Source organism: Salmo salar, chromosome ssa21, assembly GCF_905237065.1.
Source record: "Salmo salar chromosome ssa21, Ssal_v3.1, whole genome shotgun sequence".
Classification (NCBI taxonomy): domain Eukaryota; kingdom Metazoa; phylum Chordata; class Actinopteri; order Salmoniformes; family Salmonidae; genus Salmo; species Salmo salar.
In genome coordinates this window covers 45,396,115-45,467,099 of record NC_059462.1, presented here as the reverse complement: position 1 = coordinate 45,467,099, position 70,985 = coordinate 45,396,115, and the positions used below count along the sequence as shown (strand labels likewise).

The window sequence follows — 70,985 nt, the reverse complement described above, 5'->3', positions numbered from 1 at the left end:
AGTCCCATACAATGTGTCTGATATGCCGACACATAACTCTCCCAAAAGGCACCCTATTCCCAATCAATAGCTGGCTCTGGTCAAAAGTAGTGCACTTTATCGGGAATAGGGTGCCATTTGGGATGCAACCAATGAAGCAGTGACGCCACTCTCTCCCTGGGCCTGTATACATGTTGGACAGGGTGGAGGCAGGATGGAGCGTCACAGTGCTGGAAGTTGAAAACAAGGAGTCAGATTTCATATTAAACTTGAAGGAATGGAGTCATTTTCTTTCTTTTGGAAGAGCTTTAAGAGGGGTTATGAAGCTGCAACTACTCATATAACACTAATGAGGCAATGTTTTTTAGGATCAGATTTGAGGAATTATCACCACATTAAAACCTACTCATTTTACCATGGCCTGTTTTTTTTTACCCAGGATCAAATTTTGTAAATGTCACAAAGCTCTAATCTCCCTCCACCAAAAGATTCTATTCATGGGGAAAACTATAGTATTCAACTGATTTTTTAAAATGAAAATATACATCTTCATCAGTGTATGTGGCTCTGAGGTTTATCATCGGAGACACTCATTAGTTGATGAAGTGTTTGATGTTTGCTGAAGGAAATAATAATGAGTCCAATCTCATTCATTTCAGTGAAAGTCTACTTGCTATTTTCTTTCTACATCTAATCAACACACACTGCATAAATAGGGCAACATTTGAACTGCAGAGTCGGTGTTCAACATGAACAGAATGAGTGTCTGGTCACTCAAGATAATCTTCCATTTGGTAATGCTGTTTTATAATGCAGCAATGTTCACATCATTCCTGTCCATCATCAACTTGAGAATAATTCAAGCCTGTCCATCATAGCCAGTCTCTTCTGCTAGGACCTTATAATGGGGATGAAAGGAATGAGGATATTAGGCTTGACTCTGGCTATTCCCCCAGACACTGACATTATGGCCTCCACAATCTACAAAAACAAAGAATCACCTCTGAGATCACAGCAACCTCTAACACTATCAGAAAAATCCTGGCACAAGACCCCATAGCATATCTGGACAGAATGGATTCCTAGAAGCTAGGTATTACATACGGCAATGTTGTTTCTAACTGCAATATGCTGTATGTCTGAGCACCAAAGACGACTCGAAGAGGGATAGATATGTAATATGTCTCCTCTCTCAAGTCCTCTTTAAAGATATCATTTCTTTCTGTTTGTTTTCCTGGATCACAGTGGTTCCTAAGAGGATCCAACCAGAACAGCAGTATGAGAGCCTCCCAGATTTGTATCAGCCCTGACAGTGAAGTGCCGAGAGAAGATGTGAGAGAATAGAGAGAAGCGAAAGTGATTGAAAGAGTAGAAAGATGAAAAGAGAGAGGAATAGATAGAGGGACAGAGAAAAAAGAGAACGATGAAGCGAAAGATGGAGATACAGGGCGATTCCACGCCAGCATAGAAAGAAAATATTTTTGGTATCGCAGATTGTTCTGGACATTCTCACATAGAAATAGTATTTTGGAATCTAGACATACTCCATATTTGAGAGCACACTATAAGGAATATAATGACTCCAAGATGTCTGTACCATGTATATTTCACAGATCATATAGGGTTTTACAGGAGGCATGTATAGGTCTAAAAAGGGCCTAAAATAGCCAGTTTCATCACGACTTTCTCAAAAATGGTATGTGATACAAATGTAAAAAGCATGTCAAACATCCTTCCTCTCAATGAAGTTTACATGAGAATTGCCAGAACAATCTCAGACAGCAAAAATATTTTCCACCTACGCTGGCCTGGAATCGATCTATTCAGAAAGAGAGAGGAAGAGAGAGAGAGAGCGAGAGAGAGAGAGCGAGAGACAGAGAGAGACTGCTATCTAAACTGGGCTCTTCCTATTAGTCTGTCCTGCAATATGGACATAAAACAGATGGACAGATGTGTATTAAAAAGGCCTTATGATTAATGAACAGAACCCAGAGAGCAATAATAGAGAGAGAGGGAAGGAAGAAGAGACCTGGTTAGAGCACTTGTATGCATAAATTGTCATCTTTGTTGTTGCGCTCCTTAAAAGGTATTGAAGTGTAAAGTATTCCACCCCCAACCCTCTCCCCCACATTCTGTATAGCTTGTTTCTATGGCAACCTTGTCTCTCAACATTTTCAAAGGGGAAAAGTTTTACCAGATAGGATTAATAGATTCACGGTACATTTATCAGATGACACTTCAGTCTTTAGTGTGTCGCAGATACACACTGCTTATGTTTGCCGCTTGTTAGTTGGAGCTTTCTCTCCTCTGTTTGTTCACCTACCAGTAGGTATGTCACTGCAATGAATAGTCTGCACACAATGTGACACAGAGCCAGACAAACGAGACAGAGAAGATGGATATGGAATGGATGAATGTGAGTGTTGTCACAGAGGGATGGATGTCACCTACAGCTCTGTGAAGGTCGGGGTTGTTAGTCCTCTGTCACCATCTGTCTTCAAGAGGAGTCCTACTCCTGTGTCCAGCGTGTTGACTGACTTGCAAAGGATCATAAATCCATGATCTGATGTTCAGTTAAACCAGTGTCTGTGACCTAAGAGGAGTTAGTAGCTGACCCCAGCACGTTGGGGTTCTCTAGTCATTCAATCACACCCGTCTGCCATACTCCCAGAGTGCACTGCTCCGACATCTCCCCCCTCAGTCACTCGCCCATTCTCCCTGCATCCGTCAGCTCATTTGGAAGGTAAAGAACAAGACAGTCTGAGCCGAGGGAGCAAGATCAGATCCCTATCTTAGGGCGGCCAATATGTTGCCATGACGCTGGTGGAGCAGTAGATCTGGTTTAATCCTGTTTTCTGATCCTCATCAGTCCCCGGACACCAAAGCAATATGCATCAAATTGGCCAGTAACTGGTTTTGTATCAGCGTGCCGGGCCAGCTGAAATGGCCCAGCAGACCACTCAGTCATGCATTATTCACTATGGGGAGGCATTCATCCCTTTTGAGGGAAGGTTAAATAATTAACGGCAGGAAATTTGTTTGGCTTATTTTTGTTCCATTCAGGGTGCCAGCGGCTTGTGTCTTGGCAAAATGAATGAAGTGGGAACAGCGACGGGCACCAACAAACATTTTAATGAGGAATATCCCTTACAACTCAAACACAGGGAATCGAATCAGGGGTGATGATGGGTTGTTTGGAAGCACTTCAATTATGTCACCATCTTTCTACCCCTCTCTCGCTCTCTCTCCATTTCTCTTCTTGTTTTACACTCTTTTCAGCCTCTCTCTTACCCTGTCACAGTGCAAATCTCTCTTAAATTCAACTGAAGAGCATCAAACACACCCCCACCTAATATGTTTGTTAAGAGGTCAAATGGGAAAAACGTGGGAAACGAGAATAATAAAAATGTCACTCTGAGGAATAAGAGTCAGGCTACACTCATCCTGTCTTCCAAGATATCACCTGGAGAGATTACATCCTTCCTGTCCTCCAAGATATCACCTGGAGAGATTACATCCTTCCTGTCCTCCAAGATATCACCTGGAGAGATTACATCCTTCCTGTCCTCCAAGATATCACCTGGAGAGATTACATCCTTCCTGTCCTCCAAGATATCACCTGGAGAGATTACATCCTTCCTGTCCTCCAAGATATTACCAGGAGAGATTACATACTTCCTGTCCTCCAAGATATTACCAGGAGAGATTACATCCTTCCTGTCCTCCAAGATATTACCAGGAGAGATTACATCCTTCCTGTCCTCCAAGATATTACCAGGAGAGATTACATCCTTCCTGTCCTCCAATATATTACCAGGAGAGATTACATCCTTCCTGTCCTCCAAGATATTACCAGGAGAGATTACATCCTTCCTGTCCTCCAAGATATTCTCAGGAGAGATTACATCCTTCCTGTCCTCCAAGATATCACCTGGAGAGATTACATCCTTCCTGTCCTCCAAGATATTCTCAGGAGAGATTACATCCTTCCTGTCCTCCAAGATATCACCTGGAGAGATTACATCCTTCCTGTTTTCCAAGATATTACCAGGAGAGATTACATACTTCCTGTCCTCCAAGATATTACCAGGAGAGATTACATCCTTCCTGTCCTCCAAGATATTACCAGGAGAGATTACATCCTTCCTGTCCTCCAAGATATTACCAGGAGAGATTACATGCTTTCTATCCTCCAAGATATTACCAGGAGAGATTATATCTTTCCTGTCTTCCAAGATATTACCAGGAGAGATTATATCCTTCCTATCTTCCAAGATATTACCAGGAGAGATTATATCCTTCCTGTCTTCCAAGATATCATCTGGAGAGATTACATCCTTCCTCTCCTCCAAGATATCACCAGGAGAGATTATATCCTTCCTGTCCTCGAAGATATCACCTGGAGAGATTACATCCTTCCTGTCCTCCAAGATATCACCTGGAGAGATTACATCCTTCCTGTCCTCCAAGATATCACCTGGAGAGATTACATCCTTCCTGTCCTCCAAGATATCACCTGGAGAGATTACATCCTTCCTGTCCTCCAAGATATCACCTGGAGAGACTACAACCTTCCTATCCTCCAATATATCACCTGGAGAGATTACATCCTTCCTGTCCTCCAAGATATCACCTGGAGAGATTACATCCTTCCTGTCCTCCAAGATATCACCTGGAGAGATTACATCCTTCCTGTCCTCCAAGATCTCACCTGGAGAGATTACATCCTTCCTGTCTTCCAAGATATCACCTGGAGAGATTACATCCTTCCTGTCCTCCAAGATATCACCAGGAGAGATTACATCCTTCCTGTCCTCCAAGATATTACCAGGAGTGATTACATCCTTCCTGTCCTCCAATATATTACCAGGAGAGATTACATCCTTCCTGTCCTCCAAGATATTCTCAGGAGAGATTACATCCTTCCTGTCCTCCAAGATATCACCTGGAGAGATTACATCCTTCCTGTCCTCCAAGATATTACCAGGAGAGATTACATCCTTCCTGTCCTCCAAGATATTACCAGGAGAGATTACATCCTTCCTGTCCTCCAAGATATTACCAGGAGAGATTACATCCTTCCTGTCCTCCAAGATATTACCAGGAGAGATTACATCCTTCCTGTCCTCCAAGATATTACCAGGAGAGATTACATCCTTCCTGTCCTCCAAGATATTACCAGGAGAGATTATATCCTTCCTGTCTTCCAAGATATTACCAGGAGAGATTATATCCTTCCTGTCTTCCAAGATATTACCAGGAGAGATTATATCCTTCCTGTCCTCGAAGATATCACCTGGAGAGATTACATCCTTCCTGTCCTCCAAGATATCACCTGGAGAGATTACATCCTTCCTGTCCTCCAAGATATCACCTGGAGAGATTACATCCTTCCTGTCCTCCAAGATATCCCCTGGAGAGATTCTACAACCTTCCTATCCTCCAATATATCACCTGGAGAGATTACATCCTTCCTGTCCTCCAAGATATCACCTGGAGAGATTACATCCTTCCTGTCCTCCAAGATATCACCTGGAGAGACTAAAACCTTCCTATCCTCCAATATATCACTGGGAGAGATTAAATCCTTCATATCATCCAAGATTGAACATGGAGAGATTACATCCTTCCTATCCTCCAATATACAGTGCATTCGGAAAGTATTGAGACCCCTTAACTTTTCCACATTTTGTTATGTTACAGCCTTATTCAAAAATGTATTAAATCTACACAATCATCAATCTACACAAAATACATCTTAATGACAAAGTGAAAAAGGGTTTTAAAACTCTTAGCAAATGTATTACAAATTAAAAAACAGAAATACCTTATTTACATAAGTATTCAGACCCTTTGCTATGATACTCAAAATTGAGCTCAGGTGCCTCCTGTTTCCATTGATCATCCTTAAGATGTCTCTACAATTTGATTAGAGTCCACCTGTGGTGTCACGTCCTGGCCAGTATAAGGGTTAATTGTTATTGTAGTTTGGTCAGGACGTGGCAGAGGGTATTTGTTTTATGTGGTTCGGGGTGGTGTTTTGGAAAAAGGGTGTTTGATTTAGTATTTCCGGGTTTTTGGGTTATGATCTTTGTTTACGTATTTCTATGTTTATCTAGTTAGTTGTATGTCTATGTTTGGTTAATTGGGGTGGACTTCCAATTGAAGGCAGCTGTGGGGTGTTGCCTTTGATTGGAAGTCCTATATTAGTTGGGTGTGTTTGTTTGTTTAATTGTGGGAGATTGTTCTGTGTTTCGCCTTGTGCCTTGCCAGACTGTCGGTATATCGTTCGTTCGTTCGTTCGCTTGTTTTGTTATTTTTGTACGTTCATTTCGGGAAGTTAATAAATGTTCAAAATGAACAAACACAGTCCTGCTGCATTTTGGTCCTCCTTCACCGACGATAACCGTGACATGTGGTAAATTCAATTGATTGGACATGATTTGGAAAGGCAAACACCTGTCTATATAAGTTCCCAAAGTTGACAGTGCATGTCAGAGCAAAAACCAAGCTATGAGGTCGAAGGAGCTGTAGAGCTCCTAGACAGGATTGTGTCGAGGCACAGATCTGGGGAAGAGGACCAAAAAATGTCTGCAGCATTGAAGGTCCCCAAGAACACAGTGGCCTCAATCATTCTTAAATGGAATAACTTTGGAAACCTCAAGATTCTTCTTAGAGCTGGTCGCCCGACCAAACTGAGCAATCGGGGGAGAAGGGTCTTGGTCTGGGAGGTGACCAAGTACCTGATGGTCACTCTGACAGAGCTCCAGAAGATGGGAGAACCTCCCAGAAGGACAACCATTTCTGCAGCACTCCACCAATCAGGCTTTATGGTAAAGTTGCCAGATGGAAGCCACTCCTCAGTAAAAGGCACATGACAGCCTGCTTGAAGTTTGCCAAAAGGCACCCAAAGGAATCAGACCATGAGAAACAAGATTCTCTGGTCTGATGAAACCAGGATTTACAATTTTGGCCTGAATGCCAAGCTTCACATCTGGAGGAAACCTGGCACCATCCCTACGGTGAAGCATGGTGGTGGCAGCATCATGTTTTTCAGCAGCAGGGACTGGGAGACTAGTCAGGATCGAGGGAAAGATGAACGGAGCAATGTACAGAGAGATCCTTGATGAAAACCTGCTCCGGAGCACTCAGGACCTCAGACTGGGGGGAAGGTTCAGCTTCCAACAGGACAATTTATTTTTTAAATTTTATTTCACCTTTATTTAACCAGGTAGGCCAGTTGAGACCTGGCCAAGATAAAGCAAAGCAGTGCGACAAAAAACAACACAGACTTACCCATAGGATAAACAAAAGTACAGTCAATAACAAAATAGAAAATCTATATCTATATACAGTGTGTGCAAATGGAGTAAGGAGGTAAGGCAAAAAATAGGCCATAGTAGCGAAGTAATTACAATTTAGCAAATTAACACTGAAGTAATAGATGTGCAGTTGATGATGTGCATGTAGAAATACTGGTGTGCAAAAGAGCAAAAAAGTAAATAAAAACAGTATGGGGATAAGGTAGGTACATTTACATTACATTTACGTAATTTAGCAGACGCTCTTATCCAGAGCGACTTACAAATTGGTGCCTTCACCTTATGATATCCAGTGGAACAACCACTTTACAATAGTACATCTATATCTTTTTTGGGGGGGAGGGTAGGGGGGGTTAGAAGGATTACTTTATCCTATCCCAGGTATTCCTTAAAGAGGTGGGGTTTCAGGTGTCTCCGGAAGGTGGTGATTGACTCCGCTGTCCTGGCGTCGTGAGGGAGCTTGTTCCACAATTGGGGTGCCAGAGCAGCGAACAGTTTTGACTGGGCTGAGCGGGAACTGTGCTTCCGCAGAGGTAGGGAGGCGAGCAGGCCAGAGGTGGATGAACGCAGTGCCCTTCTTTGGGTGTAGGGACTGATCAGAGCCTGACGGTACGGAGATGCCGTTCCCCTCACAGCTCCGTAGGCAAGCACCATGGTCTTGTAGCAGATGCGAGCTTCAACTGGAAGCCAGTGGAGTGTGCGGAGGAGCGGGGTGACGTGAGAGAACTTGGGAAGGTTGAACACCAGACGGGCTGCGGCGTTCTGGATGAGTTGTAGGGGTTTAATGGCACAGGCAGGGAGCCCCGCCAACAGCGAGTTGCAGTAATCCAGACAGGAGATGACAAGTGCCTGGATTAGGACCTGCGCCGCTTCCTGTGTGAGGCAGGGTCGTACTCTGCGAATGTTGTAGAGCATGAACCTACAGGATCGGGTCACCGCCTTGATGTTAGCGGAGAACGACAGGGTGTTGTCCAGGGTCACGCCAAGGCTCTTAGCACTCTGGGAGGAGGACACAATGGAGTTGTCAACCGTAATGGCGAGATCATGGAACGGCCAGTCCTTCCCCGGGAGGAAGAGCATCTCCGTCTTGCCGAGGTTCAGCTTGAGGTGGTGATCCGTCATCCACACTGATATGTCTGCCAGACATGCAGAGATGCGATTCGCCACCTGGTTATCAGAAGGGGGAAAGGAGAAGATTAATTGTGTGTCGTCTGTGTAGCAATGATAGGAGAGACCATGTGAGGATATGACAGAGCCAAGTGACTTGGTGTATAGCGAGAATAGGAGAGGGCCTAGAACTGAGCCCTGGGGGACACCAGTGGTGAGAGCACGTGGTGCGGAGACGGATTCTCGCCATGCCACCTGGTAGGAGCGACCTGTCAGGTAGGACGCAATCCAAGAGTGAGCCGCGCCGGAGATGCCCAACTCGGAGAGGGTGGAGAGGTGGATCTGATGGTTCACAGTATCAAAGGCAGCAGATAGGTCTAGAAGGATGAGAGCAGAGGAGAGAGAGTTAGCTTTAGCAGTGCGGAGAGCCTCCGTGACACAGAGAAGAGCAGTCTCAGTTGAATGACCTGTCTTGAAACCTGACTGATTTGGATCAAGAAGGTCATTCTGAGAGAGATAGCAAGAGAGCTGGCCAAGGACGGCACACTCAAGAGTTTTGGAGAGGAAAGAAAGAAAGGATACTGGTCTGTAGTTGTTACCATCGGAGTGATCGAGTGTAGGTTTTTTGAGAAGGGGTGCAACTCTCGCTCTCTTGAAGACGGAAGGGACGTAGCCAGCGGTCAAGGATGAGTTGATGAGCGAGGTGAGGTAAGGGAGAAGGTCTCCGGAAATGGTCTGGAGAAGAGAGAAGGGGATAGGGTCAAGCGGGCAGGTTGTTGGGTGGCCGGCCGTCACAAGTCGCAAGATTTAATCTGGAGAGAGAGGGGAGAAAGAGGTCAAAGCATAGTGAGCAGGACCAGCGGTGTCGTTTGACTTAACAAACGAGGATCGGATGTCGTCAACCTTCTTTTCAAAATGGTTGACAAAGTCATCCGCAGAGAGGGAGGGGGGGAGGAGGATTCAGGAGGGAGGAGAAGGTGGCAAAGAGCTTCCTAGGGTTAGAGGCAGATGCTTGGAATTTAGAGTGGTAGAAAGTGGCTTTAGCAGCAGAAACAGAGGAAGAAAATGTGGAGAAGAGGGAGTGAAAGGATGCCAGGTCCGCAGGGAGGCTAGTTTTCCTCCATTTCCGCTCGGCTGCCCGGAGCCCTGTTCTGTGAGCTCGCAATGAGTCGTCAAGCAACGGAGCAGGAGGGGAGGACCGAGCCGGCCGGGAGGATAGGGGACATAAAGAGTCAAAGGATGCAGAAAGGGAGGAGGGTTGAGGTGGCAGAATCAGGAGATTGGTTGGAGAAGGATTGAGCAGAGGGAAGAGATGATAGGATGGAAGAGGAGAGAGTAGCAGGAGAGAGAGAGCGAAGGTTGCGACGGCGCAATACCATCTGAGTAGGGGCAGAGTGAGTAGTGTTGGAGGAGAGCGAGAGGGAAAAGGATACAAGGTAGTGGTCGGAGACTTGGAGGGGAGTTGCAGTGAGATTAGTAGAAGAACAGCATCTAGTAAAGATGAGGTCAAGCGTATTGCCTGCCTTGTGAGTAGGGGGGGACGGTGAGAGGGTGAGGCCAAAAGAGGAGAGGAGTGGAAAGAAGGAGGCAGAGAGAAATGAGTCAAAGGTAGACGTAGGGAGGTTAAAGTCACCCAGAATTGTGAGGAGTGAGCCATCCTCAGGAAAGGAACTTATCAAGGCGTCAAGCTCATTGATGAACTCTCCAAGGGAACCTGGAGGGCGATAAATGATAAGGATGTTAATAAGCTTGAATGGGCTAGAGACTGTGACAGCATGGAATTCAAAGGAGGAGATAGACAGATGGGTCAGGGGAGAAAGAGAGAATGTCCACTTGGGAGAGATGAGGATTCCAGTCCCACCACCCCGCTGACCAGATGCTCTCGGGGTATGCGAGAACACGTCGTCAGACGAGGAGAGAGCAGTAGGAGTAGCAGTGTTATCTGTGGTAATCCATGTTTCCGTCAGCGCCAAGAAGTCGAGGGACTGGAGGGTAGCATAGGCTGAGATGAACTCTGCCTTGTTGGCCGCAGACCGGCAGTTCCAGAGGCCTGGAACGCCACGTGGGTCGTGCGCGCTGGGACCACCAGGTTAGAGTGGTAGCGGCCATGCGGTGTGAAGCGTTTGTGTGGCCTGTGCAGAGAGGAGAGAACAGGGATAGACAGACACATAGTTGACAGGCTACAGGAGAGGCTACGCTAATGCAAAGGAGATTGGAATGAAAATTAACCTCTCTAGGATAGGTGGCACCAAATCGTCCCACCTACGTAACAGCCAGTGTAATCCCGTGGCGCGTTATTCAAAAACCTTAGAAATGCAAAAACTTCAATTTTTCAAACATATGACTATTTTACACCATTTTAAAGACAAGACTCTCGTTAATCTAAGCACACTGTCCGATTTCAAAAAGGCTTTACAACGAAAGCAAAACATTAGATTATGTCAGCAGAGTACCCAGCCAGAAATAATCACCCATTTTTCAATCACCCATTTTTCAAGCTAGCATATAATGTCACATAAACCCAAACCACAGTTAAATGCAGCACTAACCTTTGATGATCTTCATCAGATGACAACCCTAGGACATTATGTTATACAATACATGCATGTTTTGTTCAATCAAGTTCATATTTATATCAAAAACCAGCTTTTTACATTAGCATGTGACTAGCATGTGACTAGCATTCCCACCGAACACTGCCGGTGAATTTACTAAATTACTCACGATAAATGTTCACAAAAAGCATAACAATTATTTTAAGAATTATAGATACAGAACTCCTCTATGCACTCGAAATGTCCGATTTTAAAATAGCTTTTCGGTGAAAGCACATTTTGCAATATTCTCAGTAGATAGCCCGGCATCACAGGGCTAGCTATTTAGACACCCAGCAAGTTTAGCACTCAGAAAAGTCACATTTACTATAAGAAAAATGTTATTACCTTTGCTGTCTTCGTCAGAATGCACTCCCAGGACTTCTACTTCAATAACAAATGTTGGTTTGGTTCAAAATAATCCATAGTTATATCCAAACAGCGGCGTTTTGTTAGTGCGTTCAAGACACTATCCGAAAGGGTAAATAAGGGTGACGAGCATGGCGCAATTCGTGACAAAAAAATTCTAAATATTCCATTACCTTACTTCGAAGCATGTCAACTGCTGTTTAAAATCAATTTTTATGCCATTTTTCTCGTAAAAAAGCGATAATATTCCGACCGGGAATCTGCATTTAGGTAAACGGAGGAAAGAAAATAAAGCATTTGGTCGACTCGGGCACGCGCCTAAGCCCACAGTACTCTGAGCGGCCACTTGCCAAACGCGATAATGTGTTTCAGCCAGAGCCTGCCTCGATATCCTTCAGCTTTTTCCCGGGCTCTGAGAGCCTATGGGAGCCGTAGGAAGTGTCACGTTATTGCAAAGATCCTAAATCTTCAATAAAAAGAGCCCAGATGAAACACAACTTGTCAGACAGGCCACTTCCTGCATGGAATCTTCTCAGGTTTTGGCCTGCCATATGAGTTCTGTTATACTCACAGACACCATTCAAACAGTTTTAGAAACTTTAGGGTGTTTTCTATCCAAAGCCAATAATTATATGCATATTCTAGTTACTGGGCAGGGGTAGTAACCAGATTAAATCGGGTACGTTTTTTATCCAGCCGTGTCAATACTGCCCCCTAGCCCTAACAGGTTAACTAAACAACTGGGGAAGCGAGAGAGCAGGGCCTCCCTCACTAACCATTCACTGAAACACTGAAATATAACTATTCCAACTTCCACTTAGAAATTATAATTGCTGTAAACTACAGTGGTTCAATGTTTCCAGGAATTGGCTCAACGTTCATTTAATCAGCTAGATCACTTGGTACAGTATTCTTCCGTGAAACCCACCCAGTGCACCGTATCCTATGACACCGTAGCTAACTAGCATGCTAGCATCCAATAACACACGGTTAGCACCAAAACTTGGTTACAACAAACTATTAATGGATCATTCGTGTCCGTGTCTAGTTCCTTTCATAACACAGAAGTAATTAAACGTTGGCTAGCTAACACAAAGTCAGTCCTGCTAGCTACACAAGTGGACTACACAACTCGAAAGCTTACGTTGCAAAAATCTTATTGACTAAAAATGATACAGTACTGCTAGCTGGTAGCGTTGGCTAGCTAGCAGTGGCTGCATTTACCTTCATCTTTGATACAAAGACAACTATGTAGCTAGCTAATGTTACACTAATCAAATCGTTCCGTTGTAATGCTTTTAGTTTCTGCAGTACTGCTAGTTGGTAAAGTTGACTAGCTAGCAGTGGCTGTGGTGTTTTGATGTTGACGCCGTTTGGAAAACGGCGCGAACGAACGAATACAGCTGGCTAGCTGGCTAGCTAACCTTGTTAGTTTCTCAAAGTTAGTTTCTCAAAGCTACACCTACACCTTTAGCTACACCTTTATCCTTGATGCAAAGACAACTATGTAGCTAGCTAGCTAACATTACACTAATCAGATCGTTCCGTTGTAATGTAATGAAATGAAAGGTGATATCACCCGCAGAGCGAAGAACAGCACGGCTACTCACTCCAGCATCCGGAAGTTTAGTTGGGTCGGCTATTTACAGATGGGCTGCGTACACCTGCACCGATCGGTAAGCTGCTCAGATAGCTGATGCTTAAAGTTAGTGAGGGAGATACAAGTCTCCAACTTCAGCGATTTTTGCAATTCGTTCCAGTCATTGGCAGCAGAGAACTGGAAGGAAAGGCGGCAAAAGTGGGTGTTGGCTTTGGGGGTGACCAGTGAGATATACCTGCTGGAGCGCGTGCTACGGGTAGGTGTTGTTATGGTGACCAGTGAGCTGAGATAAGGCGGAGCTTTACCTAGCAAAGACTTATAGATGACCTGGAGCCAGTGGGTTTGGCGACGAGTATGAAGCGAGGGCCAGCCAACGAGAGCGTACAGGTCGCAGTGGTGGGTAGTATATGGGGCTTTGGTGACAAAACAGATGGCACTGTGATAGACTGCATCCAGTTTATTGAGTAGGGTATTGAAGGCTATTTTGTAAATGACATCGCTGAAGTCGAGGATCGGTTGGATGGTCAGTTTTACGAGGGTATGTTTGGCAGCATGAGTGAAGGATGCTTTGTTGGGAAATAGGAAGCCAATTCTAGATTTAATTTGGATTGGAGATGTTTGATGTGAGTCTGGAAGGAGAGTTTACAGTCTAAGTAGACACCTAGGTATTTGTAGTTGTCCACAAATTCTAAGTCAGAACCGTCCAGAGTAGTGATGCTGGACGGGCGGGCAGGTGCAGGTAGCGATCGGTTGAAGAGCATGCATTTAGTTTTACTTGTATTTAAGAGCAGTTGGAGGCCACGGAAGGAGAGTTGTTTGGCATTGAAGCTCGTATGGAGGGTTGTTAACACAGTGTCCAAAGAAGGGCCAGAAGTATACAGAATGGTGTCGTCTGCGTAGAGGTGGATCAGAGACTCACCAGCAGCAAGAGCGACATCATTGATGTATACAGAGAAAATAGTTGGCCCAAGAATTGGCCCCTGTGGCACACCCATAGAGACTACCAGAGGACCAGACGACAGGCCCTCCGGTTTGACACATTGAACTCTATCAGAGAAGTAGTTGGTGAACCAGGCGAGGCAATCATTTGAGAAACCAAGGCTACTGAGTCTGCCGATGAGGATGTGGTGATTGACAGAGTCGAAAGCCTTGGCCAGGTCAATGAATACGGCAGCACAGTATTTTTTCTTGTCGAATGCTGTTACGATATCGTTTAGGACCTTGAGCGTGGCTGAGGTGCACCCATGACCAGCTCTGAAACCAGATTGCATAGCGGAGAAGGTGCGGTGGGATTTGAAATGGTCGGTAATCTGTTTGTTAACTTGGCTTTTGAAGACCTTAGAAAGGCAGGTTAGGATAGATATAGGTCTGTAGCAGTTTGGGTCAAGAGTGTCTCCCCTTTGAAGAGGGGGATGACCGCAGCTGCTTTCCAATCTTTGGGAATCTCAAATGACACGAAAGAGAGGTTGAACAGGCTAGTAATAGGGTATGGTAGGGTGCGGGAAGAAGTGGAGGTAAACTTAAGCATTGAGTGACAATAAGAGAGGTTGCATCTCTGGAGGTACTAGTTATGCTAGGTGAGATCACCCCATGTGTGAGAGGTGGGACAAAGGAGATATCTGAGGCATGTTGAGAGGGGCTAAGGGCTCCACAGTAAAACAATACAATGATAACTACCCTAAACAACAGTATACAAGGCATATTGACATTAGAGGGAGACGTAAAGCGAGGTATAAAGCAATCACAGGTGTTGATTGGGAGAGCTAGCTAAGACAACGGGTAAGACAGCAACAGCTGATCAGCTAAGACAACAGGTAAGGCTGAAACCTAACAATATCTGGAAAAAGTGAAGCTGTCTGAATACTTTCTGAATGAACTGTATAACCCGGAGAGATTATATCCTTCCTGTCATCCAAGATATCACCTGGAGAAATTACATCCTTCCTATCCTCCAAGATATCACCTAGGGGGATTTGGAAAAATGCGTCTACTGTGACATTAACTCGCTAACACTGGCATGCAACATGAACCATACTGTATAGGACACACGGCTCAAACAACAAGCAGACACATTTCAACCAATTAGGAGCTGTAGGAGAGAAGAGGCAGGAGGGTTAGGGCAGGCAGGTGGAGGGGAGGCAGAGGGAGGCATAGCTACAGACTGTAACATCCGATAGTGTGATTTAACCCCACAATTATTTACCATTATACTGGTAGTCACAGGTGTGGCTATACAAAACACTTGGCTGAGATTTTTCAACTAACCTGGTATTGGTGATACCATCTTCGTCTTCAATTCGTGGAAACAGGAGTCTCAAAATGTCTGTGCAGTTGCAGGGGCTCCGTTTTGAATTTAGAAAATGCTTCATTAAAATATATACACTACCGTTCAAAAGTTTGGGATCAGTTCGAAATATCCTTGTTTTTGAAGGAAATTAAAATGACATCAAATTGATCAAAAATACAGTGTAGACATTGTTAATGTTGTAAATGACTACTGTAGCTGGAAACGGCTGATTTTTAATGGAATATCTACATAGGCGTACAAATCAAGTCAAATCTAATTTTATTTGTCACATACACATGGTTAGCAGATGTTAATGCGAGTGTAGTGAAATGCTTGTGCTTCTAGTTCCGGCCGTGCAGTAATATCTAACAAGTAATCTAACAATTCCCCAACAACTACCTAATACACACAAATCTAAAGGGGTGAATGAGAATATGTACATGTAAGTATATGGATGAGCGATGGCCGAGCAGTATAGGCAAGGTGCAATAGATGGTATAAAATACAGTATATACATGTGATATTAGTAATGTAAGATATGTAAACATTATAAAAGTGGCATTATTTAGAGTGACATTGTATAAAGTGACTAGTGATCCATTTCTTAAAGTGGCCAGTGATTGGGTCTCAATGTAGGCAGCAGCCTACATTGAGATAGAAGCTGTTTTTCAGTCTCTCTGTCCCAGCTTTGATGCACCTGTACTGACCTCGCCTTCTGGATGGTAACGGTGTGAACAGGCAGTGGCTCGGGTGGTTGATGTCCTTGATGATCTTTTTGGCCTTCCTGTGACATCAGGTGCTGTAGGTGTCATGGATGGCATGTAGTTTGCCCCCGGTGAGGCGTTGTGCAGACCTCACCACCCTCTTTGCCCGCTGTTGCGCCTTCTTCACCACGCTGTCTGTGTGGGTGAACCATTTCAGATTGTCCGTGATGTGTACGCCGAGGAACTTAAAACTTTCTACCCTCTCCACTACTGTCCCATCGATGTGGATAGGGGGGTGCTCCCTCTGCTGTTTCCTGAAGTCCACGATCATCTTCTTTGTTTTGTTGACATTAAGTGTGAGGTTATTTTCCTGACACCACACTCCGAGAGCCCTCACCTCCTCCCTGTAGGCCGTCTCATTGTTGTTGGTAATCAAGCCTACCACTGTAGTGTTGTCTGCAAACTTGATGGTTGAGTTGGAGGCGTGCATGGCCACACAGTCATGGGTGAACAGGGAGTACAGAGAGGGCTGAGAACGCACCCTTGTGGGGCTCCGGTGTTGATGGTCAGCGAAGTGGAGATGTTGTTTCCTTCCTTCACCACCTGGGGGCGGCCCTTCAGAAAGTCCAGGACCCAGTTGCACCGGCCGGGGTCGAGACCCAGGGTTTCGAGCTTAATGACGAGTTTGTAGGGTACTATGGTGTTAAATGCTGAGCTGTAATCGATGAACAGCATTCTTACATAGGTATTCCTAAGATTGTTTTGAACACGACCATGAAGGCAAAGATACCTGAACTAAATGACTTCCGCCCTGTAGCACTCACTTCTGTCATCATGAAGTGGTTTGAGAGACTAGTCAAGGATCATATCTCCTTCACCTTACCGGCCACCCTAGACCCACTTCAGTTTGCATACCGCCCCAACAGGTCCACAGACTATGCAATTGCCATCACACTGCACACTGTCCTATCCCATTTGGACAAAAGGAATACCTATGTAAGAATGCTGTTCATTGACTACAGCTCAGCATTCAACACCATAGTACCCTCCAAGCTCATCATCAAGCTGGAGGCCCTGCCTCAACTCCGCCCTGTGCAATTGGGTCCTGGACTTCCTGAAGGGCCGCCCCCAGGTGGTGAAGGTAGGAAACAACATCTCCTCTTTGCTGACCCTGACCCTCAACACTGGGGCCCCACAAGGGTGCGTGCTCAGCCCTCTTCTGTACTCCCTGTTCACCAACAACTGTGTGGCTATGCACGCCTCCAACTCAATCATCAAGTTTGCAGATGACACAACAGTCATTGATTACCAACAACGATGAGACGGCCTACAGGGAGGAGGTGAGGGCATCCGGTGTGTGGTGTCAGGAAAACAACCTCTCACTCAACGTCAACAAAACAAAGGAGATGATCGTGGACTTCAGGAAACAGCAGAGGGAGCACCCCCCTAACCACATCAAAGAGACAGCAGTGGAGAAGATGTAATGTTTTAAGTTCTTCGGCGTACACGTCACGGACAAACTGAAATGGTCCACCCACACAGACAGTGTGGTGAAGAAGGCACAACAGCGCCTCTTCAACCTCAGGAGGCTGAAGAAATTTAGCCAGTGGAATCGCGTGGCGCGAAATACAAATACCTCAAAAATGCTATGACTTCAATTTCTCAAACATATGACTATTTTACACCATTTTAAAGACAAGACTCTCGTTAATCTAACCACATTGTCTGATTTCAAAAAGGCTTTACAGCGAAAGCAGAACATTAGATTATGTCAGGAGAGTACCCTGCCAAAAATAATCACACAGCCATTTTCAAAGCAAGCATATATGTCACAAAAACCAAAACCACAGCTAAATGCAGCACTAACCTTTGATGATCTTCATCAGATGACACTCCTAGGACATTATATTATACAATACATGCATGTTTTGTTCCATCAAGTTCATATTTATATCAAAAACCAGCTTTTTACATTAGCATGTGATGTTCAGAACTAGCATTCATGTGAATTTACTAAATTACTCACGATTAACGTTCACAAAATACATAACAATTATTTTAAGAATTATAGATACAGAACTCCTTTATGCAATCGCGGTGTCAGATTTTAAAATAGCTTTTCGGCGAAAGCACATTTTGCAATATTCTGAGTAGATAGCCCGGCCATCAAGGCTAGCTGATTTGGAACCCACCAAGTTTGGCCCTCACCAAACTCAGATTTACTATAAGAAAAATTGGATTACCTTTGCTGTTCTTCGTCAGAATGCACTCCCAGGACTTCAACAACAAATGTTCTTTTGGTTCCAAATAATCCATAGTTATTATATTCAAATACCTCCGTTTTGTTCGTGCGTTCAGGTCAGTATCCGAAGGGTGACGCGCGAGCGCATTTCGTGACAAAAAATGTAAAAATATTCCATTACTGTACTTCGAAGCATGTCAAACGCTGTTTAAAATCAATTTTTATGCTATTTTTCTCGTAAAATAGCGATAATATTCCAACCGGGCGACGTTGTATTCATTCAAAGGCTGAAAGAAAAAAATTGAGAATTCTCATGAACGCGCATCTCCAGTGTCACTGTTCCCAGCCTGCACACTCACAAACAGAGCTGCTGTACTTAGCCCAGAGACTGCAGACACCCCATTACACTTTCTGGCGCCTTCTGAGAGCCAATGGAAGCCTTAGAAAATGTCACGTTACAGCAGAGATGCTGTATTTCGATAAAGATGCCACAGAAGGAGAAGTAATTGTCAGACAGGGCCCTTCCTGTATGGAATCTTCTCAGGTTTTGGCCTGCCATATGAGTTCTGTTATACTCACAGACACCATTCAAACAGTTTTAGAAACATTAGAGTGTTTTCTATCCAAATCTACTAATTATATGCATATTCTCATTTCTGGGCAAGAGTAGTAACCAGTTTAAATTGGGTACGTTTTTTATCCGGCCGTGCAAATACTGCCCCCTAGCCCCAACAGGTTAACTGTATAGGTCCTAAGAGGCTCCCTTTGAGTAGGCTGACACCAAAAGAGAGCAAAAGGAATAAAGTGCTTCAGTAAGGTTTGTTTCTTAGTGTTCATAACCATGGTTATCAACTGTACCACAGAAATGGAAAGTAAATCACAGAAATGAGATGTTGTGGTGGCAGCTGCAGAGAAGTACTTGGGTGTATGATATTTTACTGCAGAAGAGTTAAAAGGTGTGTTGAGCGATAGAGTCCCATCCCCGGGCTGCTGGCCTGGCGTAGGATCAGATAAGTAGTGGAACAATGGTTAGGTTTTAATGGGTTTAGGGTTAGTTGGTAGGGTCATTTTTATTCCCTTCCCTTTTTGTGTCACAAAGTGTAATGAATTCACACTCCAGAACAGTGAACGGAAACACAGGGCTAGATGAGAGAAATAGATCAATAGGGAGGACGTAACCGGCCTCACACTCCACTACAGTAGGTGGCGTTGTAACCACCTTTCAGTGTGTTGCGATCAGCCAATATACATTTAAAGAAGAAGAAGCTGCAGTTGGATCCACTCCAAAGTGCCGCATGTCATGAGGACAGACACCTGTCTCGATGAGAGAAGACGTGAACTGCAACTGGACACAGGTTTTTGAGACTCCTGTTTCCACGAATCAAGGACAAAGATAGTATCGCCAGTACCAGGTTAGTTGATAAATCTCTGCTGACCTGGTGTATAGCCATACCTGTAACTACCAGTATGATTGTACATTTTTGGGGGGTTAAATCACATTATCTGGTGTTAGTCTGTAGCTAGGGGAGGCAGGGAGTCCCTCTACCCTCTCTCTGAGGAACGTGCCTGTGGTGACCTACTGGGCTAAATCATAGAAAGATCTTTCCTCCCCATATCACTTTCCAATTTAAGTAGAAGACAGTTTGCCAAGCGTAATCTTACGGTGCGGTCACAGACTCAATGTCTCATACTGTAGATTGTCATTACCTCACTCAAGGGAGTTAGCCAGGGCTGGTAGATATATGGAGACTATAGTGACAAAAGATCTTGCAAGTCTGAGGTTCTACTGGGCATTGCTTTGGGTCCTTATTGGTGTTGAACTCAATGTAGCAGCACACACGAAAGCTTGGACTACCATAGACTAAAATGAAGTCAATCTAATAGTGACTTTACCAAAAAGGCATCTCTGTAGCTACTTAGCAACTGTAGCTTGTGATATGTTTTGGTAATCAGTTTTGCATGGATGCATACCTTTCTTAGGTTTGAAGAGTTTCACCTTAATCAGGGCTCAATAGAGGGTGCGTCTACCACAAAGCACAGCATCCTCCTTCCATCTCCATGTCATAGACTTGGAGAATTCAGAACATATCTATACCATGAACCATGGAGGAACGCTAAACAACTTCTGTGCTGCAGTATTCAAAAGGCCCATGTAACAGGCAGTCAGTTTGTGGCTAGAGATTGTACTGTACAAACTTTGTCTGTCTGCTTTAATACCCATGTCTGGTATTGATTTACAGTAAGGGTTAAGTCAGGGCGAATCAATAAATATTACAGCTTACTTCCGGACTTATGACATGGCATGCTGTGATTGGAGGCAATCACTGCAGTTTTAGGGTTTTCAATTATGAAACGACCCTTTAAAGGCCCGCGTGTGATTTATGAGTCCATAACAGAGACTTTGTGTGTCCAAAATGGCACTATATAGGGCTCTGGTCAACATTCATCCACTATATAGGGAAAAGTGTGCCACACAATGTATTTTATCGAAATATAGCTAGAGAACTGTGCTTTGCATTGCATTTCCTATCAATTGATCAGCATTATGGGGTGTTTGTAGCCCCTCTACACTGACGTAACAAATAGCTTAATTACCTGATTACCATTCAAGTAAAGTTTATGATGCGTAACCAAATTGCTGTGTGTTGGAGTACTTGAGGAAGTTGGGAATAATGATAAAGCACTGCCATCTAGTGGCCTTTAGCAGTCTTTATTTACTGTTGAGTTGAACACTGAACAAAAATATCAACACAACATGGAAAGTGCTCGTTTCATGAGCTGAAATAAAAGATCCCAGAAATTGTCCATAAGCACAAAAATACTATTTTGCACAAATTTGTTTACATCCCTGTTAGTGAGCATTTCTCATTTGCCAAGATAATCCGTCCACCTGACAGGAGTGACATATCAAGAAGCTGATTTAGCAGCATGATCATTACACGTGCAATAAAAGGCAACTCTAAAATGTGCAGTTTTGTCACACAACATAATGTCACAGATGTCTCAAGTTTTGAGGGAGCGTGCAATTGGCATGCTGACTGCAGGAATGTCCACCAGAGTTGTTGTCAGAGAATTGAATGATAATTTATATATCATAAGCAGCCTCCAATGTCGTTTTTAGAGAATTTGGCAGGGCGTCCAACCGGACTCGCAACTGCAGACCACGTGTAACCACACCAGCCCAGGACCTCCACATCCGGCTTCTTCACCTGCAGGATTGTCTGAGACCAGACAGCTAATGAAACTGAGGACTATTTCTGTATGTAATACAGCCTTTTTGTGGGAAGAAATGCATTTTGATTGGCTGGGCCTTGCTCCACAGTGGGCCCACCAATGGCTGCACCCCTGACCAGTCGTGTGAAATCCATAGATTAGTGCACAATGAATGTATTTCAATTGACTGATTTCCTTATATGCACTGTTAACTCAGTAAAATCTTTGAAATTGTTGCATGTTGCGTTTATATTTTTGCTCAGCACAGATTATCACCTGCGCTGTTATCAATATTTTAATGGTGTGTATTCAGGCCTATATTTAAGCACTGTAGTCAGAAAGCACACAGGTGTTTAATGAAACAATACAATGTGATATACATTTTATGGGGTGAAATTAAGTAGGTGGGTTACTCAATGGGATTATCGATACAGTAAATTCATGATTCATGTCATGATGACCGATTTTAAAAACCCATGATTTGAAGTTTGATTGAAAAACACCTTCAATCATATCACAAAGATGCCTGACACAGAGAAATAGCCATAGTATCTCTAGATGTAAACAACCACTGTGCATTTTCATTTGTCCTCTTCTAATAGTTTGACTATATAACTATAAAGATCCTTCTAATCAATATTATTCTAAACTTAAGGCACTGCACACGGCATTATCACGCATGTTTTTGGCCTTGTTAAACTTTATCAGTATACAAAGTTGACATGACTAATTTCACAAGACTTACAGATCAGTTTTGGTATAATATAGTGCTGCATGTCAGTGGGCTATAGATTATGGTAAATGCGGATGAATACATCATCACTAAGGTTTATTCATGTGGTACCAACTAAGTACTGAGAATCATGAGCATAGATGTATCGTAAGAGGATGGCCGTTCGTTAATGTTAGGCCTCCATCTCAGCCACGTCCTCAGTGAAGAAGGCCTTGACCTCATTGCCCCCGGAGACATACTTGATGCACTCCACCTCCCCTCCATAGTTACTGGGCTTCTGGAAGTGAATCTCCAGGTGATCCTGCAGGTCCTCCTCATCCTGGAAGTCTGTAATCCCGCACAGGAGGATGGTGCGCTTCGGAGTGCCGCAGAACGTCTGCAACAAAGGTTAAAGTAAAACACTCACAGTTGATATGCATGTGTCAGTCAACTCTACACAGAACATCTGAAACAAGACAGCAGAAAAACGTTGGAAAAGAACCATCCTGTTCATTTGTGAACACAGATATGTTAGCAGTCTGTCACAAGAATACCACATAAGCACGTGTCAAAGTTCTGCTCCAGTAGAGACTACAGCTGGGTGATATGGACAAAAATCCATATTGCGATTAAATTGCCTGAGTTGATCTGATAACTATAAATAGAATGATATGTTTATGACAATGAACTACAGTTTGTGTTTAATTATCCTTTAAAAACTCAGCAAAAAACGAAATGTCCCTTTTCCAGCACCCTGTCTTTCAAAGATAATTTGTAAAAATCCAAGTAACTTCACAGATCTTCATTGTAAAGGGTTTAAACGCTATATCCCATGCTTGTTCAATGAACCATAAACAATTAATGAACATGTACCTGTGGAACGGTCGTTAAGACACTAACAGCTTACAGACAGTAGGCAATTAAGGTCACAGTTATGAAAACTTAGGACACTAAAGAGGCCTTTCTACTGACTCTGAAAAACACCAAAAGAAAGATGCTCAGGGTCCCTGCTCATCTGCGTGAACGTGCCTTAGGCATGCTGCAAGGAGGCATGAGGACTGCAGATGTGGCCAGGGCAATAAATTGCAATGTCTGTACTGTGAGACACCTAAGACAGCGCTACAGGGAGACAGGACGGACAGCTGATTGGTACATCCGGAAATGACACCTGCGGGACAGGTACAGGATGGCAACAACAACTGCCCGAGTTACACCAGGAACGCACAATCCCTCCATCAGTGCTCAGACTGTTCGCAATAGGCTGAGAGAGGCTGGACTGAGGGCTTGTAGGCCTGTTGTAAGGCAGGTCAAATCAAATCAAAATCAAATCAATGTTTATTTGTTATGTGTGCCGAATACAACCTTACAGTGAAATGCTTACTTACAGGCTCTAACCAATAGTGCGGAAAAAAAGGTGTGTGTGTGTGTGTGTGTGTGTGTGTGTGTGTGTGTGTGTGTGTGTGTGTGTGTGTGTGTGTGTAGGTAAGTAAAGAAATAAAACAACAGTAAAAATAAATTTGAAAATAACAGTGGCAAGGCTATATACAGACACCGGTTAGTCAGGCTTATTGAGGTAGTATGTACATGTGGGTATGGTTAAAGTGACTATGCATATATGATGAACAGAGAGTAGCAGTAGCGAAAAAAGGGGTTGGTGGGTGGTGGGACACAATGCAGATAGCCCGGTTAGCCAATGTGCTGGTTGGTCGGGCCAATTGAGGTAGTATGTAAATGAATGTATAGTTAAAGTGACTATGCATATAAGATAAACAGAGAGTAGCAGCAGCGTAAAAGAGGGGTTGGGGGGGAGGGGCACACAATGCAAATAGTCCAGGTAACCATTTGGTTACCTGTTCAGGAGTCTTATGGCTTGGGGGGAATAGGCTTTGTCGTGCCCTCTTCATGACTGTCTTGGTGTGTTTGGACCATTCTTGTTTGTTGTTGATGTGGACACCAAGGAATTTGAAGCTCTCAACCTGCTCCACTACAGCCCCGTCGATGAGAATGGGGACGTGCTCGGTGATCCTTTTCCTGTAGTCCACAATCATCTCCTTAGTCTTGGTTACGTTGAGGGATAGGTTGTTATTCTGGCACCACAGGTCCAGGTCTCTGACCTCCTCCCTATAGGCTGTCTCGTCGTTGTCAGTGATCAGGCCTACCATTGTTGTGTCGTCAGGAAACTTAATGATGGTGTTGGAGTCGTGCCTGGCCATGCAGTCATGGGTGAACAGGGAGTACAGGAGGGGACTGAGCACGCACCCCTGGGGCGCTCCAGTGTTGAGGATCAGCGTGGCAGATGTGTTGCTACCTACCCTCACCACCTGGGGGCGGCCCGTCAGGAAGTCCAGGATCCAGTTGCAGAGGGAGGTGTTTAGTTCCAGGTTCCTTACCTTAGTGATGAGCTTTGAGGGTACTATGGTGTTGAACGCTGAGCTGTAGTCAATGAATAGCATTCTCACATAGGTCTTCCTTTTGTCCAGGTGGGAAAGGGCAGTGTGGAGTGCAATAGAGATTGCATCATCTGTGGATCTGTTTGGGCGGTATGCAAATTGAAGTGGGTCTAGGGTTTCTGGGATAATGGTGTTGATGTGAGCCATTACCAGCCTTTCAAAGCACTTCATGGCTACGGACGTGAGTGCGACGGGTCTGTAGTCATTTAGCCAGGTTGCCTTTGTGTTCTTGGGCACAGGGTCTATGGTGGTCTGCTTGAAGCATGTTGGTATTACAGACTCAATCAGGGACATGTTGAAAATGTCTGTGAAGACACCTGTCAGTTGGTCAGCACATGCCCGGAGCACACGTCCTGGTAATCCGTCTGGCCCCGCAGCCTTGTGTATGTTGACCTGTTTAAAGGTCTTACTTACGTCGGCTATAGAGAGAGTGATCACACAGTCGTCCAGAACAGCTGATGCTCTCATGCATGCCTCAGTATTGCTTGCCTCAAAGCGAGCATAGAAGTGATTTAGCTCGTTTGATAGGCTCGTGTCACTGGGCAGTTCGCGGCTGTGCTTCCCTTTGTAGTCTGTAATAGTTTGCAAGCCCTGCCACATCCGACGAGCGTCGGAGCCGGTGTAGTATGATTCAATCTTAGCCCTGTGTTGACGCTTTGCCTGTTTGATGGTTCATCGCAGGGCATAGCGGAATTTCTTGTAGGCTTCCGGGTTAGAGTCCCGCACCTTGAAAGCGGCAGCTCTACCCTTTAGCTCAGTGTGAATGTTGCCTGTAATCCATGGCTTCTCGTTGGGGTATGTACGTACAGTCACTGTGGGGACGACATCCTCAATGCACTTATTGATAAAGCCAGTGACTGATGTGGTGTATTCCTCAATGTCATCAGAAGAATCCCGGAACATGTTCCAGTCTGTGATAGCAAAACAGTCCTGTAGTTTAGCATCTGCTTCATTTTTTTTTATAGACCGAGTCACTGGTGCTTCCTGCTTTCATTTTTGCTTGTAAGCAGGAATCAGGAGGATAGAGTTGTGGTCAGATTTACCAAATGTAGGGCGAGGGAGAGCTTTATACGTGTCTCTGTGTGTTGAGTACAGGTGATCTAGAATTTTTTTCCCTCTGGTTGCACATTTAACATGTTGATAGAGATTTGGTAGAACTGATTTAAGTTTCCCTGCATTAAAGTCTCCGGCCACTAGGAGCGCCGCCTCTGGGTGAGTGGTTTCCTGTTTGCTTATTTCCTTATACAGCTGACTGAGTGCGGTCTTAGTTCCAGCATCTGTCTGTGGTGGTAAATAAACAGCCACGAAAAGTATAGCTGAAAACTCTCTAGGCAAATAGTGAGGTCTACAGCTTATCATAAGATACTCTACTTCAGGCGAGCAAAATCTAGAGACTTCCTTAGATTTCGTGCACCAGCTGTTGTTTACAAATATGCACAGATCCCCCCCCCCCGTCTATCCTGCTGGTGCAGCGTTTATATCCATGTCGTCATTCAGCCACGATTCTGTGAAACATAGGACATTACAGTTTTTGATGTCCCGTTGGTAGGATTTTCGTGATCGTACCTCGTCTAGTTTATTGTCCAATGATTGCACGTTGGCGAGTAATATTGACGGTAACGGCAGCTTTCCTAGTTGCCTTCTGCGAGTCCGGACGAGGCTCTTCGTCCTCTGCGTCGCTTCCTTTTGCGAATAATTGGGATGTCTGCCCTGTGGGGTGTTTGGAGAATATCGTGTGATTCCTGCTTGTTGTTGTTGTTGTTGAAAAAATCTTTGTCTAATCTGAGGTGAGTGATCGCTGTCCTGATATCCAGAAGCTCTTTTCTGCCGTAAGATACGGTTGCAGAAACATTATGTACAAAACTATTTACAAATATAGCGTGAAAAACCCCCACATACTAGCACAATTGGTTAGGAGACCGTAAATCGACGGCCATCCCCTCCAGCACCATCAGACCAGGTCCTCACCAGACATCACCGGCAACAACGTGACCTATGGGCACCAACCCAACGTCGCTGGACCAGACAGGACTGGCAAAAAGTTATCTTCTCTGACGAGTCCCGGGTTTTGTCACACCAGGGATGATGGTCGGACTCGCGTTTATCGTCAAAGGAATGAGCGTTACACCGAGGCCTGTACTCTGGAGCGGGATCGATTTGGAGGTGGAGGGTCCATCATGGTCTGGGGCTGTGTGTCACAGCATCATCGGACTGAGCTTGTTGTTATTGCAGGCAATTTCAACGCTGTGTGTTACAGGGAAGACATCCTCCTCCCTCATGTGGTATCCTTCCTGCAGGCTCATCCTGACATGAACCTCCAGCATGACAATGCCATCAGCCATACTGCTCGTTCTGTACGTGATTTCCTGCAAGACAGGAATGTCAGTGTTCTGCCATGGCCAGCGAAGAGCCCGGATCTCAATCCCATTGAGCACATCTGGGACCTTTTGGATCAGAGGGTGCGGGCTAGGGACATTCCCCCCCAGAAATGTCCAGGAACTTGCAGGTGCCTTGGTGGAAGAGTGGGGTAACCTCTTACAGTTACAACTGGCAAATCTGGTGCTGTCCATGAGGAGGAGATGCACTGCAGTACTTATTGCAGCTGGTGGCCACAGCAGATACTGACTGTTACTTTTGACCCCCCCTTTGTTCAGGGACACATTATTCCATTTCTGTTAGTCACATGTCTGTGGAACTTGTTCAGTTTATGTCTCAGTTGTTGAATCTTATGTTCATACAGATATTTACACATGTTAAGTTTGCTGAAAATAAAACGCAGTTGACAGTGAGAGGACGTTTCTTTTTTTGCTGAGTTTACTACTACTACTAGTTTGTCCCATTTAACAGTCACCCATATTAGAAAACGTATTTCATTTCAAACTTCACATTTCTCTAGTATAGACTAGAGAAATGTGTTGATCATTTTGGTTTATCGTCCCAGCTCTAGTAGAAACTATGTAACCTTATACAGCAAGCTGTGGCTCCTGACTTGGAAAACCCAACATATTTGAAACAGTCATGGCAAAGTCCAGACAGCTTTGATCTGATTGGAAAGTCACAACAGGACAATGCTTAGGAAGGGCATACTGTATGTAAACAAATGACAGAGAAAAGATGAGCGACTGTTTTAATTTTTGAATCTCACCTGAAACTTCTTCAGCTTGTAGTTGTAAACAAGGTCAACTTTCACATTCACCTCACGGTCCATATCCACTCTGTACATCCTTTTCAGGGCCAGCCTCTCTGCAACTAGAAAAGTAGATACAAGTATTTAAAATATGAACTCTTCTCTGATTAAACATATTGAATACGGCACTTTCCAATAAAACAAATAATGTTCCGACACTGACAAACACACACACACACACACACACACACACACACACACACACACACACACACACACACACACACACAATAGATGTACTGTACCTCCAGTGTTGAGGAAGGTGATTTGTCCTTTCCCAGTGTGCATGTCATAGTCCACCTTCTGCACCTCTCCTCCCCCCCGACTGGGCTTGGAGAAGCTGATCTCCAGACGGTCTCTCATTCGTTCCTCTGACAGGGTGAACGGGACATTGGAGAAGCTGAGTGTCTTTGTGGAGACATCAAGGTGTACCTGCACAGCAACAGCCACATAACTTGGTTACAGGTGTGTCACCTGGACAATAGCACAGCAGTGAATCATCAACAATACAAGTCATTATAGACACCATTGTATCAAGTGAATGGTATAGTTTTCTTGAAAGAATCCCTAATTCCTTACTCAAAGTTGATTGGAACACACCTTTACACTTTGCAGTAAATAAGATGACTCTAATCTAGAAAACAGACTCCATAGTAAACTAAATAATTATCCCTAATGTCTTCAAGGCATTTCATTTAACTTGACACATTCATTGTGTGAAATGGTGTACCTCAAACTTGACAAAGGGGTCCAGTGTAAGGCTTTTGGGCTTCACATGCACCTTGTCTTTATCACAGGACACAGTACACTTGGCCATCTTCAGAATCTGGGCAGCCACTGAGAGAGAGGGAAGGAGAATCCCAATATAACACATTCAACATTATGCCTCACATTCAACATAATGACGAGTTATGTAGATTAATGTGCACTGTCTTTATGAAGCCACAAAGATGGACGTCCTGTTTCCTGTACCTTTCTCCTCCTCAAAAGTGATGAGAGCCTGCCCCCCCTTCAGGAGCACTGATGGTCTCTGGGCAATGGTGAACACCCCTTTGATGTGTTGGCCGCTGTCATCGCTGTCCTCCTCCTTACCGGTGAACTTCACCTTCTTTTCAGGGATCTGGACATGGATCTGGAACCAGCAGTAGAGTGTGATTGTTGTCCATGCCAGAATTGCTTTCTTTTTAGTCCTCTCAAAATATTTGAAATTCATATTTAAGATCTGTTGTTACATGACCTACCTTAAACCTCTGCTGTAGTGTAGCAGACTCTGCCTTCTTAGCCTGTAGCTTAGCCTGGCTTTTCTTCAGTTTCTCCATCAGATCTTTGTTACCCTTCTCAAGCATCGAGATATCATTCTGTGTAACAATAACGTGCAAGTGGTTACATTTGAAAAACATATTTGAATCATCCACCACAGCCTCAATATCTATCTGGGTGACTATACAGATAAAACTACAGTAGAAAATATAATCTAAATATCCATTGAGTGAATGTTATTTTAAAAGGCTTTCAGCCACGGGCAGGTACATGACTACCTGTATTCCTTTCACAGTTTGAGAGAACTCATCCTGACGTTGCTCCCCCCGTTGTTGAAGGGCTGTCAAATCTTTTGAAGCCTCTTTCTTTGAATCTTCTGCGCTCAGTTTTGCCAACTGCAGCCTAGATTTTTCGTCCTCTGCCTTCTCAACTTGTTTCTGCATAATAATAGGAAATAAATATTTATGTAAAAAACATGAATTTGACAGATAAATAGCTAAACTCTGCAAACAGGCTTACCGTCCATTTTTTCAGCTCTTCCTTGGCTTCAGACAGTTTATGTTCTTCATCATCGACGATATCCATCTATTTATAAAAGGAGATTTAATGTATTTCGAAAAAAAGAATAGTCAAAGAAAATGATTGTCCAACTGGCCTACATGATTTTACGCTACCTTTCCATTCACAACGGGCTTGACGGCGTCAGAGTCACCCATTATCTGCGTAAAACTCCAACAATTATTATTGTGATCATGTTACTTTTTATATGACAGATTCATTCATGGTCAGTTGCAAGTAATGTTAACTTACCGAATCGGCCTGAGAAAATACGGACTGATACGGTTTCCTACAGTCAAATTTCACGACGAATTGATTACGTTTTGTAACCAACTCAAGTTCCTCGAAGTCACATGGGGTCGAAATCAAAAGTGAAAGTTGCTGCAGAGAGCAACGCAACGTAATAGCAAGTGATTTTCCATAATAACCGGAAACAAAATGTGTTTTACAACAGGCAGTCGAAGTTGCTGAAAGAATTGACACATACAAATATGCTGCTTCAATCGAAGTAAGACAGGAAGACAATTGTCTGAACATAATGACTGAAAAAACGCTGGTATTGGAGGGTCTGCCAGACGACATAGACAAAATCAGACCCAAGTTGGATTTGCACTTCAAAAACAAAAGAAAGTCTGGAGGAGAGACATTACAAATTCAAGACTATCCTGGGGACAAGAGGAAGGCTTTGCTCGTTTACCATGAAGATGCAGGTAATTATTCCAATTTGTCCTAATACAAAATATTTAGTCCTATGAATAAAGACACACTTATTTAAGCAATAAGGCCCGAGGAGGTGTGGTAAATGTCCAATATACCACGGCTAAGGGCTGTTCTTCAACACTACGCAACGCGCAGTGCTGTGGTATATTGGCCATATATCACAAACCCCCGGGGTGCCTTATTGCTATTGTAAATTGGTTACCAACGTAATAAGAGCAGTAAAAATAAATGTTTTGTCATAACCGTGGTATATGGTCTGATATACCACGGCTTTCAGCCAATCAGCATTCAGTGCTTGAACCACCCAATTTATAATTAAGTACAAAAGTAAAATTATGAATTATTTCAAAGTCCTTATATTAAGAAAACCAGACGCACCATTTTCTTATTTTTTTAATTTACGGATAGATAGGGGCAGGCTCCAACACTCAGACATAATTTACAAACGAAGCACATGTGTTTAGTTAGTCCATCAGATCGGAGGCAGCAGGGATGACCAGGGTTGTTCTCTTGATAAGTGTGTGAATTGGATCATTTTCCTGTCATGCTAAGCATTCATAATGTAACGAGTACTTTTGGGTGTCAGGAACAATGTATGGCGTAAAAAGTACATTATTTTCATTAGGAATGTAGTGAAGTAAAAGTTGTCAAAAATAGAAATAGTAAAGTGAAATACAGATACCTCAAAAAACAACTTAAGTAGTACCTTAAAGTATTTTTACTTAAGTACTTTACATCACTGTATGAGACCATACACCAGGGGTATGACAAAACATATATTTTTTATGTTCTAATTACGTTTGTAACCAGTTTATAATAGCAATAAGGCACGTCCGGGTTTGTGGTACATGGTCAATATACCACGGCTAAGGGCTGTATCCAAGCACTCCGAGTTGCGTCGTGCGTAAGAACAGCCCTTAGCATGGTATTTAAGTGATAATGCCTGAGAAGCCGGTGTTTGGAGGATATATTGGCACGGGTGTTGACATCAAGGTTTATACAAATCTCCGCTGTTGAAAACTAAATGTTAGTCCAAAAGAAATGTGAGATAATGTCTAGATGCTTTTTATAGTGGAGTTTATAAATTGCCTGGCTGGGTTGAGACATTGGATTGCCCAGTCAGATGGAACAAAGTAAATAGGCATTTTAACGTCACATTTAGCTGGTGTTAACTTGTGGAATAGACACCGGCTGGAATACGGTTTTAACCAATCAGCATTCAGGATTAGACCCATCCGTTGTATAAATAGGCCATATAACACTGCCCCTTGTGCCTTATTGCTTAAATATACTATGAGCCTTGTGAGTAGGCTGTGCTGAATGGTGATAATGGTGTTAGAAACTATCCCACTGGGCACACACTGGTTGAATCAACATTGATTCCACGTAATTTCAATGAAATTACGTTGAACCAACGTGGAATAGACGTTGAATTGACTTATGTACCCAGTGGGTATAGAGCTCCAAATACCAAAATAATTTAGTTCAGTAATGTAACCTGTGTCTTAAGAGCCACATAAGTTTTTGTAAGATAAGTATGTAATGATGGTTTGTCAATTCCTCCTCAGCTCTGCAGAACGTGTTGGATAGAAAATGCCATAAAATTGATTTCAAAATCCCTTTTGGGGTGGTTGAGCTTCAAGTGAAACTGAAGGAAGATGGCGGTGAAACAGAAGTGAAGAAAGTTAAACCACCAGTCTTCCCTCGCCCTACAAAAGACAAACTGACTTTCCTAGGAAAGTCTTCTCCTAACGTTGAAGAGAAGGTAATTCTTTATGTGTTGCTTATATTGTATCAAGTTAGAGTTGGCAATGTACAGCATTACAGCATTTGGACCTACTAATGTGTTTTCTCTGTGTCTTTGTCTGTGATGTATCAGCCAGTGTCAGAGAGTCTAGCAGGTAAGACTCATTCATAAATATACTTAAAGTTGCACTATGCAGAATTCACTCCGCAATTTCCTGGTTGCTAAAACTATAATCATTTTCCTAATTTCAGTTTATGTGACAAAATAAACTAATATAGTGTAGAGAATAATTGTACCATCTAAACTGCTGTGGGGGGAAAAAAATCAAAAACTTAAATATTGACACTTTAATAAGATATTAAATCAATAGGGAAATCACAGTAATGTTCATTCTGTGTGTCTATTTGTTTTTCAGATTCAGTGACGGATGATGACATAAAATTACTACTTGTCAGAACCACCAAGGAATGTGAAAAGGAGCTCCTTAACTTGTATTTTGAGCAGTTTGCTTTAGAAGAAGGAGAGGTCAGCATTACAAGACATGGAAAGAATAGCTGGGTCCTTAAACTGTCCTGTCAGTCAGGTAAGGAGTGTTTTCCCATAGACTCATCTAATGAAAATGTTCTTTCTTCAAATTAATATTATATTGTGGATTTACTGTATGTGGGAGTTGTTAACCACTTGTATTGCTTTCAATGTTCAAGTTTGTACCTGTCACGATAAGCACTAATTAGATCATCTATGATACTTGTGTATCATTCAGAGGTTACTTTCCTTTGACTGTAAAATACCATTAGTCATCTCAGCTGGGAATAGGGCTCATAAGGAAATGATTCCTTCTCGGTCACTAGAACACAATGGCTGCTATTTGAAACAAACATGTTGATTTTTATTCAGTGAGTCTTTGTATCTCAGATAATTTACATTGTTACATGTGATGACATTGCTTGATTGTTTCATGACATTGACATTGTTACATGTGATGACATTGACATGGTGACATGTGATGACATTGTGACATGTCATCTACTTATATCATCAAGTGAACATTACATGAGTTTATTTCTTGAGTCTGCTTGATCATTCATGCCCACCAATAAATACTGTACCTACTATCTCCTCTCAGATGCAGAGAAAGTCCTTGCCAAGAAGGAGCATCAGTATGGCATTTCTGTGGAGGTGTACAATGAGACAGCTGTTGAAGGGAAACTGGACAACAGACGCTTCATCCTGACTGGGTTCAACGAGACCTGCAAGTGCGACATTGTCTCTCTATACATCGGCAGCTGCAGCCAAGGGGCTGAACATGTCTGGGAGACCCTTGACGATGGAGAAAGAGTAGTGGTCACCTTCAAACAGGACATTGGTGGGTCCACAGATGCATCAAAAATATGTATACACCATATCACTATTACACCATTCAATTAAGTTGCATGACCAAACAGCAAAATACAACACTATTCTAACTATCAATCTATCTATCCATGTTCCGCAGACATAAAGTCCTTCCTTAGGAAATGCGTGTCAAAGAAGTTCCAGGGTATGGAGTTTGGGGCTTGCCGTTTAGAGCTGACAGACTCTGTCCTTGTCCAGGGGGACATGAGCCAAATCAAAGGAGAGGTGGAGGAGGCCCTGAATCTCTACTTCTCCAGCAGGAGGAGCAAAGGAGGGGCTATCAGGTCCCAGATCTGGGTTACAAAGGGCAAGAGCATGGTCATCACCTTTGAAGACTGTCATGGTAGGGCCCTTTTCAATGACATTATGCTGTAGAAATTATGTTGTGTGTAGGCCTACAGTTGTATCAATAGTTGTACATGCACATTGTATATTATGTATTTCAAAGCGTAATGCGTTACCTCCGTGTGCTATCCTGGTATTTCCAAACAGTTACAATTGGAAATACAATATAGTGTTCAAGTCCTCCTCCAGTCTCATTTAACACCTAATTTAACACCTGATTAACTTAAAGGGCTAGGCCCCTTTTTCCTCAATTTCCGCCTGACTGAAGTGCCAAAAGTAAACTGCCTGTTGCTCAGGCCCTGAAGCCAAGTTATGCATATAATTGGTACCATTGGAAAGAAAATACTTTGAAGTTTGTAGAAATGTTAAAATAATATAAGAGACTATAACACAATAGATATGGTAGGAGACAATCCAAAGAAAAAATAACCAGACTTTTTTTTTGAGAGCCCATGCTCTTACAATGGAAAGTATAGGGGCATACTGAATTCTAGCTCCCAGGATGCAATAGCATCCACAGGGTGGCATCCACAGGGTGTCAGCAGTCTATGTTCAAGGTTTCAGGCTTGTAACTTCCAAAACGAATAAGAATTATCCGTTTTAGTAGAGGGACACAGTTTTGGAAATTCGTGTTTGGGCCCGCGATGAAGACAAGACGCCCCTGCTAAAATCGGTTTCCTATTGAACATACTTCTTTCCATAAGAAATATTATAGTTTGAATACATTTTAGGGTATCTGAGGAGTCAATAGAAATGTATTTTGAGTTGTTGAAACAAAGTTTAGCGGTATATTTTCCGATTCCTTTCTCTGCATGTTAAACAAGTGGATTACTCAAATCGATGACGCCAACTAAACAGAGTTTTTGGGGTATAAAGAATGATTTTGTCTAACAAAACAACACCACATGTTATAGCTGGGACCCTTTGGATGACAAATCAGAGTAAGATTTTCAAAAAGTAATTGTATATTTAATCGCAATTTGCGAATTTATGAAACTTGTGCCGGTGGAAAAATATTTTGATGTGGGGCGCCGTCCTCAAACAATCGCATTGCGTGCTTTTGCTGTAATGGCTACTGTAAATCGCACAGTGCAGTTAGATTAACAAAAATCTAAGCTTTCAACCGATGTAAGACACTTGTATGTACCTAAATGTTTAATATCCATAATATTTATGATTATTTATTTGAATTGCGCTCCCTCCAGTTTCACCGGAAGTTGTCCCGCTAGCGGAACGCCTAGTCCAAAGAGGTTTTAACAAAATGCACATCTCAATAGGTGGTCCCAGAATGACATGAAATGGCACAAGTGAGGGAGGAGGACTTTCCTCTTCTGTTCTCTATTGCTCTTATTGTTCCTCAAGCGAGGAGGGAGGCTGATGACATCACATCTGACCATCGGACCTACTCCTTGAAGATTGAAGTTGTCTAAAAAAACACAATTTTGCTCAAAACATATAGAATACCAGTCAAAAGTTTGAACACACCTACTCATTCCAGGGTTTTTCTTTATTTTTACTATTTTCTACAATGTAGAATAATAGTGAAGACATCAGAGCTATGAAATAACACATACAGTTGAAGTCGGAAGTTTACATACACCTTAGCCAAATACATTTAAACTCAGTTATTCACAATTCCTGATATTTAATCCAAGTAAAAATTCCCTGTCTTAGGTCAGTTAGGATCACCACTTTATTTTAAGAATGTGAAATGTCAGAGTAATAGTAGAGAGAATGATTTATTTTAGCTTTTATTTCTTTCATCACATTCCTAGTGGGTCAGAAGTTTACATACACTCAATTAGTATTTGGTAGCATTGCCTCTAAATGGTTTATCTTGGGTCAAACGTTTCGGGTAGCCTTCGACAAGCTTCCCACAATAAGTTGGGTGAATTTTGGCCCATTCCTCCTGACAGAGCTGGTGTAACTGAGTCAGGTTTTGTTGGCCTCCTTGCTTGCACACGCTTTTACAGTTATGCCCACACATTTTCTATAGGATTGAGGTCAGGGCTTTGTGATGGCCACTCCAATACCTTGACTTTGTTGTCCTTAAGCCATTTTGCCACAACTTTGGAAGTATGCTTGGGGTCATTGTCCATTTGGAAGACCCATTTGCGACCAAGCTTTAACTTCCTGACTGATGTCTTGAGATGTTGCTTCAATATATCCACATCATTTTCCTACCTCATGATGCCATCTATTTTGTGAAGGGCACCATCCCCTCCTGCAGCAAAGCACCCCCACAACATGATGCTGCCACCCCTGTGCTTCACGGTTGGGATGGTGTTCTTCGGCTTGCAAGCCTCCACCTTTTTCCTGTAAACATAATGATGGTCATTATGGCCAAACAGTTCTATTTTTGTTTCATCAGACCAGAGGACATTTCTCCAAAAAGTACGATCTTTGTCCCCATCGTTTTACTGTGGATATAGATACTTTTGTACCTGTTTCCTCCAGCATCTTCACAAGGTCCTTTGCTGTTGTTCTGGGATTGATTTGCACTTTTTGCACCAAAGTATGTTCATCTCTTGGAGACAGAACACGTCTCCTTCCTGAGCGATATGACGGCTGCGTGGTCCCATGGTGTTGATACTTGCATACTATTGTTTGTACAGATGAACGTGGTACCTTAAGGCGTTTGGAAATTGTTCCCAAGGATGAACCAGACTGAGTTTGAAAGTAGGCCTTGAAATACATCCACAGGTACACCTCAAATTGACTCAAATGATGTCAATTAGCATATCAGAAGTTTCTAAAGCCATGACATTATTTTCTGGAATTTTCCAAGCTGTTTAAAGGCACAGTCAACTTAGTGTATGTAAACTTCTGACCCACTGGAATTGTGATACAGTGAATTATAAGTGAAATAATCTGTCTGTAAACAATAGTTGGAAAAATAACTTGTCATGCACAAGGTAGTTATGTCCTTAACCAACTTGCCAAAACTATAGTTTGTTAACAAGAAATTTGTGGAGTGGTTGGAAAAAACGTGTTTTCATGACTCCAACCTAAGTGTATGTATAAACTTTTGACTTCAACTGTATGGAATCATGTAGTAACCAAAAATTTCAATATCTTTTCTTCAAGTGCAGTCGCAAAAACCATCAAGCGCTATGATGAAACTGTCTCTCATTAGGACTGCCACAGGAAAGGAAGACCCAAAGTTACCTCTGCTGCAGATGAGAAGTTCATTAGAGTTACCGGCTTCAGAAATTGCAGCCCAAATAAATGCTTCAGAGTTCAAGTAACAGACACATCTAAACATCAACTGTTCAGAGGAGACTGCGTGAATCAGGCCTTCATGGTCGAGTTGCTGCAAGGACACCAATAAGAGGAAGAGACTTGCTTGGGCCAAGAAACACGAGCAATGGACATTAGACCGGTGGAAATCTGTCCTTTTGGTCTGAGGAGTCCAAATTTGGTTCCAACCGCTGTGTCTTTGTGAAATGCAGAGTAGGTGAACGGATGATCTCTGCATGTGTTGTTTCCACCGTGAAGCATGGAGGAGGTGGTTTGATGGTGTGGGGGAGCTTTGCTGGTAACACTCATGATTTATGTTGAATTCAAGGCACACTTAACCAGCATGGCTACCACAGCATTCTGCAGCGATACGCCATCCCATCTGGTTTGTGCTTAGTGGGACTATCATTTGTTTTTCAACGAGACAATGACCTACACCTCCAGGTTGTGTAAGGGCCATTTGACCAAGAAGGAGAGTGATGTGCTACATCAGATGACCTGGCTTCCACAATCACCCGACCTCAACCCAATTGAGATGGTTTGAGATGAGTTGGACCGCAGAGTGAAGGAAAAGCAGCCAACAAGTTCTCAGTATATGTGCGAACTCCTTCAAGACTGTTGGAAAAGCATTCCAGGTTAGGCTGGTTGAGAGAATGCCAAGAGTGTGCAAAGCTGTCAAAGGCAAAGGGTGGCTACTTTGAGGAGTATAAAATATTTAACACTTTTTTTGGTTACTACATGATTCCATATGTGTTTTTCATAGTTTTGATATCTTGACTATTATTCTACAATGTAGAAAATAGTAAAAATAAAGAAAAACCCTGGAATAAGTAGGTTAGTCCAAACTTTTGACTGATACTGTATATTTTTGTTTGCTTTAGTGTGTGTACTTTACTGTATTTCTAGTTGGGATATCACTTTTCAACAGGAGAAATGGATGATGTCTTTAAGGCAATTCAGTAGTAATTCATTCTGTCCCCTGTTGTCCTTGTTCCAGTTGCCCATCAGGTGGCAGAACACAAGCATCGTTTTGGTGGGGTCGACCTCATAGCTCAGCTGTTCTACTCCAGCCTGCAGAAGGCTTTGACGGGACAAACAGCCCTCCTCTCAGACATCCCCACTAAAGTGACCCTTCCACTCAGTGTGGAACTCCTTGACTTCATTAACCGTGACAAGACCCGCAAGCAGGAAATTACAACTGTACTCCTTAGGGTCCATGCTAGAGTTTCCTTCAACATGAGTACAGAACCCCCTCAGATGGAACTGGACATGACCATGGAGAATGAGTCTTTGGGCATGCTCAGATTGTTCCCTACATGGGAGAGGAAAGCCCGGAGAGAGGCTCTGGCCTTGCTAGAGAAATATAAAGAGGTTCAGCTGCCCATAGAGATGGAGGTCTGGGAAAGGATTGAGAGCGGTTGCCTTGGCCTCATATCCCCTGGCGCTAGCATCTCTTACAGGAGCACCAGTGCTGAGATAGTTGTGGTGTGTGTGCAGAATGAGGTGAAGACCCTAGTGGAGAAGATTGAGCAAATGGTGAAAAAGGCTAGTGATGAGCTCGAGAGGGAGAGGAACACGGTATTAAGAAAAATCCCACTGGACTCTAAGGAAAAGCTTGATTTCATTTGTGATCTCGTCTCTGGTAAACTAGTGGACGTAGGGTTTTCTAAAGATGAAGAAAGCTTTATCATCTGCCTAAAGGGTTTGGAGAACCAGGTGAGCACAGCAGAAGGTGTCGTGAAAGAGGCCCTGGGGAACGTTGAAGCCAAACTCCTTGAGATATCAATGCCTCTGATGGAGTTCCTAAAGTCTGTGGACCTGAAGAAGATTGAGAAGAACCACTTTTCCCAGAACAACATATCGTCTGTGTTTCTCCTTGGTAATGATTCCATCCAGATCCTAGCAGATAGAACTGACATCCAGAGAGCTGAAGACAAACTATACGAGGTCATCAAAGAGGAAGTCATCAAACTCACACCAGACCAAACCCACGTGACAAAGGGCGAACAATGGCTGCAGTTCTTTGCCGGACTCAACGGTGAGCTCAAATCCACCAAGAACAACCACAATGTCAGCATCTCAGTTTCGCAGGAGAAGATCGGTGTCTGTGGATTCTCCAATGTTGTAGCAGATGTGTCAGGGAAGTTAAATGGATACCTGGATAACAAGAAGCCAGAAACAGCGGACGTCCCTCTCAAATCAGTGCAGGAAGTACAGTATGTGGCCTCTTGTATGAAACTCTCAGAGGTCCCTGAAATTAAGGCCCTTGGCGTGACTATACTGCCATGCAAAACACAAGGATCCCCTTGCCTGAAGATCACTGCAGCGAGCGATAAAATCAAAGAGGCCTTAGATGCAGTGAAACAGCAGGTCAGTACAATAACGACGGAGAAGTACACATACTCCGAAGCCGGCAAGTCCAAAGTCCTGGAGAAGAACAAAGTTGCTCTGCAGGCTAAGGCCAAGGATTTAGGGTGTAAACTTTTCCTATCACCATTGATTACCCTCTGCCAGAAATACAGCTACGACATAGAAGGGTGCATCACTTTAACTGTGGGTCAGGGTAACATCTCCCAACATGCTGCAGATGCTCTGATCTGCCCTCTGAGCAGCAGCCTGGCCTTCGATACTCCGATCGCCAAACAATTCCTTCAGATGGGTGGGCCTGAGATCAGGAAGGTGTGTGACAAGTTCCTGAAGGAAAGGCAAACTCTACAGGCGGGAGATGTGGTCTTGTCCAACCCAGGAACCCTTGGAGCTAAACACCTCATCTATGCAGGCATTCCTGTATTGGGGAAGGCTTCCACACCTCTCAACTCTGTCTATCTGCAGTCTGCTGTCAGGGACAGTTTATTGGGAGCAGAAAACAAGAAGTGTGCCTCCATAGGCATGCCAGTGATGGGGTATGGCACCTTTGGTTTTTCTGTCAAAGAAAGCTGTGTAGCAGTTATCAAGGGAATCCTAGATTTCATCTACACTGATCAGAAATCCCCCCAACTGAGGAGCATATTTGTGATCGACTCTGATGCCAAGCTAGTGGAGGAGTTCCAGTCAGCCATTGAAGGAAAGGTAAGTCTGCTTCTCCACATAGCATTCCATGTTGATCTAGTTGCACAGGTTTTTTTGTTTAGAATGCCACCCGGCTCTACCTTAGATTTAACATACCAAGTCAAACCACGGTACATTCATGGGTGTGATTCAAGAGGAAATGTACAGTGGCATTTGTAAATGGGGTCAAGTATTCCTGTTGAAAGTGAAACCTCTTTTGTCCTGCTTAATTTAACAGGGTTATCGTCGTCAACAAAAAACCAGCAAACCAGCAACAGGCACAACTCCAACTTCTCCCCCTGCAGCCAACGCCTCACATAACACACCTCCACCACCACCCCTAGCGGCTAAACCAGGTTCAGACATCAAAGGTTATTTCCTTCAACCATACATTTGTGTGTTACCATAAAGATAAATACTGCAGGAAACCTATAGCATGCCGTGTCTTCACTCAGACTTCTCTCCTCTATTAACAGTGATTATAGGTGGCGTGTCAGTGATCCTGAAGAAGGGTGACATCACCAAAGAGACAGTGGATGTCATAGTGAATTCCAACAACCAAAATCTGAATCTGAACAATGGTAAGTGTCAGATTCAATGTTCACAATTAGGCAAATTATCTCAATTTACACTTTTAGGTTTTAGTTCAGGTTAGTCGCAAGTCTTTAGAGGGTTGCTGAACCTACTGATTTAGCCTCGGTTTCAATCGTCCTCATTAGGAAACGCACCTGAGAACGAGATTTGGGTCTTGGAGCCGTGCTTTGATGTGGGTGTCTCTTGTATGTGTTCGCACATGAGAAGAGTTTCTACATTCACTCTGACAAAAACAGTACACAGCTACAGTCACTCACCTTTCCAGATAACCTTAAAACAGTCTAACCAGGTCTTGTGTCTGGAAGTAGCATAGGTTAGCTAGCAAACTTCTTTCGCCAATTAGCTTCAGCGGGCCGGTGCACGACTTTGGCAGAGTTGGTTTGACTTTGGATAGCCTATCTGTCGGGCTAGTCAATATATTACACAATATAAATGGGAGAATATTTTCATGTTACACACACCTTTTTAGTTTTCTCATTAAATTCTTTCAATATTTGTATATTCATTTCTACAAATAGTTGTTGGTTTGAGGTTTTTATGTCATTTCAATTTGGACATATTGAAATTTACAAATATTGTCCAATGTACAGTTGAAGTCAGAAGTTTACATACACTTAGGTTGGAGTCATTAAAACTCGTTTTGCAACCACCACAAATTTCTTGTTAACAAACTATAGTTTTGGCAAGTCGGTTAGGACATCTACTGTGTGCATGACACAAGTAATTCTTCCAACAATTGTTTACAGACAGATTATTTCACTTATAATTCACTGTATCACAATTCCAGTGGGTCAGAAGTTTACATACACTAAGTTGACTGTGCCTTTAAACAGCTTGGAAAATTCCAGAAAATTATGTCATGGCTTTAGAAGCTTCTGATAGGCTAATTGACATAATTTGAGTCAATTGGAGGTGTACCTGTGGATGTATTTCAAGGCCTATCTTCAAACTCAGTGCCTCTTTGCTTGACATCATGGGGAAATCAAAAGAAATAAGCCAAGACCTCAGAAAAAAGACCTTGTAATTGTAGACCTCCAAAAGTCTGGTTCATCCTTGGGAGCAATTTCCAAACGCCTGAAGGTACCATGTTCATCTGTACAAACAATAGTATGCAAGTATCAACACCATGGGACCACGCAGCCATCATACCGCTCAGGAAGGAGACGTGTTCTGTCTCCTGGAGATGAACGTACTTTGGTGCGAAAAGTGCAAATCAATCCCAGAACAACAGCAAAGAACCTTGTGAAGATGCTGGAGGAAACAGGTACAAAAGTATCTATATCCACAGTAAAACGAGTCCTATATCGACATAACCTCAAAGGCCGCTCAGCAAGGAAGAAGCCACTGCTCCAAAACTGCCATAAAGGCCAGACTACGGTTTGCAACTGCACATGGGGACAAAGATCGTACTTTTTGGAGAAATGTCCTCTGGTCTGATGAAACAAAAATATACCTGTTTGGCCATAATGACCATTGTTATGTTTGGAGGAAAAAGGGGGAGGGTTGTAAGCCGAAGAACACCATCCCAACCATGAAGCACAGGGGTGGCAGCATCATGTTGTGGGGGTGCTTTGCTGCAGGAGGGACTGGTGCACTTCACAAAATAGATGGCATCATGGGGTAGGAAAATGATGTGGATATATTGAAGCAACATTTCAAGACATCAGTCAGGAAGTTAAAGCTTGGTCGCAAATGGGTCTTCCAAATGGGCAATGACCCCAAGCATACTTCCAAAGTTGTGGCAAAATGGCTTAAGGACAGCATAGTCAAGGTATTGGAGTGGCCATCACAAAGCCCTGACCTCATCCCATAGAAAATGGACTGAAAAAGTGTGTGCGAGCAAGGAGGCCTACAAATCTGACTCAGTTACACCAGCTCTGTCAGGAGGAATGGGCCAAAATTCACCCAACTTATTGTGGGAAGCTTGTGGAAGGCTACCTGAAATGTTTGACCCAAGTTAAACAATTTAAAGGCAATGCTACCAAATACTAATTGAGTGTATGTAAACTTCAGAGCCACTAGGAATGTGATGAAGGAAATAAAAACTGAAATAAATCATTCTCTCTACTATTATTCTGACATTTCACGTTCTTAAAAGAAAGTGGTGATCCTAACTGACCTAAGACAGGGAATTTTTACTAGGATTACATTGTTAGGAATTGTGAATAACTGAGTTTAAATGTATTTGGCTAAGGTGTATGTAAACTTCCCACTTCAACTGTACATTGCGTATTTTACTGATGGTCCCTAACTAGCCGCGTAGGGATATCCAAAGTTAAACCAATTTGTCCATGGTCAGTGTGCTGGGCATTATGATCAGTCATGTTCAGCAGCCACTCCAAATTGGTGATGACTTGTGTGCTGCCGGCTGTGGGCATGTGGGCAGGATTGAAATAAACCCAATCCAAGGAAAACTGTTACGTACCCCGCATTCCGTGACATACCCTTTTTTTCCCTAATAACCTCTAGGGCCGGGATGATAGCAGTATCGCAATACTCGTTAGGATCGTGGCAAAGAAACGAAACACGAAGCAAATTTTACTTTGTTAGGAAAACAGCCCTGATGTTTGAAACAAACAAACAAACATTATGTTGTCATCCAGAGTCACATGTATTTATTTCCAAGCTGAAGCACACAATATTTTAAATACAGCAGGTTTTTAAAGGAACAAATTTTGGTCTGCTTCATGTTTTCATTTTTGGCATGGAAAAAATGTCTGAATAAATGTTTCCACATAGGCCATTTTCAACCAGAAAAGTTTTGTTTTTGTTTGTCGCTCTTTAATTAACATATGTCATACTCAATGACTTGAAAGGGGTTTCTGGAGCCATCCTGAAAGCGGCTGGGAAATCTGTAGCAGATGAATGCAAAATAATTGGTTGAGTATTATTTTATTAAGTCTTTATATGTCCAGAAATTGAAGTGCATTGAGGTTTGTAGAATTTACTTTGTGTCCCAATTTCCCCAGGTATGCTAAAGGCCGATGGTGTTGTACTCACACATGGTGGGAACCTAAACTGTAAAAACATAGCTCAGATGGTTGGGCCCAAGACTTCTGCAGATATCATCACCTCCATAGAGAAGGTCCTTCAGCTGTGTGAGAGCCAGAATGCAGCCACAGTGTCCATCCCTACTATTGGCACAGGTGATTCAACTGAAATGTAGTGTAAAACTAAAAGTTCCATTCCGGTGTCACTTGTATTGATTAATCAATACATTTATTGGTTTCAAATGATCTATCTATCACTTTGGATGGTGATGTCTTACGCTTTAGGGCAAGGTGGCGTTGAACCCAAAGATTGCATCAAGGCCATTCTAAAAGGACTGGAGAGCCACACATCACGGATGACCTCATCCAGCATCAAAATCATTTTCATAGTGGCCTTTGAGCAGAAGATCTTTGACTCCATGAGAAATTACTTTAACAAAAGTAACCTGCGCCCACACAACATCAAGCAGGTAGATTTAGTTTGACTAAGGCTCAGGTGGACATGTTCTGTGGTTTTGTTTGGTTGACGCGTGTAATAACTTAAGGTTATGGGTTTTATCTAGGCTGCATCCACACCTTCTCAGTCCAGTCTTCCCCCAAATCAAGGTTGGATTTTGATACATCTTTGTTTACATTTTAAATGAATTTGCATTGTTCTATTTCAACATTTGCGTTGGTTGTCATCATCACAATAATGTTTGTCGTTGAAATGTTAACCTTTTCCGACCCCTAGTAAAGATCCATGGTGTCAGAATTGAATTGAGGAAAGGCAACATTACTCAAGAAACTGTCAGAGCCATTGTGAATAGCACCAATGCTGATATCAACTTAACAGGAGGTCTGTATATGGAAAAAACAAACATAAAATGGTACATTGTTAGCGCACTACAGAAAGTACAGTACTAGCTATTCTGTGAATATAACTTTCTCCATACAGTCTTTTTTCAAATTGATTTTAAGGATAGGACCTCATTTTAAACATGTTATGTTCAGGAGTTAGTGCGGCGATTGTCAAAGCAGCTGGGAGCGCAGTTGAACAGGAGTGCAAAACCATTTGTGAGTGTCTCCCATCTTCCATAACAATTCACCTGTGGTGTATCACAGCCATTCAGTCTGACACTCTCTCTCTCGCTCGCTTGCTCTCTCGCTCTCTCGCTCTCCTGCTTTCTCTCTGTGTGTGACATCTGCTTTATCCAGGCCCTCTAAGGGCTGATGCAGCAGGGGTGACCAGCGGCGGGGCCCTTCAGTGTAACTTCATCATCCACATACTGGGGCCCCACTCTGTGGCTGACGCTACACAACGAGTCACCAAGGTCCTGGAGTGCTGTGAGGACAAACAGATCACCACCGTGTCCTTCCCTGCTGTTGGCACTGGTGGGCAATGGTTTATTAGTCATTCAGCGTTGTTACAGGTTCTTTAAAAAAAACTGTTGTTATTAAAAACTCTGAATTACCCCATCAAATCATTTTTTTAGGCTACCACCATGCTGCCATTTTCAATTGTCACATTCAAAATCTAGTCATCCAATGGTTCTTGTCCTATTTTTCAGCTCCACCTAATGCAGGTAATTTTGTATGATTCCCATTGTAGGTGGTGGTGGCCTTAGCGGCACAGACTCTATTGGTGCCATCCTCCAGGGCATCCAGGATCATCTATCACTGTGCTCCTCCTCTACCATCATTAAACTGATCTACATCGTCATCTATGAGGACAAGATCCTGCAGGAGTTTCAGCTGGGGCTCAACCAGTGGAAGACAAGCCAGATGGTACAATATGTTGAGGAAATACAAATCTGATGTACTAACCTTTCCTTACCAACTAAATGTAAACATTGTGATTCCAAAACCAGGTTGAAGACGCCAGTGACGACGATCTTGAGGATGATCTTAATGGTGATGAAGATGACAGTGATATGTGGAACACCAACTCTGAGGAAGAAGATGACACCAGTGTTCAGACAGGTTCGTACAATTCCAGTCTGTAGCAAAATGTGTTCTACTGCTAAATGCCTGCTACTTACCCTTTTCTCTGTGATTCCCTTCATCCAGGAAACACAATTGAAGCAATAATTGGGCCAGTGAAGGTCAAGGTAGTATGTGGTGACATCACTAAGGAGAAAACGGACGCCATCGTCAACAGTACAAACTCGAGTCTGGATCTGAACTCTGGTAAGATCCCCCTCCCCCAATTCCAACTTTCGAATCAGCCAAACATACCTGATATTATTGCATCATACAGGTCTTCAGCTGAAGATTATACTCATGTCCTATCCCACTCTGCAGGTGTATCAGGAGCCATTCTAAAAGCAGCTGGACAGACAGTCGTGGATGAGTGCAAAGCCTTAGGTATGAGTCTTGATGTACATTAAGGATGTAACGGATTTATCGATATGCATCGGTCCCCGGTTCAGTTGTTTAAGATATGAGTGCATCGGTCTGTGGAAGCCCAAACCAATCCAAATTCAGGCTGTAACGCAACAGAATGTGGAAAAAGTCAAGAGGTGGGAATACTTTGAAGGCACTGTACATTTTCAACCTCACACAGAGATAAACCAGGTGACGTCACTTCCTGTTGAGTGAGGGAGGGCTCTGTTTGTTGTTTTGAAAGTCTCTGAAAAAGTGTTATATTGAAAACGTTTAGTTACTAGCTAGCTACCTTTTGAGTTTGGATCCCGCATCACGGTTGGCATCAGTTGCTGGGATTGCTAATATCTGTCCAGGGATCCTGCCGGGTCTAGGGAGCTGTTTGGCCTAGCAGCTTGGTGGAGCGTGTCCACAAGCTTGGAAAACCCAGCACCGGCCCAGGTGACAGGTCCAGGCCGTTAGTGGTCAAGTTCCTGAGGTTCAAGGACAAGGTAGCTGTTCTGGAAACAAACACTAGGAACCAGATCATCCACATGTATGGATCACATTTTCACTAATACTGTAGAACTTTGTTCTAAAGCTGTATCTGTACCCATTGGATGAAGTGATCACAATATAGTGGCTATATCCAGAAAAGCCAAAGTTCCAAAAGCTGGGCCTAAAATAATGTATAAGAGATCATACAAAATATTTTGCTGTGACTCATATGTGGATGATGTTAAACACATTTGTTGGTCTGATGTGATTAATAAGATGCATCCAAACGCGGCACTTGATGAATTTATGAAATTGCTTCTTCCAATTATTCATAAACATGCACCAGTTAAGAAACTGACTGCTAGAACTGTTAAGGCTCCATGGATTGATGAGGAATTGAAAAACTGTATGGTTGAAAGAGATGGGGCAAAAGGAGTGGCTAATAAGTACATCTGACTTTGTGACTTTATGTAACTAAACTCAACAAAAGAAGAAGAAACTGTATTATGAAGCCAAGATCAATGATATAAAGTATGATTGAAAAATACTTTGGACTACATTAAATGACAATATGGGCAGAAAGACATTCAATGCCATCTTTCATCGACTCAGATGGCTTATTCATCACAAAACCATTTCATGTTGCCAATTATTTTAATGATTATTTCATTGGCAAAGTGGGCAAACTTAGGCAAGAAATGCCAACAACGAACAGTGAGCCTTCGTATTCATGCATAAAAAAACAAATAATGAAATAAAAGCATTGTACATTTTAATTTTCTAAAGTTAGTGTGGGAGAGGTGGAAAAATTGTTATCAATCAATAATGACAAACCTCCTGGCATTGACAACTTCAAATCAAATGTTATTGGTCACATACACATTTTTAGCAGATGTTATTGCGGGTGTAGTGAAATGCTTGTGTTTCTAGCGCCAACAGTGCAGTAGTATCTAACAATTCACAACCATACACACATCTTAAAGTAAAAGAATGGATTTAAAATATATATATAAATATTAGGACGAGCAATGTTGGAATGGCATTGACTACAATAAAGTAGAATAGAATACAGTATATACATATGATATGAGTAAAGCAGTATGTAAAAATGATTTAAGTGACGAGTGTTCCATTATTAAAGTGGCCAGTGATTCCATGTCTATGTATATAGGGCAGCAGCCTCTAAGGTGCAGGGTTGAGTAACCGGGTGGTAGCCAGCTAGTGATGGCTATTTAACAGTCTGATGGCCTTGAGATAGAAGCTGTTTTTCAGTTTCTCGGTCCCAGCTTTGATGCACCTGTACTGACCTCACCTTCTGGATGATAGCGGGGTGAACAGGCCGTGGCTCGGGCGGTTGATGTCCTTGATGATCTTTTTGGCCATGATGTGACATCGGGTGCTGTAGGTGTCCTGGAGGGCAGGCAGTGTGCCCCCGGTGATGTGTTGTGCAGACCACACCACCCTCTGGAGAGCCCTGCGGTTGCGGGTGGTGTAGTTGCCATACCAGGCAGTGATACAGCCCGACAGGATGCTCTCAATTGTGCATCTGTAAAAGTTTGTGAGGGTCTTAGGGGCCAAGCCAAATTTCTTCAGCCTCCTGAGGTTGAAGAGTAGCTGTTGCTCCTTCTTCACCACGCTGTCTGTTTGAGTGGACCATTTCAGATTGTCAGTGATGTGTACGCCGAGGAACTTGAAGCTTTCCACCTTCACTGTGGTCCCGTCTATGTGGATAGGTGCGGGCTCCTTTTGCTGTTTCCTGAACTCCACGATCAGCTGCTTCGTTTTGTTGATGTTGAGGGAGAGGTTATTTTCCTGGCATCACCCCGCTAGGGCCCTCATCTAATCCCTGTAGGCCTTTTCGTCATTGTTGGTAATCAGGCCTACTACTGTTGTGTCATGATTGAGTTGGAGGTGTGCATAGCCATGCAGTCATGGGTGAACAGTGAGTACAGGAGGGGGCTGAGCCTGCACCCTTGTGGGGCCCCAGTGTTGAGGATCAGCGTAGTGGAGGTGTTGTTTCCTACCTTCACCACCTGGGGGCGGCCCGTCAGGAAGTCCAGGACCCAGTTGCACAGGGCGGGGTCGAGACCCAGGGTCTCAAGCTAAATTATAAGCTTGGAGGGTACTATAGTCAATGAACAGCATTCTTATGTACAGTTGAAGTCAGAAGTTTACATACACCTTAGCCAAATACATTTAAACTCAGTTTTTCACAATTCCTGACATTTAATCCTAGTAAAAATTCCCTGTCTTAGGTCAGTTAGGATCACCATTTTCTTTTAAGAATGTGAAATGTAAGAATAATAGTAGAGAGAATGCTTTTATGTATTTCATCACATGCCCAGTGGGTCAGAAGTTTACATATACTCAATTAGTAGCATTGTCTTTAAATTGTTTAACTTGGGTCAAACGTTTTGGGTAGCCTTCCACAAGCATCCCACAATAAGTTGGGTGAATTTTGGCCCATTTCTCATGACAGAGCTGGTGTAACTGAGTCAGGTTTGTAGGCCTCCTTGCTCACACACACTTTTTCAGTTCTCCCCACAAATTGTCTATTGGATTGAGGTCAGGGCTTTGTGATGGCCACTCCAATACCTTGACTTTGTTGTCCTTAAGCCATTTTGCCACAACTTTGGAAGTATGCTTGGGGTCATTGTTCATTTGGAAGACCCATTTGCGACCAAGCTTTAACTTCCTAACTGATGCCTTGAGATGTTGCTTCAATATATCCACATATAAAGCCTCCCTCTTTTTCCTCCAAACATAACGATGGTCATTATGGCCAAACAGTTCTATTTTTGTTTCATCAGACCAGATGATCTTTGTCCCATGTGCAGTTGCAAACCGTAGTGTGGCTTTTTTATGGCAGTTTTGGAGCGGTGGCTTCTTCCTTGCTGAGCGGCCTTTCAGGTTATGTCGATATAGGACTCGTTTTACTGTGGATATAGACCCTGTTTCTTCACAGGGTCCTTTGCTGTTGTTCTGGGATTGATTTGCACTTCACGCATCAAAGTACGTTCATCTCTTGGAGACAGAACGCTTCTTTTTGCTGGTCCCATGGTGTTTATACTTGCGTACTATTGTTTGTACAGATGAACGTGGTACCTTCAGGCGTTTGGAAATTGCTCCCAAGGATAAACCAGACTTGTGGAGGTCTACATTTTTTTTCTGAGGTCGGCTGATTTCTTTTGATTTTCCCATGATGTCAAGCAAAGAGGCACTGAGTTTGAAGATAGGCCTTGAAATACATCCACAGGTACACCTCCAATTGACTCACACTAAGTGTACATACACTATCATTTATGTAAACTTCTGACCCACTGGAATTGTGATACAGTGAATTATAAGTGAAATAATCTGTCTGTAAACAATTGTTGGGAGAATTACTTGTGTCCCAACCCGACTTGCCAAAACTATAGTTTTTTAACAAGAAATTTGTGGAGTGGTTGAAAAACAAGTTTTAATGACTCCAACCTAAGTGTATGTAAACTTCCGACTTCAACTGTAGGTATTCCTCTTGTCCAGATGGGATAAGGCAGCGTGCAGTGCGATGGCGATTGCATCGTCTGTGGATCTTTTTTGGCGGTAAGCAAATTGAAGTGGGTCTAGGGTGTCGGGTAAGGTAGAGGTGATATGATCCTTAACTAGCCTCTCAAACCACTTCATGATGACAAAAGTGAGTGCTACGAGATGATGGTCATTTAGTTCAGTTACATTTGCTTTCCTCGGTACAGGAACAATGGTGGAGATCTTGAAGCAAGTGGGGACAGCAGACTGGGATAGGGAGTGATTGAATATGTCCGTAAACACTCCAGCCAGCTGGTCTGCGCATGTTCTGAGGACGCCGCCTAGGGATGCTGTCTGGGCCGGCAGCCTTGCAAGGGTTAACACGCTTAAATGTCTTACTCACGTCAGCAACGGAGAACGAGAGCCCACAATCCTGTGGCACTATATTATCCTCAAAGCGGGTGGAGAAGGTATTTAGCTTGTCCAGGAGCAAGACGTCGGTGTCCGTGATGTAGCTGGTTTTCCCTTTGTAATCCGTGATTGTCTGTAGACCCTGCTACATACATCTTGTGTCTGGGCTGTTGAATTGCGACTCCACTTTGTGTCTGTACTAACGTTTTGCCTGTTTTATTGCCTTACGGAGGGAATAACTACACTGTTTGTATTCAACCATATTCCCAGTCACCTTGCCATGGTTAAAGGCAGTGGTTCATGCTTTCAGTTTTGCACGAATGCTGCCATCTATACACGGTTTCTGGTTTGGGTAGGTTTTAATAGTCACAGTGGGAACAACATCCCCTATACACTTCCGGATGAACTCAATCCCCGTGTCCGTCTATACGTAAATGTTATTCTCAGAGGCTACCCGGAACATATCCAGTCCGCGTGATCAAAATAATCTTGAAGCATGGATTCCGATTGGTCAGACCAGCTTTGAATAGACCTTAGCACGGGTGCTTCCTGTTTTGAGTTTCTGCCTATAGGAAGGGAGGAGCAAAATGGAGTCGTGATCTGAAGGAACGCTACAGAGGATGGTATCTGACTCTGGCCACTCCTGTCTGTCATATCGTTAATCTAAGTCTAGAGGAAGGTGTTTGTCCTCATGCCTGGAGGGAAGCCAAAGTCATTCCGTTACCCAAGAGTGGTAAAGCGGATTTTACTGGTTCTAACAGCAGACCTATCAGCTTGTTGCCAGCTGTTAGTTTCTTATTTTTCAGAGTAAATAACTCACAGACACTAGAGAAGCTTAACCTAGTTTAATTCTTCCCAAAGGGTCGACACAGCTGTATTCAGACAAAAAAACATTTCACACAAGCACTGATATTTAATCCTTTCTCCTAGGCTGAGTCCCCTCCTCCACAACCGAACAGCCAATGCAGCCCTGTTGCTAGACAGAACGTTAGTGATATCTGTTCTTGCTCACTTCATCTGACCTGACCTCTACCCCAAAGTGCTCACTCCTCCCCAACTCAAGGCTGTCATGGTTATTGATACCAGACTCTGTCTCTTCTCCTCCCAGAGGATCCCTGATGGCTAACAATAACATATCCTGACATAATGTAAATGTTATACATGATCCTCTCTCCCACAGTGACATTTGTTAGTTTCTAAGATCTCCACCCGTCTCCCCTTATCAATGCCTGCCACATGTAATCGCTTCCCTGCACTCAACACATTCCAAGCTTAGTTGCACCCACTATATACCTTCCTCCTATAACCCTTAACTTCTGTTGTAGACCCTCAACCTTAGCACTCCATCAGTGACATGTGTAGTGGAAATTTCAGTACTGAGAGAGACTTGGACAATTATTCAAACAATCATCTTTGTTCAACATCGATTAATTATTGCAATAATGAAACCGTCGACCGCACACTCTAGGTTGTGTTGCCGAGAGCTTACCTGATAATGAAAAAACAGATCGTATATAGGCCCTAAATGCTCAATCAGTCATTTCTACCATTCCCATAACCAGGAGATGGACCAAGGTTGCTTATCTGCACAGGATGTTGTTTTACTTCCAACCCGGCTTAGTTTCCCAGATGCCAGGAAGATGAGACAATGAGACACTGTTCTAAACTCTTCCAGGCTATCTCTACCTCGGGTCACACACATCACATCTTGTCTATAGAATGCCAGCTTTTAGAATTTTATCACCAAGTCATTGTCAGCTCAAGCTATCCCTAGTAAAACCCATTTCCTTAACCAGATGCCTAGACTAACTGCAGGAAGCTAGAGTGGTCAGCATTAGCAGGCCAGTCTTACTCTTAGTTAAATATATAACCGTTTACTATTAATATCAAACAAATCAGGTAAGTATGTCATTTTTCCCTGACACATGAATAAGTAACATTTCATTCTCTCAGAACCCAACACAGCTCTTAGCAAACTGTTGGAAAAATGGTGTTTGACCAAATACAATGCTATTTCTCTAAACAAATTGACAACAGACTTTCAGCATGCCTATAGAGAAGGGCACTCAACATGTACTGCACTGACACAAATGACTGATGATTGGTTCAAAGACTGATAATACGATGGTTGTGGGAACTGTATTGTTGGATTTCAGTGCAGCCTTTGATATTATTGACCATAACCTGTTGTTGAAAAAACCTCTGCCATACCATGGATTCAGAGCCATCTATCTAATAGAAGTCAGGGGGTTTTCTTTAATGGAAGCCTCTCTAATGTCAAACATGTAGAGTGTGGTGTACCGCAGGGAAGCTTTCTAGGCCCTCTACTCTTTTCTATTTTTACCAATGACCTGCCACTGGCATTAAACAAAGCCTGTGTGTCCATGTATGCTGATGATTCAACCATATGCGTGTCAGCAACCACAGCTAATGAAGTCACTGAAACCCTTAACAGGGAGTTGCAGTCAGTTTTGGAAAGGGTGGCCAGTAATAAACTAGTCCTGAACATCTCTTAAACTAAGAGCATTGTATTTGGTACAAATCATTCCCTAAGTTGTAGACCTCAGCTGAATCTGGTAATGAATGGTGTGGCTGTTGAACAAGGAGACTAAATTACTTGTTACCTTCGATTGTAAACTGTCATGGTCAAAACATAGATTCAATGGTTGTAAAGATGGGGAGAGGTCTGTCCATAATAAAAAGATGCTCTGCTTTTTTGACAACACACTCCAAAAAGCAAGTCTTTCAGGCTCTAGTTGTCTTATCTTGATTATTGTCCAGTCGTGTGCTCCAGTGCGGCAAAGAAAGACCTAGCTAGTTAAGTTGTAAATGACCCAGAACAGAGCAGCACGTCTTGCTCTTCATTGCAATCCGAGGGCTGATATAAATAATATGCATGCCAGTCTCTCTTGGCTAAGAGTTGAGGAGAGATTGACTGCATGACATCTTCCTGAATTATGAAACAATGTGTTGAAAATTACCTCACTAGATGTGCCATCAGTGGTCTTTTCACAGTCCCCAAATCCAGAACAAAATTAAGAAAGCATACAGCATTCTACTTTGCCTTCAGGACAGTATTCAGACACCTTGACATTCCACATGTTATTAGGTTACAGCCTAATTGTAAAATGTATTAAATAGTTTTTCCCTCAATCTACACACAACAGCCCATAATGACAAAGCAAAAACAGGTTTTTAGAAATGTTTGCTAGTTTATTAAAACTTAAAAACGGAAATATCAAATTTACGTAAGTATTCAGACTCTTTACTCATTACTTTGTTGAATCACCTTTGTCAGCGATTACAGCCTCGAGTCTTCTTGGGTATGACACTACAAGCTTGGCACACCTGCATTTGGGGAGTTTCTCCCATTCTTCTCTGCAGATCCTCTCAAGTTTTGTCAGGTTGGACGGGGAGCGTTGCTGCACAACTATTTTCAGGTCTCTTCAGAGATGTTTGATCGGGTTCAAGCCCGGGCTCTGACTGGGCCACTCAAGGACATTCAGAGACTTGTCCCGAAGTCACTCCTATGTTGTCCTGTTGGAAGGTTGAACCTTCGTCCAGAGGTTTCATCAGACCAGAGAATATTGTATTCTCATGGTCTGAGTTTAAGTGCCTTTTGGCAAACTCCAAGCGGGCTGTCATGTTCCTTTTACTGAAGAGTGGCTTCCATCTGGCCACTCTACCATAAAGGCCTGATTGGTGGAGTACTGCAGAGATGGTTGTCCTTCTGGAAGGTTCTCCCATCTCCATAGAGGCTGCAGAAATGTTTTGGTACCCTTCCCCCGATCTGTGCCTCGACACAATCCTGTCTCAGAGCTCTACAGACTTTTCCTTCGACCTCATGGCTTGGTTTTTGCTCTGACATGCACTGTCAACTGTGGGACCTTATATAGACAGGTGTGTGCCTTTCCAAATCACCTCCAATCAATTGAATTTACCACAGGTGGACTCCAATCAAGTTGTAGAAACATCTCAAGGATGATCGATGGAAACAGGATGCACCTGAGCTCAATTTCGAGTCTCATAGCAAAGGGTCTGAATACTTATGTAAATAAGGTATATCTGTTTTTTGTTTTCAATAAATTTGCAAACATTTCCAAAAATACTTTTCACTGTGTCATTATGGGTTTATTGTATGTAGATTTGCTGAGGATTTTTATTTTATTTAATCCATTTTAGAATAAGACTAACATAAATAAATGTTAAATAAATAATAAGTCAAAGGGTCTGAATACTTTCCGAAGGCACTGTATAGAGCCATTATTGCATGGAACTCCCATCTCATATTGCTCAAATGAACAGCAAACCTGCTTTAAAAAAACAACAACAGATAAAGCAACACCTCACAGCACAACGCCTCTCCCCTCTTTGACCTAGATAGTTTGTGTGTATGTATTGATATGTAGGCTACGTGTGCCTTTAAAAAACATTTATGTAGTTCTGTCCTTGAGCTGTCCTTGTCTATTAATGTTCTGTATTATTTCATGTTTTGCGTGGACCCCTGGAAGAGTAGTTGCTGTTTTCGCAACAGCTCATGGGGATCCTAATAAAATAACACATACTCTAATCTGATAGTGGGGTGGTACATGTTCACTTAGTCTGACCAATGGCTCAGCTTAGTTGCCTATACACACCATTGACAGACACTAACAGAGGGCCACTCAGAGATGTCATCTCAGACAGATCCAGTTCAGAGAGGCCCAGCTCCTGAGCTCCCATCAGCAGCAGATTTTCATTTCAAATGGAAAATGAATGTGTTCATGCAACAAAAATAATGTGAGTCAAATTGAAACCAAATCGCATCAATTCGTTCCCCTAATCAAACAAATATATTCCTGTATTGTATCGGAGCTCTAGATACGTATCGAATCGTAAACATCCCTAATACATTCATTCTAACACAGTAAAAAAGGACTTGCTAATCCTTTTTTTCCGTTCTGATCCCAGGGACCCAACCCAGTGATGGTGTTGTCATGACCACGCCTGGGAATCTCAAGACCAAGCACATCATCCACATGGTGGGGCAGACCAAGGAGAAGGAGATCACCAGCTCCATGCTTAAAGTGTTAAAGATGTGTGAAGACAAGAAAATACAATCCGTCTCTTTCCCAGCACTCGGAACAGGTAGGCATAATAACAATCTAGTATTATTGTTGAAAACCTTACAGTGACATGTATTATTTGCTGTCCATGTACTGTATGAAGATATAACAAATAAATACACTGGACACTAAAGACACAAGTGTCTATTCTAACAGATGTGGTATTGTTTGTGCCCTTGTACAGGTGCTGGTAACTTGGGAGCAGTGCAGGTCGGGAATGCAATGATGGCCGCAATAGCTGATTTACTGATAAGCATCAGAACACCGTCAGTTACAACGATTCACATTGTTATATTCCAAGCGAAGATGATAAAGGACTTTGAGGAGGTTATGAAAAATTTAAAGAAGGTGATCCCCAAGCCTGCAGGTAGGTATCAGGGTTTTAAGACCAGAGTTGAACCTCCAACCTTTAACTTAAAGTCCTACAGTAAAGTAAACACACTTAAGGGCACAAAAATATGTGCCTTTTTGTTAAGTCAATCTGGTGGATAAATGAGGTTCTAAGGAGGCGGGAGTGGGACTTTAATCATCAATATACCTTTAAGAATTTGGCTGTATACAGAATTAGATCATGTTTTTTTTCTGCTTCATTAATACAAAACCAAAGCATACAATGTTGTTATTTTTGAAAGTCTTGTAAGGTTCCTCACAGCACTCTTTGTTTTTTAATTCACTCCCATAGCCAAAAAGTCATCAAAAACTGCCAAAACAACCAGACCAACCCAGCCCACCCCTACCAAACCAGCCCTGTTTTTGGCCAGTGCCACAGCAGCCGTGGTCTTCCCCAGTATGGAGGCTGTGGTGTATGGGCCCTCCCCTGCCAGCCTGACCAAGGTGAAGAAACTCCTGGATGAGCTGATCTCTGAGGAGTGCATTAGCCAGGACCTTTTCTCCAGCCACCTGCACCTGCTCCTGGAGGCCCAGAAGGAGGCCATCGTGGCCCTGAGCCAGACGAACCAGGTCCATGTCCTGGTGACGTCCCCAGACAAGATGACCATCTCTGGGAAGAAAGACGACGTTCTCTCCGCCGTCCTCCAGATCAAGGACTATCTGCAGGGGGCAAGGGACAGGGAGAGCCGGGAGGGAGAGGAGAAGAGGCTGAGGGAGACCGTGCGCTGGGAGGCGGGGGAGGGAGAGACCTGGGGAGAGCTGGACTGTAGTCTAAGCTATGATCTGGAGCTGGCCTTCCACAGGAAAGACAAGTGTTTTAAATATAACCACCAGGGGGAGACGTTCACTGTGGACCTGAAGGACATGCAGCAGACTGACAGCAAAGGGACCATCACCAGGGTCAAAAGGAGCCTTGTGGCGGACTCTGAAACAGGTAATGCCTCGGTTTTAATGTTTAGGAAAAGGTTTTATATGAAAGTATAGTTTTTAGTTCATACAAATGTAGAGTTTTATACAGTGTCCAATACAGAATATTAATAGAATATTCCTGTCAAACTTCGGTGATAACGCTCATGGTCGTGTTTTTACATCGATGATCTGTTCAATTATTTCCACTGCGCGTCTGTTTTTCAGCCGTCATTCAGTTCCCACAGAGCTGGACTAGAATGGAGGGCAAGGATCTGGAGATCGTCACACTGGCTCCCAGTTCAGGAGAGTACCAGAGAATTGAGAAAGAGTTCATTGCCACCAGCAAGAACCCAAAAACTAATACGCAGCCAACCATTCAAATTGTCCAGGTAAATCAAATCAAATGTTATTTGTCACATACACATGGTTAGCAGATGTTAATGCGAGTGTAGCGAAATGCTTGTGCTTCTAGTTCTGACCATGCAGTAATATCTAACAAGTAATCTAACAATTTCACAAGAACTACCTCATACACACAAGTGTATGTGCATAAAATGTATGCACATAAATATGTGCATAAAAATATATATGGATGAGCGATGGCCAAATGACATAGGCAAGATGCAGTAGATGGTATAGAGTACAGTATATACATATGAGATGAGTAGTGTAGGGTATGTAAGCATTATATAAAGTGGCATAGTTTAAAGTGACTAGTGATACGTTTATTACATCCAATTTTTAATGATTAAAGTGGCTAGAGATTGAGTCAGTATGTTGGCAGCAGCCACTCAATGTTACTGATGGCTGTTTAACAGTCTGATGGCCTTGAGATAGAAGCTGTTTTTCAGTCTTTCGGTCCCAGCTTTGATGCACCTGTACTGACCTCGCCTTCTGGATGATAGCGGGGTGAACAGGCAGTGGCTCGGTTGGTTGTTGTCCTTGATGATCTTGTTGGTCTTCCTGTGACATCGGGTGGTGTAGGTGTCCTGGAGGGCAGGTAGTTTGCACCCGGTGATGCGTTGTGCGGACCTCACTACCCTCTGGAGAGCCTTACGGTTGTGGGCGGAGCAGTTGCCGTACCAGGCGGTGATACAGCCCGACAGGATGCTCTCGATTGTGCATCTGTAAAAGTTAGTGAGTGATTTTGGTGACAAGCAGAATTTCTTCAGCCTCCTGAGGTTGAAGAGGCGCTGTTGCGCCTTCTTCACCACGCTGTCTGTGTGGGTGGACCATTTCAGTTTGTCCGTGACGTGTACGCCGAGGAACTTAAAACTTTCCACCTTCTACACTACTGTCCCGTCGATGTGGATAGGGGGGTGCTCTCTCTGCTGTTTCCTGAAGTCCACGATCATCTTCTTTGTTTTGTTGACGTTGAGTGTGAGGTTATTTTCCTGACACCACACTCCGAGAGCCCTCACCTCCTCCCTGTAGGCCGTCTCGTTGTTGTTGGTAATCAAGCCTACTACTGTAGTGTCGTCTGCAAACTTGATGGTTGAGTTGGAGGCGTGCATGGCCACACAGTCATGGGTGAACAGGGAGTACAGGAGAGGGCTGAGAACGCACCCTTGTGGGGCCCCAGTGTTGAGGATCAGCGGGGTGGAGATGTTGTTTCCTACCCTCACCACCTGGGGGTGGCCCGTCAGGAAGTCCAGGACCCAGTTGCACAGGGCGGGGTCGAGACCCGGGGTTGAGACCCCGGGTCTCGAGCTTAATGACGAGTTTGGAGGGTACTATGGTGTTAAATGCTGAGCTGTAGTCGATGAACAGCATTCTTACATAGGTATTCCTCTTGTCCAGATGGGTTAGGGCAGTATGCAGTGTGATTGCGTCGTCTGTGGACTTATTGGGGCGGTAAGCAAATTGGAGTGGGTCTAGGGTGTCAGATAGAGTGGAGGTGATATGATCCTTGACTAGTCTCTCAAAGCACTTCATGATGACGGAGGTGAGTGCTACGGGGCGATAGTCATTTAGCTCAGTTACCTTAGCTTTCTTGGGAACTGGAACAATAGTGGCCCTCTTGAAGCATGTGGGAACAGCAGACTGGCATAAGGATTGATTGAATATGTCCGTAAACACACCAGCCAGCTGGTCTGCGCATGCTCTGAGGACGCGGCTAGGGATGCCGTCTGGGCCTTGCGAGGGTTAATACGTTTAAATGCTTTACTCACGTTGGCACTGTATTGTCCTCAAAGCGAGCAAAGAAGTTGTTTAGTTTGTCTGGGAGCAGGACATCGTGGTCCATGACGGAGCTGGTTTTCTTTTTTGTAGTTCGTGATTGACTGTAGACCCTGCCACATACCTCTCGTGTCTGAGCCGTTGAATTGCGACTCTACTTTGTCTCTATACTGATACTTAGCTTGTTTGATTGCCTTGCGGAAGGAATAGCTACACTGTTTGTATTCGGTCATGTTTCCGGTCACCTTGCCCTGATTTAAAAGCAGTGGTTTGCGCTTTCAGTGAGGTGTTACTGCTGTGATATATAGATTACATATATAACCAGAAGAAAAATTTTGGTTTTCTCAATTATCACTGACAGATCCAGAGGATTCAGAGCAAAGACCAATGGCAGAGGTACGCAGTGAAAAAACAGGCCATGGATAAGAAGTATCCCAAAAACAAGAACGAGCTGAGCCTTTACCACGGAACAACCAAAGACATTTGTCAGAAAATCAACACCTGTGGTTTCAACAGGAGCTTCTGTGGGAGAAACGGTACGGAACAATCTATAGCCTCGTTACTGCTCTCCTCGGGTAGATACTGACAGTGCTCTTAATCAAAGTTTTAGCAAACAATTTAAAGTTCTTATCACAGCAAAAACAGTCTTGTGGTTATCAGTTTGACTAGATTCCTGAAGATGAAGCCCTCCATTTTTATTCAGTGTTTAATTAACCTTGAATTTGTTTTCCTCTTAGCTACTGCATACGGCGACGGGACTTACTTTGCCAAAGAGATGTGGTACTCGTGCCAAGATGCATACTCCAATCCAGATGCCAGTGGGCTGAAGTACATGTACCGTGCCAGGGTGCTGGTGGGTTCACCCTGCCTGGGGGTGCAGGGCATGAAGGAGCCAAACCCCCTGAACCCCGGTGACCTCCGCCAGGGGCTACATGACTGTGCCGTCAATAATCTGCAGAATCCGTTTATCTATGTGGTGTTCTGTGATGCAGGTGCCTATCCAGACTACCTCATCAGCTTCAAGACCATCTGAGAGATGGAAATCTTATTTTAAGGACAGCACTGAAACAACAATTAAAAACTTGTCAAATACTTAGGAGGCAAGTAGACCTAATGCCTTAAAGTAGAGTATTTATATTTTCCTAGGTATGAAGCTATTTAACCAGGTCGAAAGTGGGAAATTCTGCGTTTTAGTTTGGCACAGAGAAGCTGTGACATGTTTAGTTTATTAGAATCCCCATTAGCTACTGCACATGCAGCAGCTACTCTTCCTGGGATCCACATAAAACGTACAAATACATGACAAAGTACAGATAAGAACATAAGATATTAAAATAAGTTATAGTTGAAGTCAGAAGTTTACATACACCTTAGACAAATACATTTAAACTCTGTTTTTCACAATTCCTGACATTTAATCAGAGTAAAAATTCCCTGTTTTAGGTCAGTTAGGATCACCACTTTATTTTAAGAATGTGAAATGTCAGAATAACAGTAGAGATTTATTTCAGCTTTTATTTCTTTCATCACATTCCCAGTGGGTCAGAAGTTTACATGCACTCAAATAGTATTCGGTAGCATAGCCTTTACATTGCTTAACTTGGGTCAAACATTTCAGGTAGCCTTCCACAAGCTTCCCACAATAAGTTGGGTGAATTTTGGCCCATTCCTCCTGACAGAGCTGGTGTAACTGAGTCAGGTTTGTAGTCCTCCTTGCTCGCACATGCTTTTTCAGTTCTGCCTACACATTTTCTATGGGATTGAGGTCAGGGCTTTGTGATGGCCACTCCAATACCTTGACTTTGTTCTAAAGCCATTTTGCACAACTTCGGAAGTATGGTTGGGGTCATTGTCCATTTGGAAGACCCATTTGCGACCAAGCTTTAACTTCCTGACCGATGTTGCTTCCAATATATCTACATCATTTTCCTACCTCATGATGCCATGTATTTTGTGAAGTGCACCAGTCCCTTCTGCAGCAAAGCACCCCCACAAGATAATGCTGCCATACCCGTGCTGCACGGGTTGGGATGGTTTTCTTCAGCTTGCAAGCCGAAGAAAACATAAAACATAACAATGGTCATCACAACCAAACAGTTATATTTTTGTTTCATCAAACCAGAGAACATTTCTCCAAAAAGTACGATCTTTGTCCCCATGTGCAGTTGCAAACCGTAGTCTGGCTTTTTTATGGCAGTTTTGGAGCAGTGGCTTCTTCCTTGCTGAGCGGCCTTTCAGGTTATGTCAATATAGGACTAATTTTACTGTGGATATAGATACTTTTGTACCCGTTTCCTCCAGCATCTTCACAGGGTCCTTTGCTTTTGTTCTGGGATTGAGTTGCATTTTTCGCACCAAAGTACGTTCATCTCTAGGAGACAGAACGCGTCTCCTTCCTGAGCAGTATGACGGCTGCGTGGCCCATGGTGTTTATACTTATGAACGTGGTACCTTCAGGTGTTTGGTAATTGCTCCCAGGGATGAACCAGACTTGTGGTCTAAAAAAAGAATTCTGAGGTCTTGGCTGATTTCCCCATGATGTCAAGCAGAGGCACTGAGTTTGAAGGTAGGCCTTGAAATACATCCACAGGTACACCTCCAATTATGTCAATTAGCCTATCAGAAGCTTCTAAAGCCATGACATCGTTTTCTGGAATTTTCCAAGCTGTTTAAAGGCACAGTCAACTTAGTATATGTAAACTTCTACTGGAATTGATTAAGTGAAATAATCTGTCTGTAAACAATTGTTGGGACAATTACTTGTCATGCACAAAGTAGATGTCTTAACCAACTTGCCAAAACTATAGTTTGTTTACAAGAAATTTGTGAAGTGGTTGAAAAACAAGTTTTAATGACTCCAACCTAAGTGTATGTAAACTTCCGACTTCAACTGTGTATATAGAAGACAGAGACAACAAAAAACTATTCTTATATACAGTTGTATACAGCCTCAATGGCTAGTTTGTTTTTGAAATGATCATGACAATGTTAGCTGGGTCGTTCCACCAATTCAGTGCCTTTTAAGAAGTGTAACTTCACCTACTTTTAACATTAAGAGCACATGCATGTTAAAAAACAATTCTCCCCATTTCAAGGGGTTAAATAAAATACTATAGTAAACTTAAATCAGCCATGGAAATGGAAGCTTGTGTGCAACGGAGGGGCAATTGAATGCAAGCTTCCATTTAACATTTCTAGCCAGTCTATGGGTAACAGGGTTGATGTGTTATGCTTGACCTGCTCAGTTTTCTACCACAACACACCAGCAAATTACCAAAAACAGTAGAACCAGCTCACCTGCTTTTACGAGTAATGTTTGACCATATTAAAACAAGAGTTCATATAACAGGGTGACCATAAAATTAGGGACAAACGTAAATTAATCGCTATATATACACATCAAATTGTGATTATGACCTACGGTTGTAAAGCACTGCTGCGAAAGCAAGAATATCAAATCAATTGTATTTTGCACATCTGAACCAATAAAGATCTGATTGTTTCACTGTACCATCTGAGTCACTGATATTATTCACAGCTCATTAGATGACATTGCAAACAAAGTATTACGGTAAGGCTTGATTTAACAGAATTATAGAGCCAGCCAAATGATTGTTTATTGAAAAACATGTATTTTTATTCCCATAGTTAAATGAGAGCAGTACAGTGGTTTCCCATGTTCAACTAGTAGTAGAAACAACACATTCTACTGCCGAGGGAGGTAGTCTATACCAAGGGGCCACAGCCTTGGTTACACACACACAGCCCCCTCATCATACATCATTAAACAGCGTTTTATCTGGTTACTGAATGTTAAATAAAACAAAAGTTCTCATTTAGACAGCCCTTCATCATACAGTAGACATGTCAGGATACTGAAGGTCCCCCCGGCTGGTTCTATTCTGTAAGAGGCTGAATGAATCAAGTAACAGTTTCAACACAAAGGGGGTCTTCTCTGTTCAAGCCCAACGGTCGGGAGGTAAACTTGATTACATCTACCCATGCAGGGGAGGAGCAGAGTACAGGCTTAGACAAGATAAACATAAAACAAACAGCCCTAATATTAGCAGGAGGGGGGGGGGGGGTGAGAGCAAGGGGATGGAGGGCGGAAGGGGAGGGGGAGACAGTGTTATTGCACTACATCTGCTGGGTAGAGTTGCCGTTCCAAGTGTTATTTTCATCCTCACTGTCCTGGTGATTCCGTAGCCTGTGGATTTTGCCATCTCGTTTGAAGTCTACTGGTTGCTTCTCCAGTGTGCGTTTGCGAAGGGTTTCTCTGAAAAAGTGAAAATGGATGTGAAACAAACCAATTAGGCTTTAGAACACCCAATCTTACACAACCACACTATTCAATCAATCATTCTCAGAATTCTTTGCCCTCTGGCTACAACAACAATGTATGTTATGACCCCTGATAATGATTAATCTGGGTGAGTTTAACCATTCAATTACAATGTAACTGTACATTGTAACAATCGGGCAAAGTCTTGTCACCTGAACTCCTAACCATAATGTACCATCTCAGCTACTCCTAAACATAGGAGTGTACATCGAAGAGCCTGCTGGATGGGGCCTCACCTCTTCGGTTCAGCAGATGGGGAGGAACCAGAGCCTGAGTTAGTGTTGGGCTGCTGGGCTGGGCCTCTGGGGCCTGCTGCTCCGGGGGTGGGTGGGCTGGTGAAGAGGAAGCCGCTCAGGAACCTCCACACAGCCAGCAGGGGATAGAGGATGGTACCCAGCACAGCCCAGATACCCCCTCCAGAGGACGACTGCACCACCGTGTTATTGGGCCGTCCTGTTTGCTGGAAGCGGTTATGAAACACATACTCAGTGTTGTCATTTTACTAGGGAGAACCAGCAAAAAAGACAGGGAAAACAAGAAAAAGTCCCTAAAACAAACATGGGAAACTAGACCAATGTACACAAAGAAACCTAAATCTTACATGAAGTCAACCATACATGCATGTACGAGGACTAAATCTAACTGCAGTGATGCTATGACACTGTCTTGTTGTGAATTCACAAATAACAAAGTGGAAAATGGGAGATGTATCTAGGTTTCCAGTCACTCACAGGCAGCAGGACTATGGAGGCACCGGGAGCCAGCTCCAACTCCAGTAGAGTCTTACCCAGGTCGTCAGCCGTAAACTCCCTGCGAGGGAACATAGTCGCCAGGGAGAAGTTGCCATACCGATTTCCCACTTCCTGAAAGGAGAAATACAAACTCTTTAGTGACAGCCGGCATTATGATATTTAATATCATATTCCACCAGAGAGAATGAACATGTTCTTAATATTCACTTATCTAACTTGAGTTGGAAAAAGTCTTACATTGACAGCAAACTGCCGAGCCTCATTCAGTCTGGCCTCTGAGGAGAACTGGGTGGTGAAGAAAGAACCATCTGGGAGACGGAACTGTATTCTTGCTATGGCGCTGGAGGAAAATAACACACACGTTTTTTTATGTTAATCTATGATTACATTAGTGGTGACATACAACATAGAACTTCTTCGGTGTAAAAAAATAAATAAACTGTTTGAAGTGAATCTACATTTTCTCCTGTGACTAAAGTAGCTCCATACCTCCTCTCCCTGTGTGCAATCTCCTTCTTGGCCTCCGCCTCTGCTTGTCTGGCCTGCAGTGCTGCCAGCCGGGCTGCCTCCACTTCCTCCTGGTTATTGGCATAGCGGGCAGCTCTATCAGCACGGTCCTGTGGGGACAAACTTGCATCAGCCAGCCACTATACTCATTCCACACCACCACAACAAACAATGACTATTTCATCACCAAACCCTGCAGTGTTCACTCAGGCCAGTAGAGGGAGTTATTAATGAGTGAAAGTTTAATCAGAGAGGCCCAACAAGGGATTATTATTTTAGTTCAAAGTCTGGTGGGTTTTGAAGCCGAGGGGTGAGAGTTTGATGCATTTGTTTACCAAGGCGATCTGTGCTTTGACACGCTCCCTGGCAGCCTTCTCCTCTGCCTTCTCTCTGCTCCTCTCATCCATAATGCGCTTGGTCTTCTCATCCTCGTTTTTCCTCTTGTAGTCCAGCATCTCCTTCCCCATCTTCCTTCTCTCCATCTCCTTCTTTATTTCACCCTGACCATCATCACACAGAAATAGATACAGGCGCACACAAGTATCAATAGGCCGTCCATACTATGTATACACATTTAGATTAGCCAAAATGTGCATAGTATAAAAAGAGCAGTAGGGGCCACCGGCGAGGTGTCAGTATGGGAGGTGTCAGTAGGGGACACCAGCAAGGTGTCAGTAGGGGAGGTGTCAGTATGGGAGGTGTCAGTAGGGGAGGTGTCAGTAGGGGAGGTGTCAGTAGGGGAGGTGTCAGTAGGGGACACCAGCAAGGTGTCAGTAGGGGAGGTGTCAGTAGGGGAGGTGTCAGTAGGGGACACCAGCAAGGTGTCAGTAGGGGAGGTGTCAGTAGGGGAGGTGTCAGTAGGGGAGGTGTCAGTAGGGGAGGTGTCAGTAGGGGAGGTGTCAGTAGGGGACACCAGCAAGGTGTCAGTAGGGGAGGTGTCAGTAGGGGAGGTGTCAGTTGGGGAGGTGTCAGTTGGGGACACCAGCAAGGTGTCAGTAGGGGAGGTGTCAGTAGGGGACGTGTCAGTAGGGGACGTGTCAGTAGGGGACGTGTCAGTAGGGGACGTGTCAGTAGGGGACACCAGCAAGGTGTCAGTAGGGGAGGTGTCAGTAGGGGAGGTGTCAGTAGGGGAGGTGTCAGTGGGGGAGGTGTCAGTAGGGGAGGTGTCAGTGGGGGAGGTGTCAGTAGGGGAGTTGTCAGTAGGGGAGGTGTCAGTAGGGGAGGTGTCAGTAGGGGAGGTGTCAGTTGGGGACACCAGCAAGGTGTCAGTTGGGGAGGTGTCAGTTGGGGAGGTGTCAGTTGGGGAGGTGTCAGTTGGGGAGGTGTCAGTTGGGGAGTTGTCAGTTGGGGACACCAGCAAGGTGTCAGTAGCGGAGGTGTCAGTAGGGGAGGTGTCAGTTGGGGACACCAGCAAGGTGTCAGTAGCGGAGGTGTCAGTAGGGGAGGTGTCAGTAGGGGAGGTGTCAGTAGGGGAGGTGTCAGTAGGGGACACCAGCAAGGTGTCAGTAGCGGAGGTGTCAGTAGGGGAGGTGTCAGTAGGGGAGGTGTCAGTATTCTTTACCTCCTCCCCCTCTTTCTTTTTCTTCTCCCGTCTCTCCTCCAGTTTCTTTGTTAACCTACAGAAGGGAAGGTTTAGAAGATAAAGCATGTTTCAACCCTCCATCCCTGCTCCTCCGTTGTGTCGTTCCTACCTCTCCACCTTAGCATCAAGGCCACCGTCAGGCTGAGAGCTGGTTGATGCGTCGTCTGACGATGCGCTCCTGTCTTCCCCGGGGGTGACGACCACTGAGGCTGATGCTCCGCCTTCCTCTGCTGGCCTGGACAGGGATTCTGAGCAGAACCACAAGCGGATTACAGAAATCATTTTCAGTGTGAGTTTCTCAATATGCATACTACCGTGATCCATACTCCAAATGCATTCCTCGACTACGTTCTCTTGAGTATTGTTCTTGTGAGGACGAGTGCGGAGAATATATATTTTTTTACATGGTTGTTTCATATTTCTGTGCATACTTTCTGTTGAAGCTTGCATTGATGCATACTTCAAAATATGTACAAACGGAGTACTAATTCAAGAAGTGCCCTCCGTGCTCCGTTTTGCATACTTTGATTTGGATCCATAGTCCAACCCTCCCGTGCTTGGAGCACGTTAGTATACATTGAGAAACACCAAGTGTATCAATTAACAGTATTCATGTCAGTGTCTCCATTTAAGTCTACACATTGTTGTTCATATCAACAGGACACTATATACAAAGGTATGGGAACACCCCTTCAAATTAGTGGATTTGGCTATTTCAGCCACACCTGATGCTGACAGGTGTATAAAATCGAGCACACAGCCATGCAATCTCCATAGACAAACATTGGCAGTAGAATGGTCTTACTGAAGAGCTCAGTGACTTCCAACAAGTCAGTTCATCAAATTTCTGCACTGCTAGAGCTGCCCCGGTCAACTCTAAATGGTGTTATGAAGTAGAAACGTCTAGGAGCAACAACGGCTCAGCCGCAAAGTGGTAGGCCACACATGCTCACAGAACGGGACCGCCGAGTGCTGAAACGCATAGCATGTAAAAATCATCTGTCCTCGGTTGCAACACTCACTACCAAGTTCCAAACTGCCTCTGGAAGCAACGTCAGCACAAGTCATCGTCAGGAGCTTCATGAAATGGGCTTCCATGGCCGAGCAGCCGAACACAAGCCTAAGGTCATCATGAGCAATGCCAAGCCTCGGCTGGAGTGGGGCAAAGCTTGCCGCCATTGGACTCTGGAGCAGTGAAAACGCACTCTCTGGATTGATGAATCACGTTTCAGCATCTGGCAATCCGACAGAAGAATCTGGGTTTGGCTGATGCCAGGAGAACGCTACCTGCCCCAATGCATAGTGCCAACTGTAAAGTTTGGTGGAGGAGGAATAATGGTCTGGGGCTGTTTTTCATGGTTCGGGCTAGGCCCCTTAGTTCCAGTGAAGGGGAATTTTAATGCTACAGCATACAATTACAATCCAGACGATTCTGTGCTTCCAACTTTTTGGCAACAGTTTGGGGAAGGCCCTTTCCTGTTTCAGCATGACAATGTCCCCTGCACAAAGCGAGGTCCATACAGCAATGGTTTGTCGAGATCGGTGTGGAAGAACTTGACTGGACTGCACAGAGGCCTGACCTCAACCCCATCAAACACCCTCGGTATGAATTGTTACGCCGACTGCGAGCCAGGCTTAATCGCCCAACATCAGTGCCCGACCTCACGAATACTCGTGGCTGAATGGAAGCAAGTCCCTGCAGCAATGTTCCATCATATAGTGGAAGAGTGGAGGCTGTTATAGCAGCAAAGGGGGGGCCAAACTCCACATTAATGCCCATGATTTTGGAATGAGATGTTCGACGAGCAGCTGTCCACATACGCTACATGACTAAAAGTATCTAGTAACACACACAGAATGGCATTTCTGTATAGCGCAACTGCTCGTATTTTGTTGCATTGTTATGTAGAAAAACTACTGTGGTGAACCATCATTAATCAGCATCGTCTACGGTGGTCTGACACACAATCACACCTTTAGATGTGGCTGGCGCTGCAGGTGGTGAGGGGGGCTGTGCTGGGGCTGGCTCTGAGGCTACCACGGCTGGTGGGCAAGCCTTCACGGGAGTCCCTGCTTCCGCTCCCCCGCCTGCTATCTGCTGGGCGTGCATCTGTAAGGCACAAGAGATGCATGTTCAGTGTGACACCCTCAGCACTCTTGGAAACAATTTACTGTTATTGTTTGTCTTTTCTATTTAAGTCTTACCTTTTTGACTTTGTCGATTCTTTTCATGAGTTCCTCTGCAGAGACACTCCCGGCAACAACTTCCAGGGGGATTCCATTCTCTCCAATAAAGAAACTGGACGGGATGCACACCACCGGGTCTTCAAGGGGAAGTTATGGGCAAACCAATGTGCACAACAACATAATAATAACAAAAGGATTGGACTTGATTGCATAGTCGAGAATATGTCTGAAAGAATACAGTTGGTGAATAATCCCAGGTTTTAGAAGAGATGCAATATCTTCTACACAAAATAATGACTGAGGGATCAGAAACACAACAGTCCAACTATAGGGGTAATAAAAACCCTTTGGAGGAGAAGGATACAGATTTGAGAGAACTGAGAGCATGTCTCGCTGGAAGAAAAAAAAAAAACATTAAACATAAGACATAACATTTATGTTAGTATTACTATTATCATTTGGAAATAATGTAAGGAAGCAGTGTGTATCATATCCACACAAGTGTAGGATTGCATTATAGGCTACCTCTTGGCATCCACCTTGATTGCGACACAGCAGTTATGGGAGGCCTCGGCCACTCTGTCGTCCTCCCAACTGGACATCATTTGTGCTGACACCTCATCGTCGCCTGGTCGAAGACAAGAATGTCAGAAGTGGTGAATGATAAGCATCACACGCACTGCCCACAAGACAAGTATGTTGGTGGTGACAGTCGCTGGTTCTACTGAAATTAGGCAAGGAACGAACGGTGAATAATGACGAGACAAACGCTATGTTTCTGTTGTATGTAAACAAACGGGTCAGCAAGCTAGCCAGACAGTTTGGTTGTCATTAGCGGCTAGAAATAACCAGTTAGCTAACAATTAGCTAACTAGCTTAATCGTATTATTTAACGTTAGCTGATATTTGACAGCTGTCATTCCTTTCCATTTCGACCCGTTGGCTAACGTTATGTCATGTTGTTGATATTCATAGCTAGTTTACTGACAATGACAGAGCTCGTTTGGTCTCAGTTTTCTAGCTACATTAGCGAATCATTCAAATCAACTGGTTTGCTAGCAAATCTGCGCTGGCTAGCTACCGTAATCTACAAAACAATACCTGTTATTACGACGACGAAGATGGAGCTCTGTTCTTTGGCGGAGATGATGGCTGCTGGAATAGAGCCTTCAAACCAAAGCATTTTAATAAAATGTGTTGGCTTTTTCTGTTTTGTAATGCTGTCCAGTCGTTTCTATTGTGAAAGTATTAGAAACTGTGCTAGAACGTTCAATCTCATCGCTGAACTACATTAGCATGATGGGTGTAGTAGTCCATAGGCACGAACGCTTGCTTATGGGACTTGTAGTCCACACAATTATGTCAACCGATTAACAGCAGATAGCGCTGTGGTACTGATTAAATATTTGTTGCAGATAACTAGAAAGAGTTGTGAATGTGATTAACGAGGCCCTCTGAAAAATCAACGGGTGTGGTAGCTAAGAAAACTCATCACATATATTTATTATGCTATGAGAACTTGAACATTGCATTTGATTAACGTGCTAATAGATTACTTTGTAATGCCACATTAAAATAATCTGTAGCCTCAAGGGTTGAAATACATTGTACTATTTGTATTCTAGCCCTTTATGGATGTATTTTTATTTCACAAGGCAAATAGCCACGTCTATCTTAGCATGTCAAACATCCCAGTGCTTTATATATAGATTATTTCCCCTCACTCTAATAGTACTCCTAACTACAGCCCCGATAGCGATACAGTGCATTCGGAAAGTATTTAGACCCCTCGACTTTTTCCATTATTTACGTTACAGCCTTATTCTAAATAACTCAATCTACACACAATACCCCATCATGACAACACGAAAACTGTTTTTTGTAGAGTGGCCAGATGGAAGCCACTCCTCAGTAAAAGGCACGACAGCCGGCTTGGAGTGACTCAGACCATGAGAAACAAGATTCTCTGGTCTGATGAAACCAAGATTGAACTCTTTGGCCTGAATGCCAAGCGTCACGTCTGGAGGAAACCTGGCACCATCGCTAGGGTGAACCATGGTGCTGGCAGCATTATGCTCTGGGAATGTTTTTCAGCGGCAGGAACTGTGAGACTAGTCATGATCGACGGAAAGATGAAAGACGGGGCTGCAGTGAAGCAGGTTGAGAGCTTCAAGTTCCTTGGCGTCCACATCACCAACAAACTAACATGGTCTAAGCACACCAAGACAGTCGTGAAGAGGGCACGACAAAACCTATTCCCCTCAGGAGACTGAAAAGAGTTGGCATGGGTCCTCAGATCCTCAAAAGGTTCTACAGCTGCACCATCGAGAGCAGCCTGACTGGTTGCATCATTGCCTGGTATGGCAACTGCTTGGCTTCCAACCGCAAGACACTACAGAGGGTAGTGCGAACGGCCCAGTACATTAAAAACATAATAATTCCCCTTTATTTAACCAGGTAGGCTAGTTGAGAACAAGTTGTCATTTACAACTGCGACCTGGCCAAGATAAAGCAAAGCAGTGCAACAAAAAACAGCACAGAGTTACACATGGGATAAACAAAAGTACAGTCAATAACACAATAGAAAAATCTATATACAGTATGTGCAAAT

General features: G+C 43.6%; 3 protein-coding genes across 8 annotated transcripts; 1 reads left to right on the top strand and 2 right to left on the bottom strand.

Moving 5' to 3' along the window:
• Positions 1–19,477: 19,477 nt before the first annotated feature.
• On the top strand, positions 19,478–61,292 carry LOC106582401 (protein mono-ADP-ribosyltransferase PARP14). Of its 5 annotated transcripts, XM_045704827.1 has the most exons (27): positions 19,478–19,616; positions 30,039–30,294; positions 31,873–32,069; positions 32,184–32,205; positions 32,467–32,634; positions 33,178–33,417; positions 33,547–33,789; positions 38,029–40,100; positions 40,318–40,450; positions 40,556–40,660; positions 43,490–43,552; positions 43,643–43,819; positions 43,949–44,133; positions 44,227–44,269; positions 44,397–44,501; positions 44,657–44,719; positions 44,861–45,037; positions 45,255–45,430; positions 45,514–45,625; positions 45,713–45,832; positions 45,947–46,009; positions 55,373–55,549; positions 55,712–55,894; positions 56,210–56,851; positions 57,052–57,215; positions 59,366–59,540; positions 59,742–61,292. In XM_045704827.1, exons 2-27 carry the CDS (start codon positions 30,123–30,125, stop codon positions 60,035–60,037), a joined length of 6,273 nt encoding a protein of 2,090 aa, XP_045560783.1. In that variant the 5' UTR covers positions 19,478–19,616; positions 30,039–30,122; the 3' UTR covers positions 60,038–61,292. The 5 variants fall into 5 exon arrangements, with proteins under 5 accessions (XP_045560783.1, XP_045560784.1, XP_045560782.1 ...); XM_045704828.1 differs by lacking the exon at positions 19,478–19,616 and having other exon boundaries at positions 29,818–30,294; positions 40,318–40,435; XM_045704826.1 differs by lacking the exon at positions 19,478–19,616 and having other exon boundaries at positions 29,818–30,294.
• nmi (N-myc (and STAT) interactor) lies at positions 21,752–29,630 on the bottom strand. Its single transcript, XM_014165449.2, has 8 exons — positions 29,546–29,630; positions 29,305–29,463; positions 29,008–29,124; positions 28,739–28,898; positions 28,497–28,603; positions 28,012–28,198; positions 27,725–27,828; positions 21,752–22,526 (listed from the first exon to the last, which is right to left on the bottom strand). Exons 1-8 carry the CDS (start codon positions 29,609–29,611, stop codon positions 22,323–22,325), a joined length of 1,104 nt encoding a protein of 367 aa, XP_014020924.2. The 5' UTR covers positions 29,612–29,630; the 3' UTR covers positions 21,752–22,322.
• A 1,324-nt stretch (positions 61,293–62,616) lies between the features above and the next one.
• Positions 62,617–69,709, bottom strand: ubxn4 (UBX domain protein 4). Of its 2 annotated transcripts, none has more exons than XM_014165445.2 (13): positions 69,476–69,709; positions 68,900–69,002; positions 68,739–68,767; positions 68,393–68,511; positions 68,162–68,297; positions 66,297–66,435; positions 66,167–66,221; positions 64,941–65,105; positions 64,588–64,715; positions 64,336–64,438; positions 64,078–64,209; positions 63,583–63,806; positions 62,617–63,280 (listed from the first exon to the last, which is right to left on the bottom strand). In XM_014165445.2, exons 1-13 carry the CDS (start codon positions 69,555–69,557, stop codon positions 63,142–63,144), a joined length of 1,554 nt encoding a protein of 517 aa, XP_014020920.1. In that variant the 5' UTR covers positions 69,558–69,709; the 3' UTR covers positions 62,617–63,141. The 2 variants fall into 2 exon arrangements, with proteins under 2 accessions (XP_014020920.1, NP_001167394.1); NM_001173923.1 differs by having other exon boundaries at positions 64,941–65,093; positions 69,476–69,646.
• Positions 69,710–70,985: the final 1,276 nt, after the last annotated feature.

What these genes read in the sequence shown, in the direction of transcription:
- nmi (XM_014165449.2), bottom strand. Translation starts at nt 29,611, where the DNA reads ATGGATATCGTCGATGATGAAGAACATAAACTGTCTGAAGCCAAGGAA. An exon ending in AAACTGTGAAAGGAATACAG is followed by an intron (nt 29,125 to 29,304) that starts GTAGTCATGTAC and finishes ATTGTTACACAG; the next exon opens with AATGATATCTCGATGCTTGA. An exon ending in ACCCCTTTGTCAAGTTTGAG is followed by an intron (nt 28,199 to 28,496) that starts GTACACCATTTC and finishes GTTGCTGTGCAG; the next exon opens with GTACACCTTGATGTCTCCAC.
- LOC106582401 (XM_045704827.1), top strand. Translation starts at nt 30,123, where the DNA reads ATGACTGAAAAAACGCTGGTATTGGAGGGTCTGCCAGACGACATAGAC. An exon ending in CACCTTCAAACAGGACATTG is followed by an intron (nt 33,418 to 33,546) that starts GTGGGTCCACAG and finishes CATGTTCCGCAG; the next exon opens with ACATAAAGTCCTTCCTTAGG. An exon ending in CATCCCTACTATTGGCACAG is followed by an intron (nt 43,820 to 43,948) that starts GTGATTCAACTG and finishes CTTACGCTTTAG; the next exon opens with GGCAAGGTGGCGTTGAACCC.
- ubxn4 (XM_014165445.2), bottom strand. Translation starts at nt 69,557, where the DNA reads ATGCTTTGGTTTGAAGGCTCTATTCCAGCAGCCATCATCTCCGCCAAA. An exon ending in AAAAGAAAGAGGGGGAGGAG is followed by an intron (nt 65,106 to 66,166) that starts GTAAAGAATACT and finishes GATGATGGTCAG; the next exon opens with GGTGAAATAAAGAAGGAGAT. An exon ending in ATTGCACACAGGGAGAGGAG is followed by an intron (nt 64,439 to 64,587) that starts GTATGGAGCTAC and finishes ATTTTCCTCCAG; the next exon opens with CGCCATAGCAAGAATACAGT.